The sequence below is a fragment of the Zalophus californianus genome, chromosome 9 (genome assembly GCF_009762305.2).
Source record: "Zalophus californianus isolate mZalCal1 chromosome 9, mZalCal1.pri.v2, whole genome shotgun sequence".
NCBI classification, from domain to species: domain Eukaryota; kingdom Metazoa; phylum Chordata; class Mammalia; order Carnivora; family Otariidae; genus Zalophus; species Zalophus californianus.
In genome coordinates, this window is record NC_045603.1 from 114,872,318 (window position 1) to 114,944,406 (window position 72,089).

At 40.1% G+C, this 72,089-nt stretch overlaps 4 protein-coding genes across 4 annotated transcripts in view; 2 read left to right on the top strand and 2 right to left on the bottom strand.

Moving 5' to 3' along the window:
- The window catches only part of LOC113936877 (ankyrin repeat domain-containing protein 26-like), a 101,932-nt gene extending 101,095 nt beyond the window's left edge, over positions 1–837 (bottom strand). The window contains 1 exon segment of the mRNA XM_035721905.1: positions 1–837. This exon segment is cut by the window's left edge and continues 111 nt beyond it. Within this exon segment, the coding sequence (XP_035577798.1) occupies positions 1–140 (140 nt within the window). The 5' untranslated portion in view covers positions 141–837.
- Positions 838–24,694: 23,857 nt separating this feature from the next.
- Positions 24,695–25,966, top strand: LOC118355976 (patched domain-containing protein 3-like; the record flags this gene model as incomplete). Its single annotated transcript, XM_035721918.1, has 1 exon — positions 24,695–25,966. A coding segment is annotated over one exon (654 nt), but the record flags the coding sequence as incomplete, so codon positions are not given.
- A 129-nt stretch (positions 25,967–26,095) lies between these two features.
- LOC118355974 (ras-related protein Rab-2A-like) lies at positions 26,096–53,629 on the bottom strand. The gene is made up of 4 exons (XM_035721915.1): positions 53,361–53,629; positions 34,151–34,223; positions 33,026–33,144; positions 26,096–29,294 (listed from the first exon to the last, which is right to left on the bottom strand). Exons 1-4 carry the CDS (start codon positions 53,475–53,477, stop codon positions 29,079–29,081), a joined length of 525 nt encoding a protein of 174 aa, XP_035577808.1. The 5' UTR covers positions 53,478–53,629; the 3' UTR covers positions 26,096–29,078.
- Positions 53,630–54,083: 454 nt separating this feature from the next.
- Positions 54,084–54,931, top strand: LOC113915691 (chromobox protein homolog 3-like). Its single transcript, XM_035721916.1, has one exon. It carries the CDS (start codon positions 54,099–54,101, stop codon positions 54,618–54,620), a length of 522 nt encoding a protein of 173 aa, XP_035577809.1. The 5' UTR covers positions 54,084–54,098; the 3' UTR covers positions 54,621–54,931.
- The last annotated feature ends 17,158 nt before the right edge of the window (positions 54,932–72,089 follow it).

A 72,089-nucleotide genomic window follows, 5' to 3' on the forward strand; every position in this document is an offset into this window, starting at 1 on the left:
TCTCGGATGTTGTACCCCCACCCGGAGCTGCTGGTTCCAATTCTCTTCCCACACGGGATGCCCGAGCCGTCCCTCAGCGAGCTGGTGACTGGAAGGGACGACCCGCCCTTCTTATCCTGGAAGCTAAAAAACTTCTCCATCGCAAAGCCTGGAGGCTTCACAAACACTTCACCTTCCCCTCGGCTTTTCACCACCTCTAGAGCCCAACACTAGCGCCAGAGATAAGCCAAACCCGCCTCGCCACTACATCACACTAGCGAAACTCCGCGGTTTGCCAACCGTAACCAAGCAACGAAGCCAAACACAAGTGCGCTCCGGCACCTCACAAAGCCGCGTCGCTGCGCCTGCGCACAAAGGGCCGGCGGCCAAGGGTGCCCAAAGCGCATGTGCGAGGTCCCAGTCTCTCGAATCTCAGCGTTTGCTTGTGAGCCGGGGTGGGTTCCCCTTCAAACGTTGGCGGGAGTTGGCTGAGCTTTCCCGAACATCTGCAGAAGTTAGACTCGCCGGTGTGGAAAAGCACTCTTCGTATCCTACTGGGGCTAGAGTGCATGAAACTTCAGGATGCTGAATGCCTTGTCCCCCAGAAAACTTCCCTAAAAAAAGCTCTCCCTCAGTTTATTCCTCTTCCATATCCCTCTGGGCCCCAGCCGGTCTCCATGCCAATTGAGCAGATGCTGCAATAGAAAGCTGTTTTCAGGTGCTCCTGGGTGACTCAGGTGGTTGGGCATCTGCCTTCCCCGGGGCATGATCCCGGGGTCCTAGAATCGAGCCCCAGTTTGGGTTCCAGGCTCAGCAGGAAGCCTACTTCTCCCTCTGCTTCTGCCTGATGCTCCTCCTGCTTGTTCTCTCTGTCTAGTAAATAAAATCGTAAAAAAAGAAAGAAAGAAAGAAAAGAAAGAGATGTTTTCGTGGTCAGAGACTTCAGCAATGTGTATCATCAAGTGCAAACTTATGAGAGGAAAACTATGCACGTTCTCCGGATGAAATGAAAACGTATTTCTGCATGCCTCTTGATCCTCCCATTTGTCCCAGCCTTACATTTACATTTTCTTTTCTTTTCTTTTTTTTGCTCTTATTTCCCAGTTAAATCTTTAAGCAAGCCAAGATTTATTTTGGAGCATGGTGCAACATTTAAGGTTTGGTTTGGTTTGGTTTTGAGAGAGAATGGGGGGCAATAATGGGGGGAGGGACAGCGGGAGAGGGAGAGAGGAGACTCTGAAGCAGGCTCCACCCCGAGCGCGGAGGGGTGGCGATTGATCTCAGGACGCTGACATAATAACCGGACCTGAAATTAAGATCAGACGCTTAATCCACTGAGCCACACAGGTGCCCCAACATCTAAGAACTTTTTAAAAAATAGTTATTTGCTTGTCATAACTAATCCATCTTTTCTCACCTAGTTTAAAATGCCACTTCATCGTTAAATTCTCAGTTATGTTTTTTTTTTCTGTTTCTGGGTTTTACATTCTCTACAAATGACTAGTAGTCTTCTTGTATCCGTACTCTACTAGTTTAACTTCTTTATAAACTAGGTTTTAATCCATTACAGCTCCGTAGTTCCCCTTCTTAATCTCCTCTTTCACTATTCTCTTGGCAATATTTACCTCTACATTATTTGAGATGAAGTTTTAATCACTATGCTAAATTAAAAAGAATTCACAGTGAGAATGTCTGTAATTACAGTAAAAGAATTTTAACAGAATCAAACATAAATAGTTGTGTCTAGATACATGTTATGTCTTTCAATTTCAGTGTATCTAGATACGTGTTATGTCTTTCATAAGCTTCTGGTAGTCTTTTTCCTTACATAAATCCTGCATACTTCTTTTTCTTGCATACTTCTTGATATATTTATATCTGGGCTTTTTCATTTTTCTACTGTTATGGTATATTGTTCCATTATAATTTGTAAATGGTTATTGTTTTGATATCTGTGTATTTATTTGGCAACAGAGTGAAGAACTTTTTAAGCTTCAGTCTTGTTAACAGAAGTTGGCAGTTTCTACTCTGGAAAACGGTATGGAGGTTCCTCAAAAAGTTGAAAATAGAGCTACCGTACAACCTAGCAATTGCACTACTGGGTATTTACCCCAAGGATACAAATGTAGGGATCCAAAGTCGTATGTGCACCCCAATATTTATAGCAGCAATGTCCACAATAGCCAAACTATGGAAAGAGTCAATATGTCCATCAACAGATGAATGGATAAAGGTGTGGGGTGTATATATATATATATATATATATATATATATATATACACAATGGAATATTATGCAGCCCTCAAAAGGAGCGAAATCTTGCCATTTGCAATGACATGGATGGAACTAGACGGTATTACGCTAAGCGAAATAAGTCAAGCAGAGAAAGACATGTATCATATGATCTCCCTGATATGAGGAATTCTTAATCTCAGGAAACAAACTGAGATTTGTTTGAAACTACTCCACTACTGGAGTAGTGGGGGGTGGGAGGGATGGGGTGGTTGGGTGATAAGACACTGGGGAGGGTATGTGCTATGGTGAGCGCTGTGAATTGTGTAAGACTGATGAATCACAGACCTGTATCTCTGGAACAAATAATACATTATATGTTAAGAAAAAAAGAAGAAGATATTAGGAAGGGAAAAATGAACGGGGGGAAATAGGAGGGGGAGATAAACCATGACAGACTATGGACTCTGAGAAACAAACTGAGGGTTCTAGAGGGTGGAGGGGGGGTGGGAGGATGGGTTAGCCTGGTGATGGGTATTAAGGACATGATCTGCATGGAGCACTGGGTGTTATACGCAAACAATGAATCATGGAACACTACATCAAAAACTAATGATGTAATGTATGGTGATTAACATAACATAATAAAATTAAATTAAAAAAAAAGAAGTTGGCAGTTTCTGGCCGGTACTTAGGGAAGGCACAAAGTGGATGGTAAAGATTTCACCAGAAAGATCAAAATACTGAAGAATGGTATGATGCGGTTGGAAAAAAACCAAGTAAAATGCAAACAAGGTGGGCTGTGTGGCTTATATATACATATAGGCTGTATACTGAGTGTCTACAGAAAATCCTTTTAATGTGTTACTTGATGCAGTAATTACAACTGGATTATACCTGATATTGTGGGTGAAGCAGACAGAAAGGAACAGGAGCAGACCCATGACAACAGCTAATACAAAACCAGCTAACCCAAAACTCACCAGATTCCTATTACATTTGTTAATGATTTTAAGAATTAACCAAAGTAAGAGCCCTTGGCTGGCTCAGTTGGTAGAGCATGCAACTCTTGATCTTGGGGTTATGAGTTTAAGCCTCACGTTAGGCATGGAACTTACTTAAAAAAAAAAAAAAATTAACCAAAACAAAAACTGACAGAAACCACTGTTGCATAAGATGCACCACATAATTTGAAAGTTTGGTGTCTATGTATACGGCAAGGGAAATACATAGATATAAATTTAGGTACTTATTCTTCAGAAGCCCTTTAATGCCATTTTACGTCTGTAGGTTGAAAGATTTGACAATAAGTTGCTTGGAACTAGCAACTCAGAAACCAAGGGTCTGCATCTTCAGCCAAATTGCTGCTGGAATGACCTACAGAGCTCTGGAGAGGACTAAGGTCCCTGCTGAGGAGGTGACTAGTTCCAGGATGGGTGTCTTCATTGGTGAAAGAGCAATGAACAAAAACAAAGAAACAAAAACAACAAAAAATTTCTCAGGCCTATCCAGCTTAGCTAGACAAAATTGTTTTGGTGTGTGTGAATGGTTTCAACTATGATCAACAAGCAATTGTCTCCTACAGGTTCCTGCTAGAAAATTATCTTTGTCTCTTACTTGTCTCCTCAGAATTCCCCAGGGTGACTTATGAGACCAGTAAAGGCTCTCTGTAGTGACATTTGAACATAAGACTCTGACATTTCCTAATGCAACCTGGAATGAGAGTCAAAGACATTAGCAGGCTATAAGGAGATAGGAACCCCACACCAGGACTCCAGGTAAGCTGTAGAATTGGGTTGACTCTAGTGTTTTTCTATAGATCAAAGATACTCAAAGAGTATATGATAGGTCAATTCTGAGCTTCTATGTTCCTTGGTCAGATGCTATGTGGATCCCCCAAAGAGTTTCTCACAATCAACTGAAACCTAAGGTTTCTGATTCCCAGACTTCTGCGGAAACTAATTTCAGATCTAGAACAAACAATCTCTGGAAAGTTCTTGACTAGAACTCCCATCCCCATCTAAAGCTCAAATATGCCCCGGTTCAGTTTTGCCACATGCTCATTTCAGTTATGCTAATGGAATTAATAATGTGTTAGAGTAATATTTGTTTAATGATGAAAAACAGCTGAGATATGAATGCTTTAACAAATCCCTTAGCTCAGGTTTTCCAATTCCACTTCAGGGCTGTCACAAATGTTTTCTCCTTTTAAGAGTTACCAAGAAATTCATCAAACACTTTTCCATAACTGGTTCATTCATTTTTTTTGGGACCTGTCTTCATTTGCATTTCACTGGATCTACTGAGGAAAACTGAAACTATATTGTAATTAAAGCATGATTTAAAAAAAAAAAGAATATGAGGGCTCAACCGTGTTGAGGATGATCTGCCAGTAAATAAATAAAAATAAATAAGTAAAATCAATGAAACAAAAAAATTGGTTCTATAAGGAAAAATCAAGAAACTGATAAATTCTAGCCAAAGTGATCAAGAGAAACAAAGACAAAATTACCATTATAAACAATGAGAAAGATCACATCACTACAGATTGTACACAGAGAGGTTAAAGAGTTACTGAGGAAATGTTATAAACAAGTTCATGCCAAAAAACTTGACAATTCAGATGAAATGTCAATTTCCTTCCAAGACTAAAAACTATCAGAATTGACTCAAAAAGAAACAGACCACAAACAAAATACCTAAAGAATTTAAACAAAAGGAAATCAAACCATGTCAGTGTAAGAAATCAACTAATCCCAAAGGCAGCAGTAATGGAGGAAATAAGCGACAAAAACTCTCTGAGACACACAGAAAGACAGAAAACAAACAGCAAAATGTCAGTAGTAAATCCTCCCTTACCAGTAATTATATTAAAGGCGGTGTTGGCGGACTATACATAAAAATAGTACCCAAGTATAAAAATAAATCTATAAAAAAGATCCAAGTGTACATGCTGTCTCTTAAGAGACTCATACACCAAAGGACAGATCCCAGTATCTATGAAGCAACCATTCACATAACCGAAGGGACAAATACAGTATTAGTTGGAGATCTTAATGCACCACTTTCAATAATGGATCAAACAACCAGAGAGAGAACAGAGAAATAGGACAGCGGAACAACAGCACAGACCAGTGAGGCCCCGGAGAACATGCTACCCAACGACTTCAGAACACAGTTCTCTCAAGCGCCTATGAAACATTCTCCAGGACAGACCCTATGTTGTCTACAAAACAAGTATGAATAAGTTTTAAAAGACTAAACTCATCTGAAGTATTTTTTATCATAACCTAATGAAACTAGAAATCGGTGACAGAAAGAAAACTGGAGAATTCACAAACATGTGCAAATTAAATCACACCCTTTTAAACAACAACTAATGGGCCAAAGAAGAAATCACAAGAAAATTAGAGAATACTTTGAGACAATTGAAAACACAAGACGCCGAAATTTAAGATGTAGCAAAAGCAGTGCTGAGGGAAATTTACAGCTCTAAACACATTATAAGAGAAGAAATATCTCAACTCAATAACCTAATTTTATACCTTAGGGGACTAGAAAAGAAGAGCAAACTAAGGGCTATAAAAGGAAGGAAATAATGATGATCAGAACCAAAATAAAGGACAAAGCGAATTGATACACAATAGAGAAAAATCCATGCCCAAGGCCTGGTTTCTCTCTTTCTTTCTTTCTTTTTAAAGATCGACAAAACTGACAAGCTTTTAACTAGACTAAGGAAAAAGAGAAGATTCCAATTACAAAACACAGATATGAAAGTGGGGACATTACCACTAATTTTACAGACAAAAAAATGATTATATACACCAACAAGCTGGATAACCTAGATGAAATGAACGAATTCCTGAAAACACACAATTGACAAAATTGACTTATCAAGAAAAAGAAAATCTGGGGCCCCTGGGTGGCTCAGTCGGTTAAGCGTCTGCCTTCGGCTCAGGTCATGATCCCAGAGTTCCGGGATCGAGCCCCACATCGGGCTCCCCGCTCAGCGGGGTGTCTGCTTCTCTCTCGACCCCTCACCCTGCTTGTGCTCACTCTCTCTCACTCTGCCTCTCTCTCAAATAAATAAAATTAAAAAAAAACTGAAGAGACCGTAAGTAATCAAAATCATCCCAATAAAGAAAAGCCCAGGACCAGATAGCTTCATTGGTAAATTCCACCAAACATTTAAAGAGTTAACACCAACCCTCCTCACTTTTCAAAAAACGGAAGAGAAAGGAACACTTCCAAGCTCATTCTAGGAGGCTAGCACTATTCTGATCCCAGAGCCAGACAAAGATGCTACAAATAAAGAAAACTATAGACCAATATCCCAGAGGAATACTGATGCAAAAAATCCCCAGCAAAATACTAGCAAAGGTAATTCAGCAGCCTCTTAAAAGGATTATACACCATGATAAAGTGAGTTTTACCTCCATAATACGAGATTGGTGGAATATGAGCAATCACTCAAAATAATATATCCCATTAAAGAATGAATGGGGGGAAAAACACATGATCATCTCAATTCATGCAGAAAAAGTATTTGACAAATCTCAGCATCCTTTTATGATAAAAAACGCTCAACAAACTAGGAACAGAAGAAAATCTGATGTTTCCTCAAAAAGCTGAAAATACAATTACCGTATTAGGCAGCAATTCCACTCTTAGTATATACCCAAAAGCAGTGACAGCAGAAACTCAAACAGATATTTGCTCAACAATGTTGATAGCAGTATAACAACAGAAGGCTGAAGCAACTCAAGTGCTCGATGAACAGATAAACAAAATGTGGTTTATACATATCATGGAACATTATTCAGTCATAAAATGGAATGAAATTCTGAGATATACTACAACGTGTATGAACCTTGATCACATTAAGCTAAGTGAAATAAGCTACTCACAAAAGGGCAAATACTGTATGATTCCACCTAGGAGGTATCTAACACAGGCAAATTCATAAAAACAGAAGACAGAAGAAAGGTTACCACGGGCTGAGGGGAAAGTGGAGTGAAAGCTATTGTTTAATTGGTACAGAGTTCCTCTTTGAGGTGATGAAAAAGTTCTGAAAACAGATAGTGGTGATGGCTGCAAAACAATGCAAACGTACTTATTGCCCCTGAGCTGTAAACTTAAAAATGGTTAACATGGTCAATTTTATGTTTACTTTACCATAATTTAAAAATAAATAGATAACTGGAGAGTCCTGCATCTATTAAAGAAATTGAATCTACGGTTAAAAACCTTTCCATGAAAAGAATTCCAGGCCCAGAGTGAATTCTACTGAACATTTAAATAATAATCCATTCTAAACAAACTCCTCCAGGAACGTGAAGGAGAGTGAATACTTTCTTAGTCACTCTGTGTTATACATTACCCTGATACCAAAACCAAAGACATTATAATTAAAAGCTACAGACTAATATCCTTCATGATGACATATGCAAATCCTAAACAAAATTTTAGCGTAACTACTAAAAATATGTATAAGACAACAACACATCACAACCAAGTGGGGTTATCCTAAACAATGAAAAAAATCAATGGGGAAACTAATGATGATTAACATAACAATAAAAAATTTAGAGCAAAAAAAAATCAATGGGGACTTTATTATATAATCATCAACAAATGCAGGAAGTGCACTTAACAAAATCCAACATGCATTCCTGACAAAACCTCTCCGCAAATCAGAAAGAGAAGGGAAATTCCTCAACCTGATAAAGGGCATCTGTGAAAAACATACAGCTAACAACACACTTAATGGTAAAAAACTGAGTATTTTTCCTCTTCATGCCAGGAACAAAAGATGGATATCAGGCTCTTCACCTTTTTTAAGATTTCTTTTTTTTTTTTAAGCCAGGGCAATAAGACAAGAAATAAAAAGAACCCAGATTGGAAAGAAAAAATGTAGAAATTCAATGGAATCTACAAGATTTAAAAAAAAAAAAGCTCCCAGAACTACTTAGCAAGTTTAGCAAGGGTGGCAGATACAAACTAAACGTTTAAAAGATCTATTGTATTTCTAAATATCAGCAATAAACAAAGGATTCTTCTCTTGAAATAACATTTTTTAATAAAAATCTATTGACTATTTAGGGCTAAATCTGACAGAAGATGTAAAAGACATGTAACCACTCTGAAAGAAATTTTGAAAGGCCTAAATGAATGGAGACACATAATTTGTTCTGTGATCGTTAAGACTCAATATTGTTAAAAGGTCAATTCTCCCCAAATTGATCTATATAGAGTCAATGCAACCCCTATAAAAATCCTAGCAGGCTTTTATTTTTAAATCAACAAACGGATTCTAAAATTCATCAGGAAACACAAAAACATTAGAGCCAAATAATTTTGAAAAAAGTAACAAAATTGGTAGACTAACAGTATATGACTTCCAGGCCTACTATAAAGGTATAGAAATCAAGGGTGCCTGAGTGGCTCAGTTGGTTAAGCGACTGCCTTCAGCTCAGGTCATGATCCTGGAGTCCTTGGATCGAATCCCGCATCAGGCTCCCTGCTCAGCAGGGAGTCCGCTTCTCCCTCTGACCCCCCTCGTCTCATGTGCTCTCTCTCTCTCTCATTCTCTCTCTCTCTCAAATAAATACAATCTTAAAAAAAAAAGCTATAGAAATCAAGACAGTGAAGCATCCTGACATGAGAGACCAATAGATTAATGGGCTAGAAGGGAATCCCGAAAGAGACTTACCATATATAAACAACTAAGTTTTTACAAAGGTGCAAAAGCTATGCACTACAGAAAGGACAGTCTTTTCAACAAATAGTTTTAGAATATATAAGAGAAAAAAAAAGAAAGGAAAAGAACAGAACTTCGATAAATATGCTTCATACTGTATCCAAAAATTAATTCAAAATGAATCACAGACCTAATGTAACACATGAAACCATACAACTTCTAGAGGAACACATTAAGAAAAATCACTGCAACCCTCTGTTAAGCAAAAGATATAACACTGAAACCATCATTAATACGAAAAAATTGATATACCGGATTTCATCAAAATAAAAAACTTCTGCTTTTAGAAATAAACTGTTAAGAGAATGACAAGAGGAGCCACAGTCTAAGAAAATATCAGCAAAGCATATATCACGTAATAAGGGGTTCATATGCAGAATATATAAAGAACTCTCAAAATTCAAGAAGAAAAAACAGAAAATGAACAGAAGATTTATACACTTCACTCACACACACTCAAAATACAGCTCAACGGACAGCAAATAAGACACTCAACATCACTGGTCATTAGACAATGCAAATTAAACCACAATGAGACTACCAACACATACATACCTATTGGAACGGTTAATATTTTAAAGTCTGATTGTGCTAAGTATAACAGGTGAGGATGTGGAAACAGGAACTTTTATATACTGCTAGTGGAAATGTAAAATGATACGATCACTTTATTAAAACATGGATGGAATAGTTTCCAAACTTAAACATGCATTTACCATATGATCCAGCAATCCTATTACTGGGTATTTACTCTAAAGAAATAAAAATTAATATTCATATAAAATCCTGTACCTAAATTGTTTATACAGGTCTATTCATAACCACCAAGAACTGGAAACAATCCAATGTCCTGTAATAAGTGGATGGATAAATCAACTCTGAAACATCCACACGCAATGGAATACAACCCAGCAGTAACAAGAAACAAACTACTGGCATGCAAGAGCTTGGATACAGCTCAAAGGCATTATGCTAAGTGAAAAAAAGTCTGAAAACTTTACAGGATATATTCCATTTATAGGACATTCTCAAAAAGATAAAATTATAGTGATGAAGACTGACCAGTGGCTGCCAGAGGCGAGAGGCAGGGGAAAAGTATGACTAAAAAGACACTAGTTTTTTAGAAATAAAACATGTAAAGATCCTTAATACTACTGGTAATGATTAAATGACTGTATACATTTGTATAATACCTGTTAAAATTCAAAAAACTGTATACCAAAATGAGGGCAATTTATAGAGTTATTAAAAAAAAAACACACTACCTACTCATATGCTAGGAATATAACAGATCAAAAATATTTTCTAAAAGAATAAATTACCAGAGAACATGTAGTATAAAATTTCTGCTTCTTTCTGATTTACGATTTACTTTGCTACTAAGTCCAAGACCGATTTTGTAAAACTGTTCCATGGGCTTTTGAAGTAATGAGTTCTTCCCTCAAAAGATTTATTGATTGGGTGCCTCGAATGGCCCAGTCGGTTAAGCGACCAACTCTTGGTTTCGGCTCAGGTCATGATCTCAGAGTCATGGGATTCGAGCCTTGCGTTAGACTCCGCACTCAGCACAGAGTCCGCTTAAGACTCTCTCTCCCTCTCCCTCTGCCCTTCCCACCCCCCTACCCCGCCCTACCCCCGGGATCTCTCTCAATGAAATAAATCAATCTTGTTCATTGAGGGGCACCTGGCTGGCTCTGTCAGTAGAACATGCAACTCCTGATCTTGGGATGGCAAGTTCAAGCCCCAACGTGGGTGTAGGGATTATTTAAAATTAAAAAAAAAAAAAACAAAAAACAATTTGTTGATTGTGTTATTCTATTTCCCTATGGTCTCATTTGTGATTTTTGGATCTATTTAATTATGAAAGAGATATAACAAATCTCCTAATATAACTGTATCTTCATCAAATTCTCTTGTGTTTTGAACAGGTTTTGCTCTGAAATATACCATCTATGTTTGGTGCCTACTTGTTATGACTGTTACAGCTACTTTGTTAATTAATTGGGCCTTTCATTATTACATACTATCTTATTTCATTATATCCAGTGCATTAACCTTAAATTCTACTTTAAATTACATTAATTACCACCTCCGCTTTTATACTGTTTGCATTTGCCTGGCCCATCCCTTTATTTTCAACCTTTCATTATGTGTTTTTAAGTACTCCTCAATTCCATCTGACAGTATGAGTTAGTAGAATTGGACCTATTCACATTTAATTAACGGATATATTTTAATTCTGTTACTTCCTTCTTATGTTTAACATTTTTGACATTCTGTTCAAATCTGTGTTTGATTTAATCTTTTTATATCTGTATTACTATGTTGTGATTAAAAGAATACCAAGTTAGAAGTTAGGAGGCTGGGTTTAGTCTCAGCTCTCTTACTGAGGTCTAGCTAGGCAGGAGCTTCACCTCTTTACGTCAGTCTCCCCCTTCTCATCAAGGAATATAAGAATTCCTGCTTTACCCGCTAGTTATTTTGGGGGGAGGGAGGGTGGAGAACATCGGGGTAAGGGGACATCAAGAGGGATACTCTAAAAGCCTGAAGGATCCAATAGAGAAATAATTGAGGACCTAGATCCCCAAATCTGAGTGTGCAAACTTTAAAAGTATCAACAATAAAATGTTACCTCTGCTACCTCAGAGGATAGAGTAAATATGTCTTAAGAGAAGGAGGGGAAGCTGGGGGTGAGAAAAGATGTACAAAACCTTATGAAGATGAAAGTCTCAGAGATGAAGAATAACCTGGGAAGCCAGGGCTTGTTGTGATGACTACTTAAAAGGAGACAAACAGTATGATGGTTTTATGGCAGAAAGTAACAGCAAGATAAAAAATGTTTGGAGAGGAAAGAGGGCTGTGGAGAAAGGTCTTGTCAGAAGCGGGCTGAATTCCAAGACTCCCAACTTGGCTTCTGCTGATGGACATGGGGCTGGCAGAGGGTTGGATGGTCTCATTCCAAACCAGTATCATTAATCAATAAATAAGAAATTAAATGACAACAAAACAGCTTGGAAATTAAAAAACACATTCCTAAATCAAAAATTTCAAATGTTCAAAGACAGCAAAACTGAAAATTCAAACTATCCAGAGAGCAATGGAAAAGAAACACACCCTACCAAAACCTATGGGGCACAACGAACTTGTTCTTAGAGGATATCTTTATTAAGGAGTAAGGACTAAAAAGAAGGGAACTTAATACTACTCTTAAAAAACTAACAAAATAAACTAAAAGAAAAGTAGGAAGGAGAGAAGGAAAAAAATGAAGCAATTTCTCAAACAATTAAATAAATAGATTCCTCAGGATACCAGAGTGGCTCAGTGGGTGAAGTGTCCAACTCTTGATTTCAACTCAGGTCATTGTATCAGGGTTGAGAGATAAAGCCCTGTGTCAGGCTCTGCACTGAGCATGGAGCCTGCCTGAGATTCTCTCCCTCTCCCTCTGCTCCTCCCCCCACTCGCACATGCACGCTCTCTCTCTCTCTGGAATAAATAAATAACATCTTAAACAAAAAAGCAGAGAAATCGTTTTAAATTTTAATTTAAACAAATAAATTTTCTAATTTTTTATTTGAAAAACTTTTACTCAAAGCACTCTTTACTCTCAAAGGTCACCTAAAACAAAGTAAATTAAAAAATAAAAAACTTTAAAAAAATAAACACTTTAACATGAAGCAAATTTTGCCTGTTTAATCAGATTATATAAAATCAGTGTAACTAATTTCTACAAGGATCTAATCTCCATGCTTAAATTTCAATCAGTTCTATCTATGCAGCTGATTAAGTACCATCATAAGGCCTTGCCATGAGCAGAAAAAGAAACCTGACGCCTTTTGTTTTTCCAAACACCCCCTCGCAGGAAACAAACAAAAAACCCGGTCAAAATATTCTTAAAATTTTGTGTGTGTGTGTATTTATTTTGATGTCAGAAATATTAAATATTTGTTGTCTCATTCTGAGATTCAAATATACATATGCTGAATCTCCTTTTCTGATTTCCACCTTTTTTTTAAAGATTTTATTTATTTATTTGACAGAGAGAGACAGCGAGAGAGGGAACACAAGCAGGGAGAGCGGGAGAGGGAGAAGCAGGCTTCCCGCGGAGCAGGGATCCTGATGCGGGGCTCGATCCCAGGACCCTGGGATCATGACCTGAGCCAAAGGCAGATGCTGAACGACTGAGCCACCCAGGCGCCCCTCCACATCATTTTTTCTAATGTGTTTTAAACATTTTTATTCATTTTGGTAAATTCTACCCACTTTTTTCTTTTCTAGCTTCTATTGTCCTTTATTTTGTTTTCCACAGTCTCTACTGTCCCTTGTGATCCTTCTAATTTCGCCCTTCTTTCAGTGATGGTTTTATTTTCTTAACCTTATTTTCCTTTCTGCTCAATTAGCTTACATTGCATTTTCTCATGCAGTCACACTATCTCTTCCTGACCTCTTTTATCACTGCTTTGTGCTCTCAGTGGTAAATATTTCCAAAAAGTGTTTTAAATTCATAGGGAAACAGCTGGGCATGATTTTCATCTACTTTACAGAAGTAATTTTTCTGTTGAGCATTCATCTGTCCTTTGTTTTGCTGCTACTTTCTTCCTTTTTGATTCTTGAGTGGTAGCAGTAGTGTTTAGCTGAAATCCTTTTGATAATTCATCTTTAAAGGAGGTGAGGTGTTTTTGGACAAGCTATCTGTAAGAGATTCATGCAGAAGGCTATCGTGGTTCCAGTTCTTGACCAGCTGAACTTTGTCTTGATTCAAGGTTTTATATGAGAATCATTTAGGTTTTTTGTTTGTTTGTTTACTTTTCAACAGCCAATGGAGATAGGCAGCCTTGAGGTTTTCACAATGCAAAGACATCTCTTCCCCTACTGCTAGGAGACAAATGTAAAAATGCCTTGTTTGTATGATTCTTTGTTTGACACCTGATATTCTTTCCTTTGTAACTTTCAGCAAATTTAATGGCACGATGTGTGAACTTGGTTGACAGAAAGGGAATAGGGTATTTTTTTTTTAAGAGTTTATTTATTTATCTGTCAGAGAGAGAGAGAGAGAGAGAGCACAAGCACGGGGAGGGGCGGAGGGAGAGGGAGAGGGAGAAGCAGGCTCCCTGCTGAACAAGGAGCCCAACACGGGGCTCGATCCCAGGACCCTGGTATCATGACCTGAGCCAAAGACACTTAACCAACTGAGCCACCCAGGCGCCCCAGGGGAATAGGGTATTGTAAAATTTATATTTTTGGTTTCTTTTTTAATTTCTAGATTATTAATCAAATCATTTAATTCTAAAATTAGTATTACTATTATTATTTAAGACAAAGGTAGGTTTTTTTTTCAAAGTTATTGGCAAATTAACTTAAACCCTCCCAAATATTTCATGGCAATATGGTGCAGAGATAAAATCGCTTTATTTTATCTCTGCGCCGGAAGAGACAAACACTCTTCCACCTTCCCTCTTACCCCAAATCCCTACAAATGACAGGGAAAGAAAAATTAAAATCTGTAACAGTGCCGGAAAGCAAGAGAAAAGAAAAACTCCTGAGCCATTTCTAACAGACAGAAAGGAGATAGGACTGGCTGAGGAAAGAACTGCTGCGAACTGGATGCTCTGCAAGTGTCCAGACTCAGAGGCGATGCATGCGAGATGGATGCTAGATGCATGGACCGCCTTCCTCCTACTGCAAAGACCCTCTTCCCCGTGGTCAAGGAGCAAGTCGCTGAGGCATCTGCTCCAGGCTGGAGAAGTGACTATGGAGAGTTAAGCTGCCCCTTGCAAATGGTGTCACGCCAGCCAAGCAAAGTGGTCCTCGCTGAGGGTATGGATGCCTAGCGTTCTACATCCGCCAACCCATCCTGTACCTTCTCCCCATCGTGGGAGACAGACCTCGACAAATACTGTACCCACACCCAAAACTGCCAAATATATGAGGAAAATCAGTGCCCATAAAAGAGAGGTACCAAACTTCATTCACACAACTAATACTGGAGGGGAAAAATGCTTAATAGAGCAAACAAAAGGAGGCTTTAATAGAAGTGAAATTAATATCTTCAGAAGAACATCATAACTATGAAAAAAGAACAGGTATTATAAAAATGCAACTTTAGATCTTAAAAAATGTTTTTATTATTGCAATAAAATTCAATATATCGGCTGAATGATAGAATGGACACAAGGGAAGAGCAAGTTAATAAGCTGAATACCCAGCCCTAAATGCAGCACAACAGAATGACTGGGTGGGAAGTGTGACATAAAGGTTGAGTGTTGAGAGGGGCGCCTGGGTGGCTAGGTCGGTTAAGCATCTGACTCTTGGTTTCCTCTCAGGTCATGGTCGTGAGATCGAGCCCTGCATCAGGCTCCATGTTCAACACAGAGTCTGCTTAAGATTCCTTTTCTCCCTCTCCCTCTGGCCCTCCCCACTGCTCCCTCTCTCTCTCTCTCAAATAAATAAATCTTTAAAAAAAAAGAAAGAAGTTGAGGCTTGAGAGAAAGTCCCAGAAAACCTTGAATCCACCAAATAGGAGTTCCAAGGAAAAAGAGAGAGAAAGAGGACTCAAAAAATAATAATAAAAGCAATGACAGGAGAACATCAAAAGAAGTGAGTCTCCAGATTTAAAGGGACTAATAAAAATGAACCAGGAAGAGAAACAACCATAGATATTAAAGGGGTTCAAAACAAATCTCCCCAAAATGTGTCACTTTGGCATGTGGACTATTTTAAAATGAAAACAGTCAAGACCCAGCAAACTCAGGAAAAACTTTTACTACTCCCTTAACGACCTGAAAAAATTTAGATAGGGGCCTGGCCCAGAAAGAACTATTACCAGAGATAATTTGTTTTACCTGAATGACAGGTCTGTATGGCAGGGCAAACACCTAATTCCCAAACATCCAAATAAGCTTGAAAAGTAGAAGGAAATATTTTTCCACCCCAATAATCTCTTCTTATGAAATATTAAAGGAGAAGAATAATCTTAAAAGCCTTCAAAGAAGAAAAATAATTATCTGCAAAGAAGCAAGAATCCAACTGGCGTTAAATTTTATTATAGCAATGCTGGATACAAGAAGTCAATAAAGCAAATTTCCAAAGCAGCAAATGAAAATAATTTGAATCTAATTTAACTTTGAATCTAAACAACTAAAATATCCACCAGTAACAGGATGATTAGATAAGATAGAGTATATTCATATGACGTGCTATGATTCGGCAGTTAAATATAATGCCATCTCTAAGACATATTGTTAGTGAAAAAGCAAGTTACAGAAATATAAATGTCAGTCATGGTTCAACCAGGGGAAACAGAATCAGTAAGAAATATATAATAGGAGATTTATTGCAAAGACTTGGCTTATGCAATTATCAGGGCTGGCTAGGCAAGTTGGAAAATCACAAGGCGGGCCTTCAGGAAGGGAGTTATCTACAACTGTCAGGCACAAACTGAAACTGCTGCCCCCAGACAGAATTTCCTCTTCAGGGAAGACTAAGCACTGCTCTTAAGAGCTTTCAAATAACTCAATCAGTTCCACCCAGATTATCTAGGACAATCTCCCTTCCTAATAAGTCAACTGGTTATGCACTTTAATCACATCTACAAAACACCTTCAAAGCAACACCTAGATTAGCGTTTGATGTGATAACTGGGAACTATATAGTCTAGCCAAGTTGACACATAAAACTGACCATCACAACCACATGTATATGAATGTATATACACATTTGTATTGTGATACAGATGCACTATGGGACTGTGTGTGTCTATGTTTGTATGGAGACAGAGTTGAGGAAGGACGCACACCAAATGGTAACAATGAAACAGTAAAAACTGAAAAGGGGGAGTGGTGTAGGGCAAAGAGGAGATTCATTTCTTATTCCTTATAGTTCTGGTGGGGGATGTTGATAAGGAGGGAGACACACACGTCCAGGGACAGGAGGAAGATGAGAAAGCATTGTACCTTCAGTTTAATTTTTCCGTGAACCTAAAATGACTCTAAAAAGTAAATTCTATTCTTTTTTTTAAGATTTTATTTTATTTTTTATTTTTATTTTCATTTTCACTCATTTGACTTTTTTTAGAAAAAGAGAGCATAGCATGCATGAGCAGGGATGGGGAGAGGCAAAGGGAGAGGGAGAGAGAGAATTTTTTTTAAGATTTTATTTGTCAGAGAGAGAAAGGGAGAGAGAGAGCACAAGCAGGGGGAGGGGCAGGCAGAGGGAGAGGGAGAAGCAGGCTCCCCGCTGAGCAGGGAGCCCGATGCGGGACTCGATCCCAGGACCCTGGGATCATGACCTGAGCCAAAGGCAATGCTTAACTGACTGAGCCACCCAAGCGTCCCAGAGAGAGAGAATCTTAACAGGCTGCACGTCCAGCACGGAGCCCAACATGGGGCTTGATCTCACAACCCCAAGATCATGACCTAAGCCAGAATAAGGAGTCAGATGCTTAACTGACTGAGCCACCCAGGCACCCCTAAGATTTTATTTTTAAGTAATCTCTACACCCAACGTGGGGCTTGAATTCACAACCCCGAGATCAAGAGTCCCATGCTCCCCCGACTGAGCCAACTAGGCGCCCTGTTCTTTTTTTTTAATGACAGATTACTTACCAAAAAACCCCCCAAACAACAATCAGGTTGGTAGCAGAGCTCTAATCAGCAAAAATAAATGCCAACAGGTAGCAGGAAAATATCTTTTACATACTAAAGAACTCAGAACCTAGAATTCTATATATAATAAATTATTCAAGAAGGAAGACAATTCAATATATTTTCAAGTATGAAAAAATGAGAGTTTACTCCTCACTGACATTTGTGAAGAAACTGCTGAAGAATATGTATGCATCAGCCATAAAACTGATTCAAAGAATGAAGGAGGAAATTCAATGGTGAGCAAATTCATTTGAAAAACACAGCTAAACTAAATGAAGTATTGAGTGCGAAAAAAATAACCACAGTATGGGGTCCTGGGTGGCTCAGTTGGTTAAGCGTCTAACACTTGATTTTGGCTCAGGTCATGATCTCAGGGTCCTGGGATTGGGCTCCACGTTCAGCAGGGAGCCTGCTTAAGGATTTTCTCTCTCCCTCTCCCTCTGCCTCTCCCCATCCCATTCTCTTTCTCTCTCTAAAATAAAAATAAATAAATCTTTTTTTTTTAAGATTTCATTCATTTGACAGAGAGAGACACGGCAAGAGAGGGAAACCAACAGTTTGAAAAACAGATGGGGCACACAGGAGGGAGAGTGATTTCCTCATATCAGAATGTGGCCCAGAGAGAGAAGGATCATGGGAAGACCCCTCCAGGGACAAAGGAATCAGCAGGTGCCATTTCCCTCCCCCTCCCCCCCAGAAAAAACAATGGCCATCTGTGGGAACAAGCGCTGTGTCAATACTTGCTACCTAACTTGTTTGCACCAAGACCCCAACCCCTTGCTTGGGCAGATCCGCCCTTCCCAGTGCTGCAGGGCCCCTCCCTGAGAAGACCAGGCCACCTGTCCACCACATCTCCAGACCATCACATTTTGCGGGACCTCAGTTCCTGCAGCAGCAGGGGCAGGTCTCATTTTCAAGGAGACCACTGCACACCTTGTTAAAATGCACCCCCACCACTGTTGGGGACCAAACACTGCCCACAATAGGCAAGGAGACCCTCTGCAGACAACTGGACGGAAGGAAAAAGAGGCCAAGCCTCAACAGCAGAGCACACACAACACAGAGGAGACACTCCCTGAAGCCCCAGGGAACAGGGGACACTGCACTGCAAGGCACTACAGGACCTCTTCTTCATAAGGCTACTATTGTTAAGAGCAAGAGAAGCAGCTGATTCTCCTAACACACAGAGACAGACACGGTTAGACCAAATGAGGAGACAGAGAAATATCTCCCAAATGAAAGGACAGCGCAAAACCACAGTAAGAGACTTAAGTGAACTGGATATAATTCTGATAGAGGATTTAACGACCATAAAGATATTCACCAGACTTGAGAAGAGTGGAGGACATCAGTGAGACCCCTTAACACACAGATAAAAAAGAACCAACCAGAGATCAACAAGACAATAAATGAAATTAAAAATATACTTGGTGGAATAAATAGCAGGCTAGATGAAGCAGAGGAATGAATTAATCACCTGGAAGACAGAGGAGTGGAAAGTAACCAAGGTGAGCAAAAGAGAGAAAGAAAATTATGCAAACTGAGAATAGTCCTAAGGAACTCAGTGACTCCATCAAGCATAGTAACATTTGTACTGTAGGGGTCTCAAAAGAATAACAGAAAAGATGGCAGAAATTCTATTTGAAGAAATAATAGCTGAAAACGTCCCTAATTTGGGGAGGGAAACAGATATCCAGATCCAGGAGGCATAGAGAGTGCCCCAAAAACTCAACCCAAGAGGTTGAGATAAAGAAAATATTTTAAAAGCAGCAAGAGAAAAGAAGACAGTCACTTACTAGGGAAAACTCATAAGGCCATCAGCAGACTTTTCAACAGAAACTTTGCAGGCCAGAGGTAGTGACATGATATATTCAAAGAGCCCGGAGGGAAAAATATGCAGTTAAGAATACTCTGTCCAGCAAGACTATCATTCAGATAAAGAGTTTCCCAGACAGGTGTGCCTGGCTGCCTTGGTCAGTTAAGCCTCCAACTCTTGATCTCAGCTCAGGTCTTGATCTCAGGGGTGTGAGTTCAAGCCCCTCATTGGAGTCCATGCTGGGTGTGGAGCCTACTTTAAAACAAACAAACAAACAAACGGAGTTTCCCAGACAAATAAAAACTAAAGGAGTTCATGGCCACTAAACCAGCCCTGCAAGAAATATTAAAGGGGACTTTTTGAGTAGAAGGGAAAGACCATAAGGGAGAATATGAAAAGCAAAAAAACACAAAAGCAGTAAAAATAAATATTTCTGTACAAATCAGTCAAGGGATTCATAAAATGAAAGGATGGAAAATATGACACGACATACCTAAAATGTGGAAGGAGAGGAGAAAAGAATGGGTTTTAACTTAAGTGACCATCAACTTAATATAGACTGCTATATACAGGAGATGTTATATACAAACCTAATGAGAACCACAAATCAAAAACCACTAATAGATACGCAAAGAATAAAGAGAAAGGAATCCAAGAATATCACGAAAGAAAGCCAAAAAGCAGGAGAGGAAAAGATCAAAGAAAATCTATTGAAAGAACCACAAAATAAGTAACAAAATGGCAATCGATACGGAGATCTATCAATATTTACTTTGAATGTAAATGGACGAAAGGCTCGAATGAAATGACATAGGGTGACAGAGACCCATCTGTATGCTACCTAGAAGAGACTCAATTCAGACAAAAAAACACTGCAGATTCAAAGTGAGGGGATGGAGAAATATTTATCATGAAATTGGAAGTCAAAAGAAAGCTGGGTAGTAATACTTAAATCAGACAAAACAGACTTTAAAACAAAGAATGTAACAAGAGACAAAGAAAGACACTGTATAATAAAGGGACAGTCCAACAAGAGGATATAACAATTGTAAATATTTTTGCACTCAGATCCATAAGTCAGTTAATAAAAAACATAAAGGAAATAACTGATAGTAATACAATAATAGTAGGGGATTTAACACCCCACATACATCGGTGGATGGATAATCCAAGCACAACATCAACAAGGAAACAGTCGCTTTGAACGACACACTGAAGCACATGGATTTAACAGACATTCAGAACATTCCATCCTAAAACAGCAAGAATACCACCTTCTTTTCAAGTGCACAGGGAACATTCTCCAGAAGAGATCACATATTAGGCCACAAAACAAGTCTCAACAAATTCAAAAAAATCGAAGTCAGACCATGCATCTTTTCTGACCACAATGTTATGAAACTAGAAACTAACCACAAGAAAAAGTCTGGAAAGAGCACAGATACATGGAGGTCAAATTACACGCTACTAAACAATGAATGGGTCAACCAAAGAAATGAAAGAAGAAATAAAAAATTTCATAGAAATGAGTGAAAATCAAAACACAATGGTCCAAAATCTTTGGGATGCAGCAAAAGTGGTTCTAAGAGGCAAGGTTATAGCAATACAGGCCTGCCCCAAGGAACAAGAAAAAAATCTCAAATAAACAATCTAACTTTTACCTAAAGGAGCTAGAAAAATAAGACCAAACAACATTCAAACCAGCAAAAGGAAGGAAATAATAAAAATTAGAATAGAAATAAATGATATAGAAACTAAAAAAACAAAAGAACAGGTCAATGAAAGCAGCAGCTGATTCTTTGAAAAGATCAACAAAATTGATAAACCTCTAGCCAGACTCATCAAAAAAAAAAAAAAGAAAGAAAAGAAGAAAGAGAGAGAACCCAAATAAACAAAATCACTAATGAAAGAGGAGAAATTACAACCAACACCACAGAAACACAAATATTTTTAACAGAGTATTATGAAAACCTAAATGCCAACAAATTGAACCATCTAGAAGAAATAAATTCCTAGAAACATATAAATTATCAAAAGTAAAACAAGAAGAAATAGTTAATTTGAACAGACCAATTACCAGCAGTGAAATTGAATCAATAATCAAAAAACTCCCAAAAAACAAAAGTCCAGGACCAGACAGCCTCACAGGCAAATTCTACCGAACATGTAAAAAAGAGTTGATACCTATTCCTCTCAAATATTTCAAAAAAATAGAAAGGAAAGGAAAACTTCCAAATTCATTCTGATGAGGCCAATATCACCCTGATACCAACACCAGAGAAAAACACTACAAAAAAGAGAACACAGGCCAATATCTCTCATGCAAAAGTCCTCAACAAAATATTAGCAAACTGAATCCAACAGTATGTTAATAAAAAAATCATACACCACAATCGAGTGGGATCTATTCTCAGGATGCAAGGGTGGTTCAACAGTCCCCAAACAATCAACATGATATGTCACATCACTGAGAGAAAGGATAAAAACCATATGATCATTTCAATAGATGCAGAAAACCCATTCAACAAAGTACAACATCCATGCATGATAAAAACTCTCTGTTAAGTAGGGCTACAGGGAATATACCTCAACATAATAAAGAACTTATATGAAAAATCCACAGTCAACATCATAATCAACGGTGAAACAACAGAACTACCCTTTGATCCAGTAATTGTACTATTGGGTATTTCCCTCAAAACACAAAAACACTAATTCAAAAGGATACATGCATTCCTATGTTTACTGCAGCATTATTTACAATAGCCAAAATACGGAAGCAGTCCAATGTCCATCAACAGATGAATGGATAAAGAAGTGGTATGAGTGTACACACACACAAACGCGCGCACACACACACACACACAATGGAATATTATTCAGTTATAAAAAGTAATGAAATCTTGCCATTTGCAACGGCATGGATGGAGCTAGAGAGTATAATGTTAAGCAAAGCAAAATAAGTCAGTCAGAGAAATACAAATACCATATGATTTCACTCACAGGTAGAATTTTAGAAACAAAACAAACCAGCAAGGGAAACAAAAAGAGAGGAGAGACAGAGAGAGACAAACCAAGAAAGAGAGTCTTAACTATGAGAATAAACTGATGGTTACCAGTGGGGAGGGGGGGTGGGTGAAACAGGTGGTGGGGATTAAAGAGTACACTTATCATGGTGGAAAAATAAAAAAAAAAAAAAAGAGGAGGGAAAAGAAACAGGTTATTTCTATCTTATATAAACTTTTGCAGAGAATAGAAAAAGAGAGAAAATTACCCTTACAAGGCTTGTTAACCAACTTGGACCATAAAAGAAAATTAGAGGCCAATCTCACCTCAACATGAATGCAGTATTGCTATATAAAAGTTAGCAGATGGAACCCGCATTATATTCTGACATTTAGGGTTTTCAAGCATTTTTCCCCAAGATTAAAAAACAATAATACCATTTGCCACATACATAGATGAAGGAGACTCCATAGGTTCTTCCCAATAGATTAACTCACATGATTTGATAAAAATTTTTGATATAAAAATTTAACTCCATCATGAAAAAGCAACTTTGTAGCAAACTTTCCTTACCTTCATAAAGGTACAAAACTAAAACAAACAAAAAATCCCACTCAGTAGTGAAAATATTTCTAATAATAATAGTCCTTACTGAATTTCATGTTTTAAATAATTTCACGTGTATTCAATAATTTAATCCTAAGAACCCCAATAGCAAGGTATTATCTTCTCCATTTGACAAGTGGAAAATGTGAGAGAGAGGTTAAGTAACTTGCCCCAAATCACACAGGTAGTAAGAGGTAGAGCTGGGATGTGAACCCCACAGAAAAACACAATCACAATTAATGCTAGGTGACTGCCAACTAGGGAAAACATGGCAAGCAATTCTCCTAACTCTAGGAACTGCTCACCACCTGCCTTTCAGTTCCTGCATGTTAAAAGGTAGGTGAGGACTTTCATAAAAAAGGTGACATGAACACAGGGGTCCCTCCATCCTGGGAACTGTGGAACAGACCAAAGATAAACACTCACTTCTCATTCTACATATTGACTGCTAAGCTTTTACAAGGCAAATGTCTATTTTAGCTTTGTAGTTAATAAAAATAATAAAGTGTACCAGGTTCACCTTAGCCAATAACTGTGTTACTGGATGATCCCAGAAAGGTTAGGACGTGTGTGTGTGTGTGTGTGTGTGTGTGTGTGTGTGTGTGTGTGTGGACAAAGCAAATTCCCCCAATAAAATGTAAGTCTTGTAGAACAGGCACGCATCTTACTCACCTTTAGGAAGTGTTTCTGTGTTAACTAGACTCCCGAGGGCACAGGCATGCCCCAGACAAATTTGGGGCTAGTGAGGCTATGGGTCAAAACACGTGATCCCTGGGTCGCCTAGGTGGCTCAGTCGTTAAGCATCTGCCTTCGGCTCAGGTCATGATCCCAGTGTCCTGCGATCGAGTCCCACATCGGGCTCCTTGCTCAGTGAGGAGCCTGCTTCTCCCTCTCCCTCTACTGCTCCCCCTGCTTGTGCTCACAAATAAATAAAAATCTTAAAAAAAACAAAGAAACACGTGCTCCCCAACCACACCTCCAGGTCCCAGGCGCGAACTTCCGGAAGTCAAACAGACTCCGGTAGAATTTCTCGAGGAAGCCGTTACTCCCCCCAGTAGCTGCGGTCTCATCAGCTGTCCAGTTTGAGGATGTTGCTTTTCCTTGCTGAAAATGAGCCTTAGTCCCTCCACGGTGGTGCCAGACGCCTGGCCCGAGGCGGAGGCTAGGCGGGAAGCAGAGCTGAACTGGGCTTTGGGGCAGAGCGTGCAGTCCCTCGGGCATCCCATTCCCAGTCGGTGTCAGTGCAGGGACGTTCAAGTCTGCCGGCTCCCCGGTCAGAAAATCAGTTGTCGGAGAGACCCCACTGCCACACCAACTGCCTAGAGGCGACCCTCTCCCACGCCTTCGGAAGGCTGGGGTGGGAGGTGGGCTCGCACCCCTGGATCTTCCTGCTGGCACCCATGCTGCTGACGGCCCCTCTGGGCACTGCCTCAATTTACTGGCCCAAGGATTTATTTTTAGATTTTTCTTTTTAATTTATTGCAGAGAGAGAATGAGAGAGAGAGAGAGAGAGAGAGAGAGAGAGCGCGAGCGCGCACATGAGACGGGGGAGGGTCAAAGGGAGAGGCAGACTCCCTGCTAAGCAGGGAGCCTAATGTGAGACTCGATCCCGGGACTCCAGGATCATGACCTAAGCCGAAGGCAGTCGCTTAACCAACTGCGCCACCCAGGCGCCCCTGGCCGAAGGATTTAGAAGAAAACCTCGAGAAGTACACCCCCAATGGGAGCCCGGCCAAGGCTGAGCGGCGCTTTGTGCAGGGACATGTTACCGCTGACTCTTACCGCTTCTCCATCTCCAGGAAAAGCACCAAAGTCAATTTCGCCTGTATTCTGGCAGTCTCCAACACGGCCTCACTGCTGGAACAAGAAATTCTAGAGGAAATTGGTAAACTGGACGACATGGTACAGGATCTGTATGTGACAGAGGAAAACGGAACCCAGATCCGCTACAGTCAGGTGTGCACTAAGAACCAGGGCCTCTGCGTGCCCTCCAACCCACTCCTGGCTGCCTGGCAGATGAACAAGAACCTCGACCTGAGACACATCACCTTCCCAATCTTCAACCAAACAGGTCAGCCCATCTACCTGGCCGGCACCATTGGAGGAACCCTTTCAGGCAAGAGGTCGGTAAGGAACCAGTTACTCGTGAAGGCCAAAGCCACGTGGCTTCTGTACTACCTGAAGACTGAGGATGGAGAGATCAACGAGCTTAGCAAGATGTGGTTGATCCATTTCCTGAACCAATTTAGCAACATCGAAACGAGTCTGGCCCTGAAGAAGATCCAGGTACCTGGTGGCTGGGCTTGATAGGGAGGCCAGGAGAAGGTGGGAGGAATAAGGACACTCCTTCCAAGGATCATAGCAGTAGCACTCCCTGATTGAGGGAGTCCTTGGCTTGAAGCTGGGAGTGCTCTACTCTATTTGGTACTTAATGCAGGGTCCAGAGTCCTTAATCTAACACATCAAAGGATGCCACAAATCTTAAATCCTTAGTAATGTTCTGGTGGAAAACACAAATCCTACATCCTCAACGTAGGTCTGTTCCATACAGACATTGACCATCAGGTTTCCTAGTCAAATGACTTTGAAATTCCTACTTTTAGTTAAAGTCTCTGCTGTTTGGGGGAGCCCCCAAAACTTGTTTGGACTTCAGTGAAATAAAAAATAAAATTAAAAAAAAAAAAAAACCACCCTTAAGCAGAAGTTCCATGCTGTTTTTGTAAAGAAAACTAGCTTAGCATTTTCCGAGTGATCGCATAGTGCCAGGCACATGCTAACTATTCGGTAACGTTGGGCCAGCAAGCCTACTAGTACTTGTGAATAAACCTGGTCAAAGTGAGACAACTACTGGAAAAAGCCGTTGAATGCTAGATCTTTCCGAAATATCAACGCAATTAAAATAGTAAAAGACAACAACCTAATAAAATTTAGAAAAAGTGACACTTTTCTGTGGCTGTCAATGACTTCACGGTCTCATACAGAACTCAGATTTTGTATAGTCAGGAGTTTCAAACTTTGGGTTTTTGCAAGAAACTTTGGAAAGCATGCCAGGGATTTGTGGGAAGAAGCAAATCTATGTTGCCTTCTTTATTCTAAAGTCATAGTTCACATATTTTGATCTTTTACTAAACTTTAACCTGTTGTTTCAATGAATAAGCTATAGTGTTTCAGTAGTGTTTGCAACACACACAGATATTGGGAGTGAAAAGTTATTTACTTGGGTATATTTTTGTGGCAAGTGATCTATTTCACATCACTTTCCAGACAACTGGAATTTGAAGCAACTTCTACGAAGGTGATCCCTTTGTTGCACTTGGCGCACCTGCTAATCATATTATTTGCAATCGCATCATGCTACAGGTAAACAGCTTTACTGGTTGTTCAACTCTTTTTAAAAATTATTTGCGTGCGATGAAATACATATGAAAGATATAAAATGTCATTTCACTCATTTTTAGTGGCATTAATCAGATTCACACTGTCAGCCGTTGAATTGGATTGAACGTGCAACTGTCACAACTATCTGTTTCTAAACATTTTCCATCACCCCAAACAGAATTTGTATAAGCATTAGGCAGTAACCCTCCACGGCCCTAGTCCCGGTTAACCTTCATCTACTTTCTATCCCTATGAATTTGCCTGTTCTAGAGATTTCATATAAGTGGAATCATACAATATTTGTTCTTTTGTAACTGGCTCACTTCACTTAGCACAATGTTTTCAAGGTTCAGCTATGACGTGGCATGCACCAAAACTTCATTCCTTTTTATGACTAATATTTCATCGTGTATAAACAGCACTGTTTATCCACTTATCTGTTGATGGGCACTTGGAATGTTTCCACCTTTTGGCTATTGTAAATAATGCTGGTGGACAAATATTTGTTTGAGCTCCTGTTTTCAATTCCTTTCAGTATATATATACCTAAGAGTTGAATTGGTGAGTTGTATGCTAATTCTTTGAAGAACAGCCAAACTGCTTGCCACAGAGGCTACCCCATTTTATATCCTACCAGCAATGTATAAGGGTTCCAATTTCTGCACATCCTCACCAACACTTGTTACTTTTTCTTTTATTGATTATAGCCATCTTAGTAGTGGCAAAGTGTGGCTTGATTTACAATTCCCTAATTAATGACGACGTTCAGTATCTTTTCATGTGCTTATTGGCCATCTGCCTATCTTCTTTGGAGAGATGTCTATGCAAGTCCTTTGCCCATTTTCTAATTGGGTTGTTTGTCTTTTGGTTGTTGAGTCCCGTTGTTAATGAGTACTTTGTGTATTTTGGATATTAAACCCTTATCAGATAGATGATTTGTAGGGGTGCCTGGGTGGCTCAGTTGGTTAAGCATCCCAACTCTTGGTTTCAGCTCAGCTCATGATCTCAGGGTTGTGAGATCAAGCCCATCGTCAGGCTCAGTGCTGGGTGTGGAGCCTACTTAAGATTTTCACTCCCCCCCCGCCCGCCCGTCTCCCCTGCTCAGCTCTTGCCATCTCTCCCTTTCTTTCTCAAAAAAGAAATTATAATAATGATTTGTAAATATTTCCTCCCACTTCGTGTACTGTCTCTTCACTTTTTTGATAATGTCTTTAATGCACAGGAGTTTTTAATGTTGATGAAATCCAATGTATCTTTTATCATTTTCTTTTTGCTACTTATGCTTTTGGTGTTACATCTATGAATCCATTGACAAGTCCAAGGTCATGCACATTTTCCCCGTGTTTCCTTCTAAGAGTTTCATGGTTTTAGCTCTTATATTTAAGTTGTGGATCAGCTTTTAGTTCATTTTTGTATATGGTATGAGTAGAGGTCATTCTACTCACAAATGGAATTCATTCTTGCACACAAGGAAATCCAGTTGTCCAAGTACCATGTGTTGAAGAGACTGTTCTTTCCAAGTTGGTTGGAATACGGCATCCTTGTCAAAAATCAATTGGCTGTAGACATATGGGTTTATTTCTGGACTCTCAATTCTCTTCCATTAGACTACCAGTCTGTTGATTTGCCAGTACCACACTGTTTCGACCGCTGTAGCTTTGTTGTGGAAATCACAGTCCTCCAGTTCTTTTCTTCTTTTTCATGATTAGTTTGGATTATCCAGGGATCCTTGCAATTCCGCAGGAAGTTGAGGGTTGGGTTTTCCATTTCCTAAGAAAAAAGGCCAACTGGAATTTTGTTAAGAAAGATTGTGTTGAATCTATAGGTTTAGGTGTGATTGACATTTTAACAATACTGTCCTCCTCCCCATGAACTAAGGATTTCTTTCCATTAATTTAGGCCTTTAGTTTCTTTTACCAAATTTTTCTAATTTTTAGTCTTTCACTTCCTTGTTTAAATTTATTTCTAAATATTTTATTATTTTGGACACTATTTAAATGGAATTGATTTCTTCATTTCATTTTTGGATTGCTGATTGCACACAAATAGAAACACAACTGATTTTTGTGTGTTCATCTTGTATCTTGCAGCTTTGCTCAATTTGTTTATTAACTCTATTAGTTTGTGGATTCTTTGGAATTTTCAGATATAGAATCATGGAATCATGTAAAAAGGAATAGTTACCTTCTTCATTTCCAGTTTGAATTCCTTTTATATCTATTTCTTATCTCATGGCTCTGGCTAGCACTTCTACTTCAGTGTTGAATGCCATTGGAGAAAATAGGCACCTTTCTCTTGTTCCCGACTTTAGAGGGAACTCTTTCAGTCTTTCACTATTGAGTATAATGTTAGCTCTGCAGTTTTCATAAATGGCCATATCATTTTGAGGAAGATCACTTCTATTCCTTGTTTCTTGAGTTTTTTTTTTTTATCATAAATGGGTATTAGATTTTGTCAAATGCCTTTTCTGCATCTATTGAGATGATCATGTGCTTTTTATCCTTTGCTCTATTAGTGTGGTGTATGACATTGACTGATTTTCCCATGTTGAACCACTCTTGCATTGCTGGGATAAATCCCACTTGGTCATGATGTGTAATCCTCTTAATGTTCTGCAAGGTCCCTAAAATAGCAGTTAAAAGTTTATATAAAGATGTAACTATGTGATCAAATATGCAAGAGATGGAGTTTCCCAGAGTTTATAACACAGAACAGTAACCACCACAGGCTCCTCCTCCAGGGCCTTCTTCCCTGTGTGTACTTTTGACTCCTTTATTCTGGTTCTCACTTTCCCAAAGTCCAGGCGTCTGAATGATCTTTCCAACAAGTTCCTCAAAGGCACACTGTACACCATCACAGGTTTTTGCACTTCCCTCTGAAATTCAAGAAAAAACTGTCAGTCTATTCTTTTCTGGTCATATTCCAATGTTTTCATGGGAAATTATTATGGCATAAATATCAACCGGCAGTATATGCAGAGGCAAATGAGCAATTTCTCCCCAGAGGTTTAATATTCGTGAATTTCCCCCAATTCTCAAAGCTGAGCTATTCAAATTCTATCCACAAGAAGAGGGGTATATAAGCCCAGAATTTTGTGATAGAATTGTACACTGTAAAGCCCTACTCAAATATGATGCTAAAGTTCCTTCTTAATTTTTCAGTTAGTTCTTAAAATGAACCCCCAAAACAGATTATTATTCCCATTTCAGAATAAGGAAATTCAGGCTCCAAGCTCAACAGTCGGGCTGTTCTGTGCCTGCAACCAAGCAGCTAGAGGTGACTGGATAAATGATATACAACCATGGACACTGGTCTCCTTTGGCATTTATGCTCCCCATCAAACGCATGTGGACATTGAGCCCTGCTCCCCAATCCTACCTTTCTCTAATAATTACCTTTTTCACTATCTGAGATGACTCTCTTATTCCTGTATCATAAAACTCCTCTATCTCAGCTCATGACCTAACTTTATGTTGAGAAAAATAGAAACGATCTGACAGGAGCACTGATCATCCCACCGAGAGAGTCACCAACCTGTCTGCATTTGTGACCTTAGGCTCTGCCTTCGTTCCTGTGACAGTGGATGAACTGTCCCTGCTGCTATCTAGGAGCATCCCCTTTTCTACTTCTCGGATCCCATCCCTTCTCATTCACTGAAGAATCATGTGCCCTCACTACTGGATCACATCAGTCAGCTTTAAAAAGCCTGCCAAAATTCCTGTCCATCTTACTAACCAACCAAGTAACCAACCACCCTGCCTTCCAGCCCACACACTCTTGTAGAAGGCACCTGGGTTCTCCCTCTGTTTCAAAGCAAAATTATCATCAAAACTTAACCTATGTAAGCCGTTTCCACTTCCTTATTTCACATTTTCTCTTCAGACTCGAACTGACCTTTGAACAACACCAGTGTGAACTGTGCAGTTCCAGTTACACACGGCTTTTTACAATAAACAGGACAGTACCGAAAAGGTATTTTCTCTTCCTTATGATTTTAATAACATTTTCTTTTCTCTAACTTTACCGTAAGAATACAGTATGTAATACACACAACATACAGAACATGTGTTAACTGACTTTATCAGTAAAACTTCAGGTCAACAGGCAATTAGCAGTTCAGTTTTGGGGGAGTCAAAGGTATACGCAGATTTCCAACTTGCGGAGGGGGGGGGATGTGTCAGGACCCCTAACCCCACATTGTTCAAGGGTCAACTGTACTCTAACTAGGTTTTTGTTCTCACCACTCCGTGGAAACGTTCCTTTCTTTTTTTTAAGATTTGATTTATTTATTTAACAGAGAGAGACATAGCGAGAGGGAACACAAGCAGGGGGAGTGGGAGAGGGAGAAGCAGGCTTCCCGCCGAGCAGGGAGCCCAATGAGGGGCTTGGTTCCAGGACCCTGGGATCATGACCCGAGCCGAAGGCAGACGCTTAATGACTGAGCTACCCTGGTGTCCCTGCATGAAACTTGTCTTTTAAAAAATACCAGCATTCTCCATCTTGTCAAATCCAATGTCTTCATCCTAAATGCCAGAGACTCAGAGTTACCCCTGATTTCTCTTTCCTTATCCTCAATACCCAGAGTCCTGGGATCGAGCCCCGCATCGGGCTCTCTGCTTGGCAGGAAGCCTGCTTCTCCCTCTCCCACTCCCCCTGCTTGAGTTCTCTCTCTCTGTCAAATGAAAAAAATAAAATCCTTAAAAAAAATACCCAATCTATCAGCAGAGCCTGTCACCTTTACCATCCAAATATCTCCTAGATCTGCCAACCTTCCGGAAGCCACCCACAACCACTCCCATAGTCAAAGGCACCAGCATTATTCATCTGGGCCATGACAAGCCTCTTGCTTCTGCTTCTCATGGACCATTTTCTGTACAAACAGGTCTTTTTAGAAGAATATCAGATCACAGCACTACTCCCCTGCTTTCCACACTTGGAATAAAATCCATTTCTTTACCATACCCTACAAGGCCCAACATGACCTTTTAAATTTCACTCCCACCGTCACCACCTTTGCCCCCAACATGTACTATGCTCCCAGCCCACAAGCTTTCTTCCTATCCCTTAAACACACTAAACTCGTTCCTACCTCAGGAAATATTTGCTATTCTGTCAGCCTGAGATGTTCTCCCTCTAGATCTTCATTTTATGGATTCTTGTTCCAATGGCACTACCTCAAAGAACTTCCCCTAATTACCTCCCATCGCCATCATACTCTCTCTCCTTCATAGCACTACTTACTTATTTAAGTCTGTTTCCTCTACTAGAATGTAAGCTTCATGAGGGCAGGGACTTTGTCCATTTTGTTCATCTGTTTGTTATAGTCTCAGTGTTCAGTAAACGTTTACTGAACTAATGTATCAAAATGAAGGACACCCAGCAAGTAAACAGAAAAGGCAGTACTCAATTCCTTTCTAAAACTGCCTATTACCTTCCACTTACAGCACCCTGCTTCTATCTATAGATGATGTTCTTTTATTTCCATTTCCTAATTCCTAAAAGATTCTAACAGTGGAATAGCTAAACCAGTAATTCCTAAAGCTGGCTTCACATCAGAATCAACTAGGATGGTTTTAGAAAACGGTCTTCCAGGCCCAGTTTCAGACCTGTGACAAGGCCCAGGGAACCTGTAACGTTAAAAAAGCTCCACAGTGATAGAGCTTGTCCACTTTTCTAGACAGGGGGTCAACAAACTTTTCCTGTAAAGGGCCAGATGGTAAATATCTTACGCTTTCAATGCCATATGGTTTCTGCTGTAACCACTGAACTCTGCCATGAAGCACAAAAGCAGCCACACACAGCATGTAAATGCACAGGCAAGGTTGTGTTCCAACATAAATGGTGGAACCAGATTTGGTCCCATGCTATAGTCTGCCAAACCCTATTTTACCATGCTTCTCAAGTATTAATGTGCATTCAAGTCACATGAAGATCTTGTTAAAATACACATTCCAGGGGCGCCTGGGTGGCTCAGTCGGTTAAGCGTCTGCCTGCGGCTCAGGTCATGGTCCCAGGGTCCTGGGATCCAGTCCCGCCTCAGGCTCCCTGCTCGGCGGGAAGCCTGCTTTACCCTGCTTCACCCTCTGCCTGCCACTCCCCCTGCTTCTGCTCTGACAGGTAAGTAAATACAATCTTTAAAAAAAAAAAAAATACAGATTCTAATTCAGAAAAGCTGGGCTGCGACCGAAATGAAGCATTTCTAACAAACTCCCAGGTGGTACCACTGCTGCCAGTACAAGCACCAGCAAGGTACAACACACACTGGGTGCCCGGCTTTGCCCAATGCGCTGTGTCCTGACAGGAATGATCTGTGTCCTATACAACTTCACATAATGAGAACCGATTCTTTTTTTTCTTTTACACAGAAGGAAAAATGAACCTGGCTCTACAGTTAGCACAAGAAAATGATGAACTAGGTACATACATTTTACTGTTCATAAAGAGAAAAATGTAGCAAAAACTCCATTTTAAAATTCCTCATTACTAATGAAAGGATAAATTCAGGCCTTTGTTTCTATCGACTTCACGATTTTCTTAAAAGATAAATATAAGGATTAAGAAAAGCTACCGAAATACAGTCAAAATGCCAAATGTCTGACTTCTTACCTTACCAGTTTTATTTCCAACTAGCAGGTTTACTACGTCATTTCTCGTGCAGTATGTTTCCAATTCATTTAACCAATTATCCAATTTGACAAAGGTATCTCTTCTTGTGACATCATAAACTGAAATAAAAAGGGTCACTTATTAAATAAGCATTAAAAATACGAAGCAATGGCATTGTATTTTTGATATTTCACTACAAACTAATATTTCTATAGAGGCAAGTCTGTTTCTAAGCCTTCAAATGCTGAACATTCAGTATCTACTCAGGCAGATGGAAGAAACAAGTGTATTAAAGAATAATAATAAACATATACATACACACACTTCAATTTCCTTAAGACACACCGTGAGAGAAATGAAATTATATCCTGGGTGATAACTGAAACTGAATTCAAGCAAAACAACAGCAGGGAGCCTGCTTCTCCCTCTCCCTCTGCTGCTCCCCGGCCTGTGCTCTCCTGCTCTCTGTCAAATAAATAAATGTTGGTTTTTTTTTTTTAAAAAAAGGTGTTTTTTAAACTTAAAGATGCTAAACCAAAATAAAAGTTGCTGTTAAATTAATGAAATGAACCTAAAATCTCACTATTTATGTTTATTTTTAAAACTTTCCCAGGAATATTAGTAAGAAGTACTTTTCAACAACGTACAATGAGAATCCACATTTGGTTTTTAAATTCTGTATGATTATGAATCAATGATGTTAAGTGCCTTGTTAAACTTTTTAGGACTCATAAAACAGATTCAACTACGCAACTAGCATGTTTCTTCCTTTATAAACGCACACAAATGTTAATGCACTGCTGACTGAAGATCAGTTTCTGGTAACACTCTTCAGACAGACCAATTACATGTGGATTAATCCTTAATTATGTCTTCATCAACATGTGCTTTTAAGCCAAATAAATTAATCTGATCTTTCTCTTTTAATTGCTAGACAAAGGACTGAAAAGGAATTTTGAATGTTTAAATATTCATTAGTATTAAATGAAGCTAATATAACTTCAAGTTACATAAATACATACCTGAAGAAAAAAAACTCACTGACCTTCACAGATAAGGAAAATCAGAAACTGCAATAATAAAACAATAATATCCTTAAAGCAGTATCGTAAAGTAAAACCTTACCTAATATCACACCCTCTGCACCTCTATAATAGCTGGGAGTTAATGTTCTGAACCTCTCCTGACCAGCAGTATCCTAAAGGTGACAACCAATTATTACTAAATTTAAAAAGTATAAATAGTATTAAGAGTAGAAAGTCAAACAGCATTATTAAAAATATCCATGCACAAGCTCATTTAAAACTTGAAATTTAAATTAGATGCATTCTCTTACTGAAAAGGGTTACATAAAATAAAATTAATAAATGCTGACTCATGTCTAGAAAAATGCATCTAAGTAAAGGGGTATTTCTTCAAGATTTTTTATCACACATGAAACCCATTTCCTTGAAAGCCATGGTTCTCAACTTCAGAAGCACAGTGAAATTTCCTGGGAAATGAAAAATTCCAATGCCTGGGTCCAACCCCCAGGGATTCTGGTTTAATTGGTCTACAGTAAGACAGAAGTTTTCAAAGCCTTCCTGGGTGATTTTAATGTAGAATCAAGACTGAGAACCACTTATTTTGTTTTAAAAGAGAATTACAGAAGTGTCTTACTTTAGGTAAGCAATTTTTAGGTTGGACTCTTAAAAGTATTTTCTCTATATCTTCTTTTCGGAAAATGCATAAAACCAAACCACTTGCTATCACATGTTTCTGACACATATTGGGGGAGAGGAACATAAAAGATGCACACCAGCTAGGAAGTGCAAGTTTCGTGAGGAAAGAGACCTCATCTGCTTAATCATCGGTTTAACCCCAGTGCCTAGAGCAATTCTTGCCACAGGATAGTTGCTCAACTTTCCTTGGAAACCAACCAACCAACCAACCCAAACTAATTAACAAGTCTGTACTTCCGGACCTGGTTCCTTCTGTCTTCTTTCTACCATCCTTGGACTGTGGCTTCAAGATACCTAAGATTATGCAAAGCAGCAGTTGACAAACGGCTCCCTCCGCCCACCACCTGTCTTATTAAATAAAGTTTTACTGGAACACAGCCAGGCCTGTTCGATTATACAATGCCACATGGCCTGTCTTAGGATTAGACTAAATATTTACCATCTGCCCTGTAAGAAAAAGTTTCCACTCTGCTAATATCAAATAACCTGAAGAAAAGTGAAGACATATGTCAAACATCAACTTAGCTGCCAGTCTCATGGTTGTAAATCCGAGTTTAGCTATGGGGCAAGCAGACGCTCCTTCAGATAGAAAACATGTTCATAACCTCTAAGAGGTTTATAAGATTGCAGAGGCATTTTAAACCAGCAGTGACGGGCTCCAGCTACTTACTTTCCTACTTACCTACTTTCTGTCCCTGGCCAAAATAGAGACTGCTTTAATATAAGAGCAACAGGTAGAGAATATATGAGTAATTTATGGCCCCAGAAGAGAAACTTAAGAGGAAAATAACTTTCAAAGTAAACCACTCTGCAAATCTACTACTCTTCCCCAGCTACGCTTACATAAATGCAGAATGTCCTTGCTTCCAGACTCTCACCACTACAGAAACTGCCCCCAGCCCTGCCATCTTGAAGTGAAAAAATTAACAAAATTAAACTTTCTAAACAGATAAATTTATGATAAAAATGATTTCTCTCTTTACAAAAATTCCCTTTGCTTCAAAGTTTCTTACAAAACCTCTGATATTTAAAATTATTCAATTTGCATATTGACTCAACTTTTCAAAAAACAGTAATATAAATTAAAGGTGATTCAAGTGACGTGTACTTACTATCTAAAGCAGATTATAATTTGGATAATGTGATATAGGTTAGGGCAAGGACCAAGCAAGAAATATTTTAGTCACAAGACTTTTGGTTGTAACAGAAAAATTGTTTTCATAACAAATCTGTATCCACACTATAATAAATTAATATCCAGAAACAGCGGAAAGCATTTGAATATGAATTTTGTTTCCCTTGATATTCACTGAGATCAACTTATAGTAACTGATCTGAGACACAACATAAAAAACAGAACTGTGGAGTGCCTTGGGCATCCGACTCCTGATTTCAGCCCAAGTCCTGATCTCAGGGGCCTGGGATAGAGCCCCATGTGGGGCTCTGCGCTCAGCGGGGAGCCTGCTTGAGGATTCCTTCTCTCCCTCTGCCCCTCCCCCTAAAATAAATAAATAAATCTTTTAAAAATCAGAACTGTGGTTCTAGTTAAAATATCCATAAAGTGTTTTAAACATGAAGACAAGAGCAGGGCACCTGGGTGGTTCGGGTGGTTCAGCTGGTTACGCGTCTGACTTCGGCTCAGGTCATGATCTCAGGATCCTGGGATTGAGCCCCATGTCAGGCCCCGTGCTCAGTATCCAGTCTGTTTCTCTGCCTTTACCCCTCCCCCTGATCAGGTTCTCTTGCTCTTTCTCATAAATAAAATCTTAAAAACAAAACAAAAAAAGACTAGAGCAAAAAAAATATAGTATGTTTAATGTTAAAATACTACACGACTGACACTTTATACACAAATATTTAAATTAGTCCAGCTATTTAGAGTCTTGATTTTTTTGGATCCACTTATAAAAATGTTTAAGTAGGTATGATAATTTGAGCAAACACCCTGTGCCACAATATTGGATCAGAATATATTACACCTATAAAATTTATAGGCTTACATAGTCAAAAGTTAAGATTTTTGCTTGTTTTTGTTTTCAAGATAGGAATTTGCAATAAGTGTAATAGCATCCTTGTAAGATAAGAAAAGCAGAGCTTACTATCTGTGGTTTTCTTCTCTGATGGGAGAGGAGAAAAGAGATTATTAAAGATTAGAAATGGACAAAGGACAAGGAAGGATCTGGAAAGACTAAATATTAAAACGTGGGAGTGGAAGTGAGGGCAGGATATAGAGAAAAATAGCTTTAGAGGTGCCAAGTAGGCCGTGATGTGTGTGCGGCACTTTTAGGAGCAGTGAGGACAGGGCTGTACTTGATTATTCTATTTGACTGATCCTAGGAGAAGCATCGAAGCAGGAGAGGAACTGAGAGGAAACAATGGACTCATGTATTTCTATTTATGAGTGAGGAGGCCTTCCTAAATATGACGTAACACCCAAATTCCTGAAAAAAAAAAAACTGGTCTGACCACAAAAATACTAAAACCTTGGTATGGCAAGAACATCTCTCCCCACACCATCCATACCCCATACACACACTCACTCATCCTAAACAAGATTTGAAGGCAAATGACAAACAGGAAAAAAATATTTGCAGCACATGACAGAGTTAGTATTACAAACACACACACACACTCACACACAAGAACATTAACATTTGGGGCACCTGAGTGGCTGAGTCAGTTGAGCTTCTGACTCTTGATTTAAGCTCAGGTCATGAGGGTCTCAGGGCTCTGAGACTGAGCCTCTTATTTAAAAAAATATTTATACGCCTATGATAAAGATGTCACTTCAGTAATACCTGCCAACCTTTTTATTATACAGGACCTAAAAAGTAAATTTAACAATACCTCTTGCATAAAAGAAAGATCTCACGGAAACCACCAAGCCTTAGATCCTATTCTAACACGTATATCTCACAAAACAGTAGCAAGGGCAGAAAGAAGGGATAAATTCAACCATGAAAAGTATACGGAAAATCAGGCTCCCACTTTTGTACAGGGAGAAGCTAGCATTCTTAAACTGTTCGATATATTTTATTATGGCCTAGTCCAACATTTTCCAAATTGTTTTTTGCTAGACATTACTATTCTTATCAATATCATAATTATATTTTGGGGAGGGGGCCAATAGGCTACCGATCGTGTAAAGTATTGCATGTTAGAAAAAAATTAACAGAAAAACATGAGACACACTTACACAGTTACTTGTTATTTGGGATAAAATGTGTATTAGAAATAATATGCCATTCGGAGAATGCCAGGAAAATGAATCAGATCATACAATACATAAACACGTGCTGTTTCAATCTGTAACCGATGCCCAGTTACTACTTCATCACCATGTTGAAGTACATCTCAGTGTGATGACCGCTAACCAGTTCCAATTATCCCATGTAACAAAAACGTATTTATATATTTAGTTATCATAGTATATGTGGGAATCCGATATATAAGAGCATAGTTTTATAAATTATATATGTAATGTAATCTATTGGCAATCATTTAGATAGAGAGAGAGAAGTAGGTAGGTAGGTAGACAGGAGTGGGAGAGAGACGGGCAGACAGAGACAGACACTAAGCATCTTGGACGTCTTTGACAGTTATTGCTATTTTATTTGGTCAGCACTATCATGAAAAGGTCTTAGGAAAGCAACATGTATCAGAATGTTTGGGTTCACAGGCAAATGAAAGGACAGTAAGTAAAGACTAGGCACTGAGAGTAGAAAATAGATCCAAAGTTGGCAAATTCAAATTTCAGGAATATACGAACAGACTAACATGAAAAATACTTTTTTTCCTGAGCATCACTTCATCCCCTTCTCCCCAACAACTGCCTTCAGTGTTAGCTGAGTATACACTGTCTTCTTAAAACTTTAAAGAAACGTATTCAATAGCAATAATCCCTTCTGGCAGATAAGATGATTTTTCTATACTTTATTCTGCTTTTAAGTATTCTTAAGGGATTGTATATTTTAAAATTTTGATTAAGTGGAACAAGTCTCTGCCTCATTACCCAATATAAAACATAGCCATTTATTGTTTATCCATTAACCAACAAATTGTCCAAAAATTATTTGATACAAATTGTTTCCCTCTAGAACTCTACACACATCACCTTCTACTTCTTTAAAAAATACAAGTTGAATATTTATACAAAATACATTTTTAAAACTCTTACCCAAATTGCAAGTTTAGCCTTATTGCCATCCACTGAAATTGTTTTCACCTTAAAGTCAACACTTTGAAAAAAATGAAAATGTTGATAAGCATCCCAGTAAAATAATACTTGTAAAATCAATTTCCAAGAAAATAAGAACATAGAAAAGCCACTTTACCAATACCCAAATTCACACCCTAAATTCTTGGGAGTTATGGATGTGAAAATCAAAAAGTGTCACTAAAGTTCAGCAGCTCAGGATTTAGTCAGGATAAATGAAAACCAAATGCTTGCAGAATTCAAACACTTACTTACCTGTAATTGCTTGAAAAAAATAAAAATTTTGATGGAAAAATAAACTTCAATGTAAGGTGATTCATGATGCACATTAAAAGCCAAGCGCTGGAATTCACGGTGCTCGTGTAGAGAAGACTATCTATGGCTGACTCTGGATCAGAGCAATTTTCTAAGGGGCTCCAAATGCATCGACACTCCATCATTAAGAGTTCTGTCCAGAGCCAGCCAATCCCCTGACTCAGATTCTGACTGTAAGCAGCTTGGTAAAAACATAAAAGGGCCACTTACTCCTTCTCTTATGAATTCTTTGTTTTTATCCTAAAAAACAGTATTCGTTCTATGTAACTTTATCAGTGATCCCTTGCTACTGCACAACTGCAAAAGAATTTACACACAAAAACATCTGTGCCCAATCCCCTAAGAATCTTCTTCATAAGTGAAAGGAGGAGCGCTTAAAGTGCTATGAAAATCTTCTGTAAGTACTAATTCATGTAAAGAGAAGAGCTCCATAAGAAGACACGTAAGGTTTTACTACAAAGCCCCCCTCCCCCACCAAAAAACCTCTCCCTTTCCAGGAACAGGAGTTGACACATGCCATCTGGCTTAAATGAACAGTAACTGCGCACATGTCTTTAAAGAGTATCAAAATTAATGTGCAGTCTATCCCACTGGCCAGAGGCAAAACATCAGCTCAAGAAGCCTGGAATGAAACTTTCAAAAGCTCTAATTAGAGCTTGTCACAATTAACTCAGAACAGTCACAAGTAAGATGAACAGCACCCTCATATACCAAATGCTTACGAGAACACCTGTCACCAATATGGAAATACATGAGTAATTCTTGGATGATTTCTGGTGATCCACTACAAACACAAATTAGGTAATAAAAATGCACTTTACCAGGTCTTTCTGTATGCCAAAGATTAAAAAAAAAAGTTTGTGTTTTGAGCTAGAGTGATAAAGGAGTTGATAAAGCCATACCTAGAATCAGGGGCAATTATGACAGTGCTAATAACATAGTCCCAGGAAAATTTAAGTTAAAGTTTCTTCGCAGCTAAACAAACAAAAACTCCTATTAAACAATCTTGCATTCACCAGGTCTAGATAAATAAGTATTATGCCACACCATTTATATAAAAAGTATGAAGGGCGCCTGGGTGGCTCAGTCAGGTAAGCGTTCAGTTCAGGTCATGGTGCCAGGGTCCAGGGATGGAGTCCCACATCGGGCTGCCTGCTCCGCGGGGAGCCTGCTTCTCCCTCTGCCTCTGCCTCTCTCTGTCACTCATGAATAAAATAAAAATAAAATCTTTTTTAAAAAAGTATGAAATTATTCACATTTTATTCATAATACTTTAAAAACAGAACAAAGCCTGAGAAAATTCAGATGAGGGAAATGATTCTGACTTGGTGCAGGTACTAAATTAAGGCCACTGTAGACATTACATAGAGAAAACCTGTCATACACACTCTCCAGTTAAATTCTCAAAGTTTTTCAGAGCATAAAGAACTTTTTTTTTCCTAATTACTCCAGACAACATGCTCAAGGGCAGACTGACTTTTTCCTAGCTACCCAAGAAAAGAAAATCACTGTTCCCAAAATGTTTGTGTTTACCTCCCTCTCCCAATCTCCTTCTTCCCTTTTACAATTTCCTGTTTTCCGTATGTTTCTTGACAGTCTAATGACGGTCTCTGTCACATGTATCATTAAGTTACTCTTCTGAGATATTAGATCTGAAAGTGACAGAGGACATCCTCAGGTAACAATGCCCACTGGCATCCTACCACCAAAGTCAATACACACAGGTAGCCTGAAAGGGCACCCCAACTGGATCCTGACCCTGCAAGTCCCCGTTTCATCGTTCCTTGGTCCCTCTGGTGAATCTCCTATGCAGACACTGAGTTCTTTAGCTTTCACCTGCTCAAATGGCTTCTTCACCAAGTCTGGTTCTTCTGTTTTGCCAGTGGCTCTTAACTTGCTTTTATAAAAAGGTGACCACAGTAGGAATCTTTTTAATAAATCTGACTTTGCCAACTTCTTACTAGATTTGATTAAACCATCTGCTCAACCTCCTCATGTGGATGACAAGGAGCTCTTAACAGTTTGAAGCTGAACATCTTAGAAAAAATCACTCCTGTGTATCTCCTCTACTCTCCTACAACACTGAACACTTCTGTGACCAGACATTCTCTGACTGTCCAGGGACGGCCATCAGTGTCCTACAGTTCAATTCAGTCTGATACAGTCAGATCCCACAGTGTAAGGGCCAACTAATAAGAAGTCCTATAAGACTGCTGCACTCCCATTTCAGATGCCATCCCAAATCCAGGTTGTTACCTGTGCTTCCAACCACCCGGCTATTAATCAAAGGTTCCCACAATCTCCTCCCTTGATTGCATTAATTTGTGGCTCACAGAACTCAGGAAGAGTTGCTCCCTAGAGTATCATCTTATTATAAAAGGATATAACCCAGGAACAGCCAGATGGAGGAGACAAATAAGGAAAAGTATGAGGGGAAGGGGCACAAATCTCCCATGCCCTCTCCAAGCATGCCATCCTCCCAGGACTTCCATGTGTTTGCCAAAACCGAACTCTCAGAACCAGTAAATTCAGCATTTTTATGACGGTTTCATTACTCAGGCATGATTGATTAAATCACTGTCCTTCAGTGACTGGACAGAATCTCCCGTCCCTCTTCCCTCTCCCCTCTCCTGAGGTAGGAGAGAGTAGGACTGAAAATCCCAACCCTCTAATCACATGGGTGGTTCTCCAGGCAACCAGCCTCCACCCTTAGAGGCTTTCCAGAAGTCAGAGTGCTAACATAAAGTCGGGTACGTTTGGAAGGGGTAGTTATGAAAAGCAAAAGACGTCGTCACTGCTTTGATCAGTTAAGAAAGTCAAAGGGTTTTAAAAACTCTCTGCCAGGAGCCAAATATGTATTTCTTATAAATCACAATATCCACAGAAGAACTGTCATTTTGGCTTTTTCTTGTTGTTCGTTTGGGCTTGCACTTTTAATACAATATTTAATTCAGTTTTTTTAAAGTAATCTTTTTTTAGGCATATCTGCTATTTTGTGAGGGGTAGTTCAGTTAAAACTAGACATTATGGTCAATAAAACCTTTAAAACAAGCAGTGAATGGAACATGAAAGTTTACCAAAGATATTATCAACCGTATCATAAAGAGATACTTGTCAGTGAGAAACCAGAACATATCAATGGAATCATCTGCCATGTCAGAAGTAAAGGGCAATCAACAGAAACTGACTGAGAGCAAAGATGCTAGAATTAGCACACAGGAAATTAAAAACTATTTTAAATGTATAGTACATGTTTAAAAAGTAGACATGAGATTAAAAAGACCCAAATCAAACATCTAGAGATAAAGTGAAAGTGTCTGAGATGTAAAATACATGGGATGAGATTAACAAAAATTAGACATCACAGAAGAAAACATAGGTGAATATGAAGACACAATGGGCCCCTGGGTGGTTCAGTCAGCTTAATAGCCGCCTTCGGCTCAGGTCATGGTCCTGGGGTCCTGGGATAGAGCCCGTGTCAGGCTCCCAGCTCAGTGGGGAGCCTGCTTCTCCCTCTCTCTCTGCCCCGCCGCCCAGCTTGTACTCTCTCTCACTCTCAAATAAATAAATAAAATCCTTAAAAATAGATAAAAATAAGTAAGTAAAATCAATGAAACAAAACATTGGTTCTATAAGGAAAAATCAAGAAACTGATAAATTCTAGCCAAAGTGATCAAGAGAAACAAAGACAAAAATTACCATTATAAAGAATGAGAAAGATCACATCACTACAGATTATACAGAGGTGAAAAGGTAACTGAGGAAATGTTATAAACAAGTTCATGCCAAAAAACTTGACAATTCAGATGAAATGTCATTTTCCATCAAAGATTAAAAACTATCAGAATTGACTCAAAAAGAAACAGACCACAAACAAAATACCTAAAGAATTTAAACAAAAGGAAATCAAAACATGTCACTGTAAGAAATCAACTAATCCCAAAGGCAGCAGTAATAGAGGAAATAAGCGATAAAAACTCTCTGAGACACACAGAAACACAGAAAACAAACAGCAAAATGTCAGTAGTAAATCCTCCCTTACCGGTAATTATATGAAAGGCGGTGTTGGCGGAATATATATAAAAATAATACCCAAGTATATAAATAAATCTATAAAAAAGATCCAAGTGTACATGCTGTCTCTTAAGAGACTCATACACCAAAGGACAGATCCCAGTATCTATGAAGCAACCATTCACATAACTGGAGGGACAAATACAGTATTAGTTGGAGATCTTAATGCACCACTTTCAATAATGGATCAAACAACCAGAGAGAGACCAGAGAAATAGGACAGCGGAACAACAGCACAGACCAGTGAGGCCCCGGAGAACATGCTACCCAACGACTTCAGAACACAGTTCTCTCAAGCGCCTATGAAACATTCTCCAGGACAGACCCTATGGTGTCTACAAAACAAGTATGAATAAGTTTTAAAAGACTAAACTCATCTGAAGTATTTTTTATCATAACCTAATGAAACTAGAAATCGGTGACAGAAAGAAAACTGGAGAATTCACAAACATGTGCAAATTAAATCACACCCTTTTAAACAACAACTAATGGGCCAAAGAAGAAATCACAAGAAAATTAGAGAATACTTTGAGACAAATGAAAACACAAGACGCCGAAATTCGAGATGTAGCAAAAGCAGTGCTGAGGGAAATTTACAGCTATAAACACATTATAAGAGAAGAAATATCTCAACTCAATAACCTAATTTTACACCTTAAGGAACTAGGAAAGAGCAAACTAAGGACCATAAAAGGAAGGAAATAATGACGATCAGAACCAAAATAAAGGACAAAGGGAATTGATACACAATAGAGAAAAATCCATGCCCAAGGCCTGGTTTCTTTCTTTCTTTCTTTTTAAAGATCAACAAAACTGACAAGCTTTTAACTAGATGAAGGAAAAAGAGAAGATCCAATTATAGAACTCAGATATGAAAGTGGGGACATTACTACTAATTTTACAGACCAAAAAAAAAATTGTAAGAGAATATTATGGACAATTATACACCAACAAGCTGGATAACCTAGATGAAATGAACAAATTCTTGAAAACACACAATTGACAAAATCGACTTATCAAGAAAAAGAAAATCTGGGGTCCCTGGGGGGCTCAGTCATTAAGCGCCTGCCTTCGGCTCAGGTCTTGATCCCAGGGTCCTGGGATCGAGCCCCGCATCGGGCTCCCTGCTCTGCGGGAAGCCTGCTTCTCCCTCTCCCACTCCCCCTGCTTGTGTTCCTGCTCTCTCTCTCTCTCTCTCTGTCAAATAAATAAATAAAATCTTTAAAAAAAATTAGAATCTATTTCATAACAAATACACATCTTTCTAAGGATGTTTTATTTTGCCTTCAGATTTTTTCACAAACTTCAATTTACTACGAACTATGTCTAAGAAAACTTCATTTTGTAAATAGAGAAAATTAGTAGATCCAAAGTTAAGTGTACTTATTTCAGCTGACACAGAGTGGTAACACTAAAGAACTTCAATAGAAAATTTCAAGTCTCCTTTCTAAGGAATTAATGTTTACTGTTAAAATGATCAGATCAGCTATTTCCTTTAAAAATGAAATCCAGGGGCGCCTGGGTGGTTCAGTCGGTTAAGCGTCTGCCTTCGGCTCAGGTCATGGTCCCAAGGTGCTGGGATCGAGCCCCACATCGGGCTCCCTGCTCGGTGGGAAGCCTGCTTCTCCCCCTCCCACTCCCCCTGCTTGTGTTCCCTCTCTCACTGTCTCTCTCCGTCAAATAAATAAAATCTTTAAAAAAGTAAATAAAATAAAATAAAATAAAAATGAAATCCAGGGGCGCCCGGGTGGCTCAGTTGGTTAAGCTTCTGCCTTCAGCTCAAGTCATGATCCCAGGGTCCTGAGATGGAGCCCTGCATCCGGCTCCCTGCTCAGCGGGGAGTCTGTCTCTCCCTCTCCATCTGCCTCTCCCCCAGGTCATGCTCTCTCTCACTCTCTTGCTCTCAGATAAATGAAATGAAATGAAATGAAATAAATCCAGGGATGCCTGGGTGGTTCAGTCGGTTAAGCGTCTGCCTTCAGCTCAGGTCATGATCCCAGGGTCCTGGGATTAAGTACAGCATCGGGCTCCTTGTTCAACAGGGAGTCTGCTTCTCCCTCTTCCCCCTGTTCATGTTCACTCTCTCTCTTTCTCTCAAATAAATAAATAAAATCTTTAAAAAAAAAACTTTAAATAAAAATAAAATCCAGTAATTACTATTTTCCAAATGTTTTCTCTTCTCAATGCTGTAATTTTTTTTTTTTTAAGTAGATTCCATACTGGGCTCCAACACAGGGCTGAAAACTCATGACCCTGAGATCAAGAGCTCGCCGCTTACCGACTAAACCACCCAGGCACCGCTTAATGCTATAATTTTTTTTTAAATCCCTTATTTTTTGATATAGTGTCTTAATAAACAATTAGGGAATAAAAAGTTTCTAGTTCTGGGGTTTGACTATTATTTCTTCTAAAATCAAACACTTCAATGGAGATCAAAATCGACACAAAAAGACATTAGAAAAACTATACAACTCCCCCAAAATTTGAACTTTTTTTTTAAGTTTTTTTTTTCTATTTTTTCCCCAGTAATCTCTATAGCCAACATGGGGCTCAAAGCCACGACTCAGAGCTCAAGAGTAAGATCAAGAGTCGCGTGCTTTTCAGACTGACTGAGCCAGCCAGGCACTCTTCAAACTTTTTTAATGCCCCTGAATTAGCATTTAACTATTACTTTAAACTTACTTTTCATACCAACATGGAATTTTTATGGAATTACATCTACATAATCTAATGTTTGATTCAACCTCTTCTCCCAATGTTAGTGCTCTTCCTTTCTGGCTAATATATTTCTGTCTGTTAACTCACAGATGTAATTCCTAGGTCAAATTTCACTCAAGACAGATATATAGGTTTATTCTAAATAATTGGGATTACGCTGGATTGGAAATGGCAGGGTTATTCCAACCACAAGCACAGATCAGACCTCCATTTGTTCAAATACCTTTCTTCCACTAAAGAAGTATTAGCATTCTTCAGCTATCAGAACCAAATGGAGGAAGCAGAAGCACAAAGAAGGAATTAAAAAGTGTCATTATCCTGAGGGACCAGGATGTCCAAAAGACACAAACATGCTAAAACTCAGGATCTCAACAGATCAGGACTAGATCAAAGCACCACAGGTAAAGTTCTTACTAGTATGAAGGTTACAAAAAGAAAAAGGAGAAGACATTAGTTTTATTTATTGTTTTTAAGATTTTATTTATTTTGGGGCACCTGGGTGACTCAGTCGTGAAGCGTCTGCCTTCGGCTCCGGTCATGATCCCGGGGTCCTGGAATTGAGCCCCGCATCGGGCTCCCTGCTCAGCGGGGACCCTCATTCTCCCTCTCCCACTTCCCCTACTGTGTTCCCTCTCTCACTTCTCTCTCTCTCTTTCCGTCAAATAAATAAAATCAAAAAAATTTTTTTTTATTTATTTATTTGACGGAGAGAGACACAGCGAGAGAGGGAACACAAGCAGGGGGAGTGGGAGAGGGAGAGGCAGGCCTCGATCCCAGGACCCCGGGATCATGACCCGAGGCGAAGGCAGATGCTTCACGACTGAGCCACCCAGGTGCCCCAATAAATAAAATCTCTAAAAAAAGACTTTATTTATTTTGACTGGGGAGGGTTAGAGGGGGAGGGGGAGAGAATTTCAAGCAGATTTCACACTGAGCACAGAGCCCAACGCAGGGCTTCATCTCACCACCCTGATTACATGACCTGAGTGGAAACCAAGAGTCAGACGCCTAACTGACTGAGCCACCGAGGCGTTCCAGGACATTAGTTTTAACACAAACTTTCAAAGGACATACAGCCATAAAAAATAATCTGTATTCTTGAGAGTATTATTATTAAGAATTGATATAATATTCTATCCTTATGAATGGACTTTTGTTAAAACCTAATATGCAAGGTCAGATCCTATCTGCTTCACTGCAACATTAATAAACATGTTGTGGGGCACCTGGGTGGCTCAGTCGTTAAGCGTCTGCCTTCAGCTCAGGTCTTGATCCCAGGGCCCTGGGATCAAGTCCTGCGTTGGGCTCCCTGCTCCGTGGGGAGCCTGCTTCTCCCTCTTCCACTCTCCCTGTTTGTGTTCCCTCTCTCGCTGTGTCTCTCTCTGGCAAATAAATAAAATCTTTAAAAAAATAAAAAACAAACATGTTGTGGCATGGTATAGATCAATCTAACAACTAATTGAGGATCTGCCATAAAATTACCTAAAGCCCTGATTTGAAAAAATAAATAAAATTTAAAAATAAAGTCCTGGGGCACATGGCTCAGTTGGTTAAGCATCTGCCTTTGGCTTGGATCGTGATCTCGGGGTCCTGGGATCAGGCCCCACATGGGGATCCCTGCTCAAGGGGGTGTCTGCTTCTCCTTCTGCCTCTGCCCCTTCCCCCACTCATACTCTCTCACTCGGTCTCTCTCAAACAAAGTATTTTTTAAAAAGCCCTGTATTTACTTTAACTATAATGTCGTTAACATTGGTTTCACATGTACATCATTCAGTATTTGTATATACTGCAAAATGATCACCACAATAAATCTAGTTAACATCCGTCACCACACAGTTGTAATATTTTTCTTTCCTGTAGTGAAAAAAATTTTTTTAAAGATTTTATTTATCCGACAGTGAGAGACACAGTGAGAGAGGGAACACAAGCAGGGGGAGTGGAAGAGGGAGAAGCAGGCTTCCCGCGGAGCGGGGCTCGATCCCAGGACCCTGGGATCATGACCTGAGCTGAAGGCAGACGCTTAATGACTGAGCCACCCAGGCGCCCCAACCTGTGGTGAAAATTTTTAAGACCCATTCTCTTAGCAACTTTCAAATGCACAATTCAGTATTAACTATAGTCACCACACTGTACATTACTAAAAGCCTATTTAATTCATTTACATTTCCAACCTAGATCTCTAATTACACTAGCCCCTGCTGTACTCAAAATGCAAAGCGCAATTCTAAGAATTACATCATTTCCAATCCATCCTAATCTCCTTAATCATTTTGACTGTCTTTACCTGAATCTAGTTCATGTGAAAATCAGAAGTAACCATAATATTTCAAGACTTTTTTGTTAACTTCTACTAATTTTGTTTAAAGATTTTATTTATTTGAGAGAGAGAAAGAGCGCGCGCAAACATGAGCAGGGGGAGGGGCAGAGAGAGAGGGAGAAGCGGACTTCCCGCTGAGCAGGAATATGGGGCTCAATCTCAGCACAAGGAGATCATGACCTGTCCCAAAGGCAAAGCTTAACTGACAGAACCACCCTGATGCCCCTGTTAACTTCCACTAATTATTCTACAGATTTTCTTATCACAATTGCAAAGCTGAATCCGAATTTTAAAAATAGACAAGGATGTACAGAAAGGAAAAGAATCCACTAAGCTCAATGAAAATTAGCCTGATTCCTATAATTCAGCACTTTGGTGATGAAGGGAAGCCCCCATATTACAAACATACCTGTTCTTTTATTTCCAACTTGGAACTCAGAACAAACGATTAAATAGTTGTTAGGTTCCTAGACTTGCCCAACAAGAGTCTATCTATCCCATGACGTTTCTTTTTTTTTTTTTTAAGATTTTATTTATTTATTTGACAGAGAGAGAGCGAGAGAGCAGGAACACAAGCAAGGGTAGTGAGAAAGGGAGAAGCAGGCTTCCCACTGAGCAAGGAGCCCGACGCAGGACTCGATCCCAGGACTCCGGGATCATGACCGGAGCTGAAGGCAAACGTTTAATGACTGAGCCACCCAGGCGCCCCTCCCATGACATACCTGAATTAGTCTCTTGAGTTCTAGACTCATTCGAGTCTGGAGACAGTGTGATAAAGTAAGAGTGTAGCCTCTGGAGCCTCTCAGAGTTAGGCAGAAACCCTGATTGCCAATTACTAACTGTATAATCAAACAAAACTCATTTAACTTTTCTGACTTCTAATTTCCTCATCTGTGAGAATACTGCCTATCATGGAGAGTTTTTGTAAGGATTAAAGATAATACAAATCAACCAGCAAAGACTATGACAGAGTAGGTACTCAATAAATAGAAGCGATTATAGTACCCTCTTCACACCAGCTTTTTATCCTCTATGCTGAGGTAAATACCCCATTCAGTCAGTATTCATTAAAAGGAACTGAGGAGGGGCGCCTGGGGGGCTCAGTCGTTAAGCGTCTGCCTTCAGCTCAGGTCACGGTCCCAGGGTCCTGGGATCCAGCCCTGCATCGGGCTCCCTGCTCTGCGGGAAGCCTGCTTCTCCCTCTCTCACGCCCCCTGCTTGTGTTCTCTCTCTCGTTGTGTCTCTCTCTGTCAAATTAAATAAAATCTTTAAAAAAAAAAGAAAAAAAAAGGAACTGAGGATATGGAATTAGAAAATATGGGTTTGATTCCAGACACTGTCTAATACAAGATACAGAACTTTAGGCTAGGTATTTGATGCCTCTGAACTGCAGACTGATCATCTGTTAAAAAAAAGAAAATCATAGAATTACTGTAGTAATTGACATTATTTATAACTGGCATGCATTGTACAGTATCACAAATGTTAGCTTTTACCTACTCCAAAGTATTCCCTCTCAAAAATTACCTGCCTTCCAAGATCAAATGTGCATAATGAGCAATGAGCATAAGCTAACATCAGGGAAAAAGGACAACAAGGTAAACTAAGTAGCTCACTGATGATATCCCCTTCACACTTCATACTCCCAGACTTTAGAATATACTTGTTAGGGTCGCCTGAGTGGCTCAGTCGTTAAGCGTCTGCCTTCAGCTCAGGTCATGATCCCAGGGTCCTGTGATGGAGTCCCGCATGGGTTTCCTTGCTCAGCAGGGAGCCTGCTTCTCCCTCTGCTGCTCCCCCTGCTTGTGATCACTCTCTCTCTCTCTCTCTCTCTCTCTCTCTGACAAATGAATAAATAAATAAATAAAATCTTAAAAAAAAAAAAGTCCCAGATTAAAAAAAAAAAGGAATATACTTGTTAACCCAAATGTAGCTCTGATTGGGGGAATGCCAGGCAGAAAAATTAAATTAACAAGTTGTATGGAAGACTTGTACGTCTTTCCCCAATCTAGCAATCTGCATGCTGAGAAACCTTTCTTAAGCAGTTTCTACTCCTTTTCACTTAGCTTACCTTCCTATTCCCCAAAACAGTTCCCATGACAAAGGCAATACAGACCCTAAAGTAGAGCAAAGAGAACTGCCCAGAAGAGTGTGTGCAAGTTGAGGAGTATTGTCCTTGACATAACCCACCAGAAAAATTCAAACTAAAGACAGAAAAAGGCAAAGATTATTCCTCATGTCTTTATAAAAAATATTTTATATTTTGAGTATTATTTCCCCATAGCAATTTCAAAAGCACCATCCTTTTTACAATAATACTCTTTTGAGAAGTTTTGCCATTAATAAAACAATTTAATAATTAAAGTCAACAGGACCCGACGAGCTGAGAACGTGCTCTAGGCTCAACTGCACTACAGCCAAAAGAGCTTGTCTGCTAAACAACTCACCTGAGCTGAACTGTACTTCCAAACTGTAGGAAAACAAAACGAAAATTGAACTCTCAGGATAAAAATCACCCAGGCAATAAATTAACTCATCTTGGGTATAAAAAATTCTCAAAACACAAGTGACTGCGTATTTTCCCCGAGAGGTGGCATGTTTACGTAGGATGTTGGTTATAACCCAATCAGGGTCACAGAAAGGATATAGAAAGATCTCAAAAGACATCTAAATGGATATTCCTAGCACTATTTGTTTCCTATTCACAGCACCAAAGTTAGCAGCACAGCATTTCACAAAGACAGCTACTATATCAACTTCCACAGTCTCCATCATCTTCTGAGCCTTTCTGAGCCTGACCTCACCTGAGCGTCTCAGGAAGGCACTTAGTAGCCTGCATCATGCTGCCCAAGGTTTCAAGGCTACTAAAATAAACATTATGTGTGAATTTCATCTCCCCCCCCCCCCCACCACCACCACAGGAAAATCAGAATACCTCACTGGTGTCAAGTTTAGAACAACCAAAAACAATTTGGGGCCACTGGCAATGGCTATGGCACCATGGTACTAACATGTTTAACAGAGACTACAGGAGAAATACCATGATTTATCTTAACTAGGAATATTACCAATAAAGTTTAAAAGTGTTTCAGAGCTACATGATAGTGGCAAGAGAAGAGAAACAAGCTCAGGGAGGAAAAAAATAAAAACCTTACAGCACACAACTACCTGAAAAAAAAGTAGTCGACAGACAAGTTAAAACACGTTTGCATTTGCCAACACATAGCAGTTACCACACCATACATTTGTCAGATTTCCCAACACGCAAAACAAAAGAAGCCACCCTTTTATGAAGTACTTATTTACTGACTTCTACAAGAAATGACTTTTCTGGATTGGGGGCAAATTAACTTCCTGTGCTTTTACTCTGACTTTCAAAATCTTCAAAACCTTCAGCCTTATCAGGGGATACATTGAGATTCACCTCAATTTTAAGGCTTTTCCTGTCAGCTTGCATACGCGTTGTATGTGTTAACATCGAAACTACAAGACCACTTTTCTCTTTGAAAACGATATTCACGTTCCTATAGATTTTAGAATATTTTTCTAAAAGGCTAACTACAAAGTTTGCAAAAACAAGCAATACAGTAGACCGTGGTGGGCATTCAACAAGTTTATCAGAAGTCCTACTAAAGTAAAAGCTTGAAGAAGTTTATGAGATAAACTCCTACTGTTGATACTGAAGATAGAATGTTACTAATATGGAAATTGAGAAATATTCAAAATATTCTGAAAACAGTATCTCCTAAAACTAAAAGCATTTGCCAACACAGAAAACTACTGGTTCTTAAAAATGATAATCACATGGGAGGCATTTCTGTAAATACTGAAGTTCTGAATCGCAATAACCCGATTCTTTCAAAACACGTTTGGGTTATAGCTTATTAATCTATCCGGATTCATATTCTATGCATTTACTTAGGTCGGAAAGAGAAAAACCTCAGAAAATAAGCAACGGGCGGTTACAACCGTTCTACTTTAAGTTACTTATAAAGACAACAGTTGAAGAACTTTTGGGGAAGAGAGAGTAAGATTTTTCCAAGTAGTTAAGAACAATTTACGTTTTATAATAACGATAGTCCTAACAACCTCTAGAATACATGATGGTGGGGCGGAAGTGAAAATGATGAGAGGGGGAAAAAACCCGACATGAAAACGGACAGCCAGGCAAATTTACAAACCTTCAAATTTAAAGGAATTTTGAGATTCACTTCTCTTACACGCCCTCCCTCACTCCCCACCCGCTTCCTCCTCTCTTCGGGGAGGTCTGTGTAATGTGACTCATGACAAATTTTTTTAAAAAATAAATAAATAAAAGACACACCCTCTGGGTTGAACTGACATAATCGCCCCCACCCCACCCTCCCCCGACACACACCCCGCTTTTCCTCTCCCTTCTGCCGCTCCTCCCCGCGCCTCGTCCCTGCCCTTTCCTCTCCCCGTCCTAGACCCCTCTCGGGACCGAGGGGCAGCCGGCTCTCCCACACAGGAGTCCAGCGAATGGAAGGCGGCCGAGGGCAGCGCGCGACCCGGGGGGCCCAGCCCGAAGGGAGGCGGACAGCAGGAGGGCGCCGGGCTGCGGCGGCGGCGAGCTCCGGGTTCCCTCGCCCATTTTCTCTCTCCCCTTCTATCGGTTTCAACCACCACAGCCACTTCCTGTATCGCAGCCCGACTCCCTCAGCCCGGCCACTTGCTCTCCCCGGCTGGGGGGTGGGGGTGGGGGTGGGGGGTGGGTTTGGTGTTGGGTGGGGTTGTGGGGGGGGGGGTGGGGTGGTGGGGTGGGGGTGGGGGGGGGGGGGGGGGGGGGGGGGGGGGGGGGGGGTGGGGGTGGGGGTGGGGGTTGGGGTTGGGGCTGAGGCAGCCGCTGAGGTTAGGGCAGTTCCCCACCCCGCCCAGTGGGCTGGTCACTCGGGCGGCAGGCTGTGGATCCTCGGCCCGCCCGCCAGCGCCCGCCCGCGCGCCCGCGCTCCTCACCTGTATGTAGTTGTTTTCACAGTAGTCCGCCACCCGGGTCAGATTCTGGTAACTCTCTATCAGCGCCCTCTTGCCAGACGGGATCTCCTCCTCTAGTAACATCTGCAGCTCTGCCATTTTCCACCCCTCTGCATCGCTTCCTCTCGCGTTAAAGAGACAGAGGCAGCAAAGTCCGCGGAGGACCCGAGCACCTCTCAGCCCGGATACAAACCGCCTACGGCCCTCCCGCCTGGTATTGTGGGACCGCACCACCTCCTCTTCCTCCTTACTCTCTCCACCCCGCTCCACCCACTTCGCGCAGCCGCCTCAATCCCGTTCTCTCGCGAGACCTCACGTTTTCCCGCCTCTTGCCCGCGACCATGGGATTTTTTTCTTTTGCATGGTCTTCGGGGAATTGTAGTCTCTCGCGGTCTAAGCGGCCCACCGAAAGCGCATGCGTTTAGGGGGAGCCTCCGAAAAAGAACGGGGAGGAGCGTAAAGGACAGCCCAGGGAGAAAGTTCAAGTGCGAAGTTTCCCGACATCTCCGGCAGGTGGCGCCACAGGGTGACTCTAGAGAATAAAATCCTTTCCCTGAGAAGGCTGTGAAAATTGGCGGAATTTGGGATGTGGCTGGAGCTTGAGGTGCGCAGGGCCGGAGACGCCGCAGACCCGGGACCCGGAGCAGCTCGGAGGCGGTGAATAATAGCTCTTCAAGTCTGCAATAAAAAGTGGCCTCCAATAAAACTACATTGCAAAAAATGAGAAAGAAACAAAATGGAAAGAGTAAAAAAGTAGAAGAGGCAGAGCCTGAAGAATTTGTGGTGGAAAAAGTACTGGACCGACGTGTAGTGAATGGGAAGGTGGAGTATTTCCTGAAGTGGAAGGGATTTACAGATGCGGACAATACTTGGGAACCTGAAGAAAATTTAGATTGTCCAGAGTTAATTGAAGCATTTCTTAATTCTCAAAAAGCTGGTAAAGAAAAAGATGGTACAAAAAGAAAATCTTTATCTGACAGTGAATCTGATGATAGCAAATCAAAGAAGAAAAGAGATGCTGCTGATAAACCAAGAGGCTTTGCCAGAGGTCTTGATCCTGAACGAATAATTGGTGCCACGGACAGCAGTGGAGAATTAATGTCTCTCATGAAGTGGAAAGATTCAGATGAGGCAGACTTGGTGCTGGCAAAAGAGGCAAATATGAAGTGTCCTCAGATTGTAATTGCTTTTTATGAAGAGAGACTAACTTGGCATTCTTGTCCAGAAGATGAAGCTCAATAATTGTTGCATTGTTTCATATATATATATATATATATATAAAATCCGGGTCTTTGTTTTTTGATTTATTAGTGTGAAGAAATAACATTCTAATGAAAATCAAGTTCGATATGTTTGTTTTGAAGTAGTATTGGGGGAGTTGTTGGGGTTTTTTTGCATCTATAGCACTGGTTACTTTGAACAAATAAAAGCTTTCTGTAGTTGCTTCCTTTATCAGAAAAAAAGTATTTGAGACCATGGTATATTATCCCCCTGCATTAGAGAACACCTTTTCTAAATGTTGGGGGAAATCTTCATAGTCATTACTCAGTCAGAATTTGTGTTTAACTCCTATATGCCTAAGGACCATTCTGGATTTTTTGTTTATTTAGGGGGTTTTTGTGTGTATACTTAAAATACATACATAAAAGCTTTTTGTTTTTTAACATTCACCAAAACAAAAACAGCATTTATAACCATGGATAAGCCCGTGTTTCCGGGATGCTATCATTTTCAGCAACTTAAGAAATAAATCACTTAAAGTTAAACTGAAGTTTTTCCTGAAGCCTTAACCTTTCAGATTTTTAAATTGGACAATTTAAAAGCAGCCATATCAGAATCCATATTCATATCTACAGTCATAAATGCAAGCTCACGTGCAAGATCCCTGAAAGGAAAATTTTATCACCACCGACAACCTCCCCACCCAAATGACAAAACTAGACAAGTCCTGGTGTGTTTCAATTAGGTAAGCAAAACTTAGTTAAATGGACATTTAAAGGTTCCTTCTAGTGAACCATTCCTTTTCAAGAAGTTGAAATCTCTGTGCTGTATTGACTAAAAGGTCATGATTCATGGAATGTCTAAGACTTTGTTCATGGAAACCTAATCATAATCAGATGGTTAGAGATGTTGGCAATTTAGCACCTGTTGGAATAAATGGGTGAACAGACTTTTATAATCCAAATTCTTAACCTGCATGTATTTTCTTTACCCCAACTCGTTCCTGACATGGAGGCTCAGTCTTCTCAGTATTTGAGTTACTGGTTCAGCAGAAACCAGGAAAAACAGTAACTTTGTAGTCAGAATGTTATCCAACTGTATATTGTTTACTTTATTGTAAATAAACATATGGTAAACAGTGGTCAATAAATAGTTTTATATTCCTTTAAAAAAAAAAGAAAATTGGCAGAATTTGCTTGATTAGGAAATGTCAGTGAATTAGAGATACCAATTCTGATACGGGATTAAAAAGGGCTAGAATATGAAGAAATCCAAATCTTTACTTCCTCTTCTCAGACATAATGCGACTCAGGCTTTACTTTCTAAACTTCCTCCACCCTCAATTTTTTCATTTAAAGTTTAGCACACAGGGCGCCTGGGTGGCTCAGTTGGTTGGGCGACTGCCTTTGGCTCAGGTCATGATCCTGGAGTCCCGGGATCGAGTCCCGCATCGGGCTCCCCGCTCAGCAGGGAGTCTGCTTCTCCCTCTGACCCTCTTCCCTCTCGTGCTATCTATCTCATTCTCTCTCTCTCAAATAAATCAATAAAATCTTAAAAAAAATAAAATTTAGCAAACATTTATCATTGCCAGCTCTGTACCAAGCAATGTACTACACACTGGTGGTATGAGTTGAAGAATGATACTCCGTACCTGTAAAGATTCACAATTTAAAAATAAATACACATAATTTCAGTGTTATCCCATCCTAATCACTTTTTCTTTGTCTCTTCTTTGCAAATAACTCCCTACAGTTTTGAAGTTAGGTACGCATTATCTAGGTTGCAAAAAATCATTTGGTTGTCTTTTTTTATCAACCGCTTTATAATAGTGTAAAAGGCCCTATATCTCAAGATTTTCGTTTCAACAAGAACATTAAATGCTTTTGATATAATGAGTTATGAATAGTGGTGTCCAATGGCCAAACAGCAAACTAATTTAAAAATCATTTAAAAATCCGTATTTCATCTCTCCACTAAGTCATTTCAAATCACAATAACTATAGGGATAATAACATGACCCAATCACATATTTAAAAATTGACCCATCAATAGGTATTTATTGAATATTATCTTTACTAGAGGCCATAAAATTTTCAACCTGTAAAAGGAAAACTGTGAGCCTCCCACATGAGAAAACTACCCCTAGCCACCAGATTCCCAGATCCATAAATCAATAAACAGCTTACTCTCCATAATTGTCTGGAATAGACATAATAGTCTTTCTTTAATATTTTCATTAATCCAAGCATTATTTCATCCAAGTTCTTGAAATGTGATATATTTGGTGCCCAAATGGGGTGTCTTCTCTCGATCAGATGGGGGCCCCCAAATGTGGGGCCACAGTTGGGTGGAAGCCACTAGCACCAGCAGTTAAAGAATTCACGTGAAGCAGAATAAAGGAAATAGAAGGTTATTGAATCCACCGCAAGGGGCCAGGGGCAGGACAGCAGAGAGGCTGTCTGCAAGGCGGCAGTGGGTGGGGGCTGTGTTTAAAGGGGGAAGATGAGGAGGTATGGCAACATATGGAATGTTCCCTTTTTTGGGGAACTGTGCCCAGTTGTAAGAAGCCCATTGGTTAGTTAGGGCTATGGATATTTTGAGGTGGGTCCCCTGATGGGCTTGTCTGTATTTCGCCAGGTGGTCGATGTGCCCTTTCTACATTCCATTGCTCAAGCCTGTTTGCCTAAAAACAGCCTTTACATTAAATACTTTTTTTTGAATGTGATATATTCTTAAATTTGGTCTCCACAGGAGCCAGAATTAACTACAGACATCACTAAGCTTGCTTACATCCATATTTGACACCTTTCTTTCTTTTTTAGTTTTGTTTTTGTTTTGTTTTGTTTTTTGTTTTAGTAATCTCTATACCCAATGTGGGGCTCCAGGTCAGGACCCTGAGATCGAGGGTCACATGCTCTTCTGACTGTGCCAGCTGGGTGCCCCCATATATTGATACCTTTCGACAACACTGGGGAGGTAAATAAACAGTTGCCCCTGCTTTTCAAAGTATTACAAGATTTCTTTCATGCCCACAACTCTGAGAGATAAATGACCTAAAGATTTGTTTCTATCTTTACCAAATAAGACAGCAAGGGATTTAACTAAGAACATTGAAAATAATAAAGTTCTCTGACTTCTAGATCAGTGCTCTTTCCTACAATTCAGTTAAATCTGTCTGTTCAAATACTTGTGATTCATATAAAATCCATTCAAAGCAGTTATCCCTCATACCTCCAAGTTAATTGAGTTGAATATGCTATCCTTTGTATTTTTACTTAAAAAATAGTTTGATAATTATAGTCTGTAAGCAGACAAGGTTTCTTTTTTTTTTAAGATTTTATTTATTTATTCGAGAGAGAGAGAGTGAGCAAGAGAGAGAGAGAGAAAGCACCAGCCAGGGGAGGGGCAGAGAAGGAGACTCCCCGCTGAGCAGGGAGTCTGGGATCATGACCAGTCTGGGATCACGACCTGAGCCGAAGGCAGACACCTAACCGACTGAGCCACCAGGTGCCCCCAGGCAATATTTCTTAGTTTAAAACCAAACGGTGTCAACTACACTTCAACTTAAAAAAGGGGATTTGTGGGGATAAAACTGTAAAACCCAGCACCATACGGTACCCATGGGCTTTCAACACAACTCAAAATAAGAAATATTCTATACAACATGACCCAGAACATAGATATATATATACTTGCTGGTATAAAGGTTTTACAAAACTAAATATGATATACTCTGATATTTCCTGTTCTATTTCATTTCACATAATGCTGATAAGGACCACTGAATTGATTTCATGACCCATGGTTTGAACACCATTTTTCCCCTCTCACTGAATTAAGCAAATATGACTCTATACCATAAGCATATGTTACTATGATAAATTTATGTTGTTATAAACTTTAAAAGTCAGTTATTAACAGACAAACCAGAAAAATATCCATATTCAAAGATTTAATAGAGTAAAATTTAGCTGAAGGATCTAAATTTCTGTACCAAACCAGCTTCCCTTGTACAACCCTATTCAAAATCCTCATAGGTTTGTAAAAATTGACAAGGTGGTTCTAAAACTTGTTTGGAAATGCAAAGACCCTAGTAGAGCCAAAACAATACTAAAGTAGAAGAATGAAGTTAGAGGATACATGCTACCAAATTTCAAGATTTACCATAAAGCTACAGAAATTAAGACAATATGAACCTGATGTAAGAACAGACACAAATAGGGCACCTGGGTGGCTGAGTCATTAAGTGTCTGTCTTCGGCTCAGGTCACGAGCCCAGGGTCCCAGGATCGAGCCCCGCATCAGGCTCCCTGCTCGGCGGGAAGCCTGCTTCTCCCTCTCCCACTCCCCCCTGCTTGTTGTGTTCCTGCTCTCACTGTGTCTCTCTCCGTCAAATAAATAAATAAAATCTTTTAAAAAAGAAAAGAACAGACACAAATATATGCATAAATTGGATTGATGACAAAAGTGCCAGTGCAATTCAAGGAGGGAAAGGATTCTTTTTTCTCAGTAAATGTGCTGGAGCCATTGGACATTTGTTTTTTGTTCTTGTTATTGTTTTTTGTTGTTGTTGTTTTTAATGAACATTGAACCTACCTCACAACATACTCCAAAATTTATTCATATTCAGAATATATCACAGGTCCAAATGTAAAAGGTAAAGCAATAAAGCTTCTTTTTTTAATTAAAGATTATTTTTTAAAGATTTTATTTATTTATTTATTTGACAGAGAGACACACAATGAGAGAGGGAACACAAGCAGGGGGAGTGGGAGAGGGAGAAGAGGCTTCCCACTGAGCAGGGAGCCCGATGCGAGGCTTGATCCCAGGACCCTGGGATCATGACCTGAGCCGAAGGCAGACGCTTAACAACTGAGCCACCCAGGTGCCCCTTAATTAAAGATTTTATTTATTTATTCATCAGAGAGAGAGAGAGCACAAGCAGGGGGAGCAGCAGGCTCCCCACTGAGCAAGGAGCCCAACTCGGGACTAGATCCCAGGACCCCGGGATCCTAACCCAAGCGGAAGGCAGACGCTCAAACCAACTGAGCCACCCAGGCATCCCAGCAATAAAGCTTCTGCAAGGAAATATCAAATAACTTCACAAGTGTGGGGTAGGCAAAGATTTCTTAAACAGGATACAGTAAGCACTGAAAAATAAAGAAAAAATGGAAAAACTGCTTTTTAGTGAAGTGTGAAGGTGAGACATTACATTCATTTCCAAAGCTGCTGTTACAAATTACAACAAATTTAGTGACATAAAGCAACACTAATTTATTATCTTCGCAGCTCTGGAGGTCAGAACAGTCAGCTAAAATTAAGGTGTCGATAGGGCTTTGTTCCTTCTGGAGACTCCAGAGAATATGTTTCCTTGCTTTTCCAGGTTCTAGAAGCTACCTGCATTGTTTGGCTCATGGCTCCTTCTTCCACCTTCAAATCAGCAGCAGAGTGTCTTCAAATCTCTGACTTTCCTTCTATAAACACATTCTTCCTCTCTGACTCTGACCATCATTCTTCCTTATAAGGACCCTGTGACTACATACATCCCAGATGGATAATCCAGGATAATCTCCCCAGCTCAAGATCCTTAACTTGATTATGAGCCAAAGTCCTTTTTACCGTATAACGTAATATACTCATAGTTTCCAGGGATTTCCAGGGATACGGGGCGCCTGGGTGGCTCAGTCCGTTAAGCATCTGCCTTCGGCTCAGGTCATGATCCCAGGGTCCTGAGATCAAGTTCTATATCGGCTCCCTGCTCTGCAGGGAGTCTGCTTCTCCCTCTCCCTCTGCCCTTCCCCCCCACTTGTACTCTCTCTCTCAATCTCAAATAAATAAATAACATCTTAAAAAAATACTAGTAAGAAAGTGAAAAGATAAACCACAACATATACATTTGACAGAGGACTCATACCCAGGATATAAACTTTTTTTATTATTATGTTATGTTAATCACCATACATTACATCATTAGTTTTTGATGTAGTGTTCCATGATTCATTGTTTGTGTATAACACCCAGTGCTCCATGCAGAACGTGCCCTCCTTAATACTCATCACCAGGCTAACCCATTCCCCCACCCCCCCCCCAGGATATAATTCTTAAAAATTCCTCCAAGTCAATTAAAAAAAAAACAATTCAATAAAAAATGGACAAAAGAAGACAACTACATTTCACAAAAGGCCAATACATATAGGAAAAGGTACTCAACTCATTATTCATCAAGGAAAGGCAAATTAAAGCCACACTGGGGGCGCCTGGGTGGCTCAGTCCATTCGTGTCTGCCTTCTGCTCAGGTCACGGTCTCAGGATCCTGGGATCCAGCCGGTGTGGGGCTCCCTGCTCAGTCGGAAGTCTACTTCTCCCTCTCCCTCTCCCTCTGCAGCGCCCCCTCCAAACTCATGTGCACACACTCCCTCTCTCTCAAACAAGTAAATAAAATCTTTGAAATAAATAAATAAGGCCATTCTAAGATAACACTGCACTCCACCAAGATGTAGTGTAAATTTTTTTTAATTTTATTTATTTACTTACTTAGAACGCGCTTGCGAGCATGTGCACACGTGTGCCCAAGCTGGAGCTGGGGGAGGGGCAGAGGGAAAGGGAGAAAGAATCCTAAGCAGCTCTGCCCTGAGCCAGGACCCTCACACGGAGCCGGATCTCATGACCCTAAGATCATGACCTGAGAGTAAATCAAAGCCCCATACTTGGGGCGCCTGGCTGGCTCAGTCGTTAAGGTTCTGCCTTCGGCTCAGGTCATGATCCCAGCGTCCTGGGATCAAGCCCCGCGTCGGGCTCCCTGATCAGCGGAAAGCCTGCTTCTCCCTCTCCCTCTCCCACTCCCCCTGCTTGTGTTCCCTCTCTCGCTGTGTCTCTCTCTGTCAAGTACATAAAAAAAAAAAAAAAAAAAAAAAAGCCCCATACTTAATGGACGGAGCGGCCCAGGAGCCCTGTAGTGTAAATTTTGTTTTTGTTTTTCTTAAGATTTTATTTATTTGAGAGAGAGAGAGAAATAGCCACAGAGATAGCAAGAGAGAGCACGAGCAGGGAGGAGAGGGAGAAGCGGACTACCCGCTGAGCAGGGAGCCCGATGCAGGGCTCAAGGCGGGGCTTCATCCCAGGACCCTGGGATCGTGACCTGGGCCGAAGGCAGACGCTTAACCCACTAAGCCACCCAGGCGCCCTGCAGTGTAAATTTTAAAAGACTGCACTACACACCCATTAGAATAGCTAAAACAAAATATCCTGACAATAGCAGACAATAGAATGAAGAATGATTGGACTCTCATACCTTACTAGCGGCAAACTGCTACAGCCCCTTTGGAAAGCAGTCTTCACAGTTTCTTCTAAAGCCAAATATATACCTAATATATAACCTAGCAATCCTGCTTGTAGGTATTTACCCCAGAGAAATGAAAATGTATGTTCACACAAAAGCCACTGTTTGAATGTTTACAGTAGCTATATACACAATCATTAAAAGCTGGGAACAACACAAATGTCCTTCAACCAGCTATGGATAAACAAACAATAGAATACTATTCCGCAATAAAATGTAATAAACTATATATGCATACAAAGTCATGGGTGAATCTCAAATGCAATTTGCTAAGTGAAAGAAGACATACACACACACACCTACGTATTGTATTATTTCATTTATATGAAATTTTAGAAAAGGCAAAACTCCCGTGATAAAAATTAGACCAGACTTTGCCAGAGGCCAAATTCCAAACAGACACAAATAAACTTTTAGAGGTGATGGAAATGTTCTAGATCATGATTGTAGTGAGGGTTACATGACTAAATACACTTCTCAACCTTTATTGAATTGCACACTTACAATCAGTGAGTTTTATTGTAACTGAAGTATATCTAACTGAAGCTGACCCCAAAGAAAGTACAAGCAGAAGAAAAATCCCTTGCTTCAAATATTAAAGAACAGGGAAAACATTACATATTTTTGTTAGCTTTGATACAGGATAAAAAATCATCCAACCCAGAAAGATAGGAGACAACTTGTTTTTCCAAGTTATAAAGGTGACTAAATGGTGGAGAGTTAACATTAAAAATTGCAAGCAGACATGATGACACTAAGTTATGAACATCATGAAAACTTTTGGGTCCAGTTTCCCTCCCACAATGTACACTTTTATGCTATTTACTGATTTAGCGTATTTCTTATTTTTTAAGAGTTTTGGGGTTCGTTTTGTTTTGTTTTGTTTTGTTTTAAAGATTCTATTCATTGGGACGCCTGGGTGGCTCAGGTGGTTGAGCCTTCGGCTCAGGTCATGACCCTGGAGTCCCGGGATGGAGCCCCACATCAGGGAGTCTGCTTCTGCTTCTCCCTCTGACCCTCCTCCCTCTCAGGCTCTCTCTCTCTCTCTCAAATAAATAAATAAAATCTTTAAAAAAAAGATTCTATTCATTTATTTGTCAGAGAGAGAGTGAGCACAATCGGGGGAGCGGCAGGCAGAGGGAGAAGTAGGCTCCCCGCTGAGCAAGAAGCCCAACTCAGGACTCCATCCCAGGGCCCTGGGATCATGACCTGAGCCAAAGGCAGATGCTTAAACAACTGAGCCACCCAGGCGTCCCTGATTTAGTATTTTTCTGTGGGTTTTGTTTGAATACATTAAAATGAAATGTCTTTCAAAGAAATCCCAACAGAATAAAGAGTTAAGAGTGTTTATATTAAACCACATGGTGTATACTGAAGGCTCAAGCTGAAAATCAGACCTTATATATTTCATTTTGTGGATGTCTAGTCAAGATAATCAATTTGGTCATGAAAAACAATTTGTAATTGCAAATTCTGCACATATGCATGGGGATAAATGGAAATTTCATACATTCAACTTTGAAATAGCAGATTGCTGATAATCATAAAGACCTTACTTCAGAGGGGTTAAGAGATGTGCCAGGAAAGAATAATTTGGACTCTCTTGGTACAAGATTGCTTCTCGTGTTTTCTGGAATACAAGTGATACTGCCTACTTAGTGAACGTCAGACATCTGCACAGTTAATTCACAATATTGCATCCCAGGATCCTAAATTAGAATTGTGTGGTCAACAAACCAGAATATAGCCTAGAAATGTGGTATAATGGAAGGAAACCAGGAGTCAGGCAACCAGGCTTCTTCCCCCACCATCCCTCCTGTCTCCATCCACGACCACTATGTGACATGATCACATCCTCTACCAAAAAAAGTGTGTGTGTGTGTGTGTGTGCGTGCGCGCGCGCGCACGCGCACGCGTGCGTGCTAGTCTGCTCAGGCTGCCAAAACAAAATGCCACACATTGAGTGGCTTAAACAACAAATTTTATTTTCTTACACTTCTGCAGGCTAGAAGTCCAAGATCAAAGTGTCAGCAGATTTTGTGTCTCCCAAAGCCCCTCTCCTTGGCTTGCAGATGGTCATCTTCTCATTATGTCCTCATGTGGGACCTTTTCCCTGGTGTCGATGTCCTAATCTCGTCCTTTTTTTTTAATATTTATTTGAGAGAGAGAGGGAAAGGGAGCAGGGGGAGAGGAGAGAGAGAATCCCAAGCAGACTCCAGGTTGAGTGTGGAGCCCAGAGCGGGGCTCTATCCCATGACCCATAAGATCACCACGTGAGCCAAGACCAAGAGTCAGGACACTTAACCAACTGAGCCACCCTGGAACCCCCTAATCTTGTCTCTTGATAAGGACACCAGTCATACTAGATTAGGGTCATAGCTTATGACGTCATTTCATCTTAATTACCTAGTTAAAGGCCCTATCTAGGGGTGCCTGGGTGGCTCAGTCGGGGTTAAGCATCTGCTTTTGGCTCAGGTCATGATCCCAGGGTCCTGGGATCGAGCCCCAAGTCAGGCTCCCTGCTCAGTAAGCCTGCTTCTCCCTCTCCCTCTGCCTGCAGCTCCCCCTGCTTGGGCTCGCTCTCTCTCTCTCTCTCTGTCTGTCAAATAAATAAATAAAACCTTAAGAAAAAATAAATAAAGGCCCTATCTCCAAATACATTCACATTTAAGGTACTTGAGGTTAGGATTTCAATATATGGACTTTGCAGGGGACATAATTCAGTTCATTACAGGTCATTCTAGGATTAACTGACATCCCAGGATTCTACAACCCTCCATTATCACCTCTCTGCTTCTTTTCAAACTAACAATACCATCCCGGAATCCTCAGAGAAGGAGGGTGAATAGAATGCTCTGTTTAAACAGTTTAGCAAGGCCCACACAAGATAGGAGGATTTTAGGAGATAGAATGAATTGTAAACCCTCCTTCAAATTTTATTATAATTGGTTGTAGAAATTCTTTTACACAGAGTCATCATATTTGTAGCACGCCAGACCCACAGGCTAGTTTTCGGGCAGGTCTGATTATTCCTTTAACGTGAGGGAAAGTCCTACCTTAGACACCTTAAGTCAAGCCACTTCACAGTGGCAGTGTCATTTTATTTTATTTTTTTAAAGATTTTATTTATTTATTTGAGAGACAGAGACAGAGAAAGAGAGAAAAGCAGACTTCCTACTGAGCGGAGAGCCCAACATGGGGCTCGATCCCAGGACGCTGAGATTATGACCTGAGCCAAAGGCAGACGCTTAACCAACTGAGCCACCCAGGCGCCCCGCCAGTCTTATTTTAGAGTGGAACAAGCTGTTATCATGAAATAATTAAAAATTAGCAGTGGCTAAAAACGCCAAGTTCCTGGAGTCCTGTGGGGAAAAATATACCCTTTAAGTGCAATCTCATGTTGTTTTTTCTTCTTTCCCAGAAGCTGTAATATTTCCAGCATGGCTTGAATGTATTAATCACTTGTTAATTTTGGAAGCTGCTGAATCAACACAACCTCCTCCACCTCTCATTTTCAACTTCAGTAAGACGCTCCGGGCCTTGGTGACAACAGAACTGTCCCCAGAACCGTTGACCCTACCAACAACAACAAGTACCTCACTCTTTCTTTTTTTTTTTTTAAAAGATTTATTTATTCATTTGACAGAGAGAGACACAGCGAGAGAGGGAACACAAGCAGGGGGAGTGGGAGAGGGAGAGGGAGAAGCAGGCTTCCTGCCGAGCAGGGAGCCCGATGCGGGGCTCGATCCCAGGACGCTGGGATCATGACCTGAGCCGAAGGCAGATGCCTAACGACCGAGCCACGCAGGCGCCCCACGTATCTCAATCTTTGAACCTAGCTGAGAACTGGATAATCGTGGCCCTTCCCTGAACTTTGTCCTCCAACCCTTCCAGTGGTTTTATAAATCCCTTAGTGCTGGAAATATCTAGAATGATTTCTCTTTTCCCTACAAATGAACAAAATAATATTTAAAAAGCTCTAAAGACAAATGGCAGCCCATGTAAAGTTAGTATATCTTTAGTTGGAAGTTACAGAAAACAAAACCCGAGGTAGCATAAGAAAGAAAAAGACAAAAGGGGAAAAGAGAAAAAGAAAAAATAAGTTCTCACTACGAGAATTCAGGCTCACTCACAGCACTCAAAACTTCCAATGCAGTCAGTCCTAAGAAAATACTTGTGCAAGTCATTGGGAAGGGCATCAGGAACCCAGGCAAGTATTCTCATTTAGTGCCCTGTATCTTTGCAAAGGTTTTGTTTTGTTTTTGCTACCCTTTGTAAATGGCGGAGATCAAGGCAAATTTGTGTCCCCAGTTTTTCATCTCCACCATTCAAGAAGCCAATCCTCCTCTCAAATCCCTCCGTTCCACATCCACATTCCTCAAAAAGAAAATCTGGTAAGAGCATTAGCACTGACAGCAATGCCCTGAGATTGGTGTGGGAAGTTTCCAGAGAGAGTAGATAATCAAAGGAAATAGAGTTTCAGGTGTTCACTGCAAGTGGGGAAACTTTTACAATACATATCTATGTGGCCTGGGTGCTACCTGTGTCATTGTGCAAGTTACTCATACACAAGAACATCTGGTTTCTCCCCAGGAGTTTATGCTGTTCCTGTTTGTTGTTGTCGTTTGTTTGTTTAATGACTTCTCCAAGCTAGTTCTGTAATGTCTGTATTCTTTGTCATTTGTAGCCACTGAGCTCACGGTCTCCTGGGCACAGGCACAACTCTGCATGGATTTGTGGTATTCTGGATTTCCAAAAATATACGTTGCGGTTTTTCAAAACCCTCTCTGGACATCTCATTCTCCAGATTTTCCTTAAAAAATTTTTTTCAAACTCTGTTTTCCCTATTATGGCCGCCACAGCCACTGCAATGGTAAACAGTTAAAAGTGGTTTTCAACAAATACATAGGATTGTTGGTGCTAAGTGAGTTCTGAGTCAAGTGAAAGCTAAGTCCTGAGAATGGGGCTTTTCCAGGGAGCTGCCAGCAAGGTCAAATAGCAGTAATTCTCTGGGCATCGGACTTTTGGGGGCTTTCCCAACCTGTTCTTCCCCATCCAGAGGCTGCTAGGATGATGCTTTCCAAAGCACTATGATTGTAAGACAGTTTGTCTTCCAGGCGACTGCAGAGCTAGGGAGAGAGGGATGGAAATAAGGCAAGTTCAAACAACACAAAGCTTACTGTTTTTACTGAGATTTAGCTGTTTTTCTTTTTCTTTTAAGATTTATTATTTGGGGCGCCGGGGTAGCTCAGATGGTTGAGCATCTGCCTTCGGATTAGTTCATGATCTCAGAGTCCTGGGATCGAGCCCCAAGTCAGGCTCCCTGCTCAGTGGGGAGTCTGCTTCTCCCTCTCCTTCTGCCACTGCCCCTGCTTGTGCTCTCTCTCTCTCAAATAAATAATAGATTGTATTTATTTATTTGAGAGAGAGCACACACAAGAGGGGGGAGGGGCAGGGAGAGAGAGAGAGAGAGAGAGAGAGAGAGAGAGAGAGAATCTCAAGCCAACTCCCACTGAGCCCAAGCCAGAAGCCTGACTTGGGGTTCAAGATCATGACCTGAGCCAAAATCAAGAACCTGAGGCTTAACCGACTGAGCCATCCAGGCGCCCCTCAGCTTTTTCCTTGAACCAATGCTCCTTTATTTCCACAGTTAATTTTTTTTAAGATTTTATTTATTTATTTAATTGACAGAGAGAGAGAGAGAGAGAGAGAGAGAGAGACAGCGAGAGAAGGAACACAAACAGGGGGAAGGGGAGAAGCAGGCTTCTGGCCGAGCAGGGAGCCCGACGCGGGGCTCGATCCCAGGACCCTGGGATCATGACCTGAGCCGAAGGCAGTCGCTTAACCAACTGAGCCACCCAGGCGCCCCTCCACAGTTAATTCTTTTTTAAAGATTTTATTTATTTTGGGGTGCCTGGGTGGCTCAATTTGTTAAGCATCTGTCTTCGGCTCAGGTCATGATGCCAGGGTCCTGGGATCGAACCCCCGCATCTGGCTCCCTGCTCAGTGGGGAAGGCTGCTTTTCCCCTCTCCCCCTGCTGCTCCCCCTGCTCCGGCTTTCTCTTGAGCTCTCTCCCACTATCTGTTGAATGGAGAAATAAAATCTTAAGAAAAAAAAAAAGCAACTGCAAACGCAAGAAAACTAGAAGTGACCACACATGCCCAGGGAAAGGCTCTGAAAGGACTTGAGAAGAATTTTAGTTTTACCTCAGGCTGATCCTCCCACAGACAGCCTACAACAATCAACAAACCATAACAATAAACAAAAGCAATAACAAAAAACAGGAAACCCTGGGGACAGGGGAGAATCTGATATCCAGAGTTACCACATTATTAGATTCAAATGCCCAGTATTCCACAACAACAACCAAAAAATCACATGGCATACAAAAAACAGTAAATATGGACCAATGAAAAAAACAAAACAATAGCAAATATCACTCATAAAGATCTAATTAATGGCACATATACTAGAAAAAGATGTTAAAACAACTGTTTTTAAAGATGCTCAAAGAACTAAAGAAGGATGTGGAGAAAGTTAAGAAAGCATTGTGTGAACAAAATGAAAATATCAGTAAAGAAACAGAAAATCTAAAAAGAAACCAAAAACAACTCATTTGCATTTGCCTACTAGTTAATGATGTTAAGGATCATTTAATGTACTTATTGTCCATTTTCATATCTTTTTTAGAGAACTCTATTCAAGCTTTTTGCCCATATTAAAATCTGATTGTTTTTTTGTTGTTGGGTTGTGGGAACTAGTATTTCAAATCAGGGGGAAAAGATGGATTGTTCAATAATGGAGGGCAACTGGGTAAAATTCTATAAAAAATTTAAAAATTGTCAGGCGCCTGGGTGGCTCAGATGGTTAAGCGTCTGCCGTCGGCTCAGGTCATGGTCCCGGGGTCCTGGGATCGAGTCCTGCATCGGGCTCCCTGCTCCTTGGGAGCCTGCTTCTCCCTCTGCTTCTCTCTCTCTCTCTCTCTCTCTCTCTCCCTCTGTCTCTCATGAATAAAAAAATAAAATCTTAAAAAAAATTTAAAAATTGTCACAACTTTCCATGTTTGTTTCTTAAAGGGAAATAAAATATTTGGATGAAAATGCAGACCTTTTATGCACCGTAACCAGTCCCTCTACCCATCAAGGCAATCACTAGCATAGATTTATTGTTTCTCTTTTTATTGAAAAACAACTTTATATACTAAGTTGGTATAAACAATTTGTAATTCTGTTTTGTGTATTTTATATATTCTAAAAATTTATTTTTTCACATAACATTATCTTCTCAAGATTCATAGAGTCTAGTGTAATTTACTCCTTTTCGTTGCTATATAGTATTTCATCGTTCCTGCGTTCCATATTTCATTATGTACTCTCCATTTGAAGGTATTTTGGTTGTTTCAAACCGCTTAATACTACAAACGGCTCTCTGATGAATATCCTTATATCTGTCCCCATGCACACATGGGTGAAAGTTTTCTAGAATTTATGCTAACAACAGAAATTGCTTCATTAATAGGTATGTGTATTTTCATTTTTGGTAGAAAATACCAAATTGGTCTCCATTAGGTTGTATCAGTTTACATTCTCATCAGGAGTGTATGAGATCTGGGTGTGTGGGTGGCTGAGTCGGTCAAGCGGCTGCGTTCAGCTCAGGTCTTGATCCCTGGGTCCTGGGATCCAACCTGGCGTCGGGCTCCTTGCTCAGCAGGGAGCCTGCTTCTCCCTCTGCCTGCCGCTCCCCCTGCTTGTGCTCTCTCTCTCTCTCTCTGTCAAATGAATAAATAAAATCTTACAAAAGAAGTTAAAAAAAGGGAATGTATGAGCGCTCTGTATGTTCATATTCTCATCAGCATTTTATATTGTCAGACATAAGATCATTAGCAGGACTGAGGAATAAAAAGTGATATATCATTGTTGTTTTAATCTGCATTTCCCTGATTATTATAGAGCTTATCTTCCCATTTGTGTTTTTGACCATTTGTTATTCCTCTTCTGCTGTGTGCTAGTCTTTTCCCTGACCCATTTTTCTATGGAGTTTTTTGTCCTTTGGTATTAATTAACTGTAAGAATTCTTCATTCTGTACAAAAGGTTTTTTTGTCTATTACAGATTGCTTCAGTTAGAAATTCCATTTTGCTTCAAGCAATAAAACCCTACGGAAAGACAAATGTCTATATTTTTCTTGGATCAGATTTTGCACAGACCGTACCAGGCCGGTGCCGTTGTTCATGAAGCTACCAAGGACCGCGGCTCCTCTTCCCTTTCAGTTTTCACCAACTTGGTACATGGCTTTCATCACTGTGGGACAAGGCAGCTGCTATACTTCCATCTATTTCAGCATTTCAAGGATAAGAAGGATGCAAGTAAAAGGCAAAGGCTAAAAAGGGCAAAGGGGTGCTCCAGCTAAATCTTTACGCATTAAACACCTTCACGGAATCTTGCCATTTGCAATGATGTGGATGGAACTAAAGGGTATTATGCTGAGCGAAATAAGTCAATCAGAGAAAGACATGTATCATATGATCTCACTGATAGGAGGAATTCTTAATCTCAGGAAACAAACAGGGTTGCTGGAGTGGTGGGGGGTGGGAGGGCTGGGGAGGCTGGCCGATGGACACTGGGGAGGGTGTGTGCTGTGGTGAGCGCTGTGAATTGTGTAAGACTGATGAATCACAGACCTGTACCCCTGAAACAAATAATACATTATACGTTAAAAGAAAAGTAGATAGTAGGAGGGGAAAAGGGAAGGGGTGGAAATCGGAGGGGGAGACGAACCATAAGAGACTACGGACGCTGAGAAACAAACCGAGGGTTCTAGAGAAGAGGGGGTGGGTGTTATTAAGTATTGCAACTTATACCACTCATGCATACAATTTGAATTTTTTTTAAAGATTTTATTTATTTATTTGAGAGAGACAGAGAGCACGAGCAGGGGGAAGGGGCAGAGGGAGAGGGAGAAGCAGACTTCCTGCTGAGCAGGGAGCCCGACATGGGACTCGATCCCAGGACCCCGGGACCATGACCCAAGCCGAAGGTTGATGCTTAGCTGGATGAGCCACCCAAGCACCCCACAATTTGAAATTTTTAACATAAAAAAAGTTATATATACACTAGGGACATATATGAAGACTAATTTTCAATGGAATTGATGTGTCCAAAATTACAGAGGTAGGAAGTGAGAAATGTCTTTTTTGTTTTTTAAGATTTTATTTATTTATTTGTCGGAGAGCACAATCGGGGAGCAGCAGGCAGAGGGAGAAGCAGACTCCCTGCTGAGCAGGGAGCCCCACACAGGACTCGGTCCCAAGACCCCGGGATCATGACCTGAGCTGAAGGCAGATGCCTAACCTACTGAGCCACCCAGGTGTCCCGAGAAATCGCTTTTATCTTGGATTAATTCTTTTTCTACCACAGCACACACTGGTTGATTTTAGCCAAACTTCCTTATTCATCAAGAAATTGAAATTTGGCCAAGAAAATTGAGTTTTCTTTCTTCTTTTAAAAATGTTTTATTTATTTATTTATTTGAGAGAAACAGAGATAATGAGAGAGAGCAGATTGGGCAAGAAGGGGGGAGAAGCCGACTCCCTGCTGAGCAGGGAGCCCGACTGGGGGCTTGATCCCAGGACTCTGGGATCACGACCTAAGCCGAAGGCAGACGCTCAACCAACTGAGCACCCAGGCGCCCCGAGGAGTTGAATTTCTTAATATGGAAGTTCCGTTAAGCAGAGTGTACATTTAACTTTTTCATTTATGCTAGTCAGTTTGGTTTGTCACAATCTTTGAATAAAAAATACATTATTATAGTTGCATAATGCAGTTATTCTATATTTTCACGTATTGCTTTTTTTAAATGACATTTGCCAGTTATTTTAATAACACCTACGGCCTGTTTGTTCATTTATTCTTTTATTTACTGGACTATGTTAGGCATTGTTATTTAAGTGTAAAAATCTGAGTTTTTTTAAATCAAAAGAGTATAGCAACTACCAGAGCCATAACGTTTGTTTCTGTAAGACAAAAATAAAAGGTTATCTGAACTATTGATGAAATATTTAAAAATCACTATTGGTATAGCTCAGCTGATTTCTAGCCTTAGATTGTCGATTGTATTCTCCAGTGATCTGTATTTAATATGTTTCCAATAGGT

Excerpts from the sequence above, each read along its gene's own strand:
- LOC113915691 (XM_035721916.1), top strand. The coding sequence starts at position 54,099 with ATGAGAAAGAAACAAAATGGAAAGAGTAAAAAAGTAGAAGAGGCAGAG.
- LOC118355974 (XM_035721915.1), bottom strand. The coding sequence starts at position 53,477 with ATGGCAGAGCTGCAGATGTTACTAGAGGAGGAGATCCCGTCTGGCAAG. Across the intron at positions 33,145-34,150 it reads TGCAGAGGGTGTGATATTAG|TTTATGATGTCACAAGAAGA; the intron begins GTAAGGTTTTAC and ends TTTTTATTTCAG. Across the intron at positions 29,295-33,025 it reads TTGGAAATAAAACTGGTAAG|AGGGAAGTGCAAAAACCTGT; the intron begins GTAAGAAGTCAG and ends CTTGAATTTCAG.